Source organism: Nicotiana sylvestris, chromosome 7, assembly GCF_000393655.2.
Source record: "Nicotiana sylvestris chromosome 7, ASM39365v2, whole genome shotgun sequence".
Lineage (NCBI taxonomy): Eukaryota > Viridiplantae > Streptophyta > Magnoliopsida > Solanales > Solanaceae > Nicotiana > Nicotiana sylvestris.
Window position 1 is genome coordinate 65609173 of NC_091063.1, and position 72089 is coordinate 65681261.

A 72089-nucleotide genomic window follows, 5' to 3' on the forward strand; every position below is an offset into this window, starting at 1 on the left:
CATTTCAAAAGAACTATTTCTTAAAAAATGATGCGTTGAATTGAAGTGTTGTGATCCTTCAGATTAGCAAAATAACTTTTCAAATGTGTTCCTTCACATCTCAAAATCAAGAGACCAGTTTTATTTAATTTAAATACCTTATTTATTTAAAAAATTTCAAACGCTTCATAGTTTCTTTCTAAAGTTGTTACCGCAAAAAATTACCATCGTTTAGTTCCTAAATTACATTAGAAAATCAATAGATGGGTTGTCCAATTAAAATTAGTGACAAAAGAAAATGGAAGCACAATAAAAGTTGACTCATGAAGCAATCAGTAAGTACCTTTTTATATATATTTTTTTATTTCAAGTTGTATTCTATAGGAAGAAGGTAATCATCTAATAGCTTAGATGATCTTCTCAATGATTTTTACCAGTGAAGAGTAACATAACCAAGAAGGAACCCAAACACACAAAGATTCAAAAGTCCTACTATACAATACAGGATAAGCAAAGCTTTATCCAAATATAACGGATATAAATATTTGATTCTATTTTGCACTATTATTTTGGCTATTAATTAATTTATTATTTTAAAAATACAGCTTCCAAAATAATTCCAAGTCCGTCAATTATTCTTGCACAATTTTGATTACGATTTGAATTATTTACGTTTTCTTGAATAACTTTTGAGAATTGAACTTGTTATACGAGATTAGGATGAGAATGAAATTTGTTTCGGATACCAGGCTAATATTTGAAATATGTAGAGAAATTTTAAATGGATGTTTGACTTGTAATGTACGTTGCTACTTCTACTGCGTGACTTTGTATCATAATACTACTCTTTCTTTTCTATTTTTCAAACCATAACTGCGAGCACGTGATTTTTGTTTACGCGACAATCACTCCAAAAGAAATAAAAATGGCAAATGGTCTTGCTGTACAAGTTTTGGATTTTACGTGGCATTCTTGTTAGTTATTTGTGATCTTGTTCGTTTTTATTTTTATCAAACAAAAAATACAAAAAATGTGTGTCGTGTATAGTTGGACCATAATCCGGTTATTAAAAGGAAAATCACAAAATATGCATCTTTTGTCCTATTTGTTGCCTTGGCGTTGATTTTACCTACTTTAAATATTTTAATATGTGTGTAATAATTACATTAAGTGTTAATTAATGGTGTTTAATTTTTATTTAATTAGGTTTTGTGTTTAAAAATTAAAAAAAATAAAAATAAAAGAAAGGGTGCAAATGGGTTTAAACTCGGATTGGGCCCATTTTTCTTTTAAAACCTGAGGCCCAAAAGCAGCCAGTCCGAACAGCCCATCTCCAGGCCACCAAAACGACGTAGTTTGACACCAAAACTACGTCGTTTCAATGCCAATCCATCTTGACCATCAAACCAAATTGATCCAACGGCCAATATCACATACACCTACCCGTTTGTTTGGACCCGACCCATTCCACCCGGACCGACCCAACCCCCTTTAAGTTGAAACGACACCGTTCTTCACCAGCTGAAAGATCCTGGCCCTTCATCTCACTCCATCTGACGGCCAGGATTCGATCACTCATTTACTATATAAGCCCATTCATTTACCCCACGCCCCCTAGCCAGACCCCCCCTGCCCTTTAGATCGTCTCCTTCACAGACCCCAAACCCCACGAAACCCTAGCCGCCCCCTCTCCCCTCACCATTAATCCCGGCGGCATGGACGCCGGTGACCCCCACCTTAACACCCTAGGACCGCCTTACCACCCTGAACATAGATCTGTTGTCCTTTTGTCTCGAATCCCCTCCCACCTTCTCGAATCTTCATTTGAAGATTCGAGTCGGACCTCGACTTACACCAAACCCCACCGGATTCATACCAGGCCCTCCTCTGACCTCCCTCGTGACCAAACCATGCTTGGTTTGGTCCGAATCTAACCAGGGAAACATAAATCCCAAATCTGCTTTTAGGAGCCCTAGGGTTCCTCATGACTGATCTGTGTCCGTTTGAGCCAAGTGATTAGGGTCTAATGGACCTTAATCGAAGTGTTTCTCATTTGAGAACACTTCGATTAAAGTCCGTTCAACCCTAAGAAAGATCAATTCAAATCCGAGCTAGGGTTTGCTGATTTTTCAAGATTTCAGGTATTTTTGTTTTCTTTTATTAGTTCATGAATTTTGTTGTAGTTAAATATTTGTTTATTGCCCCAAAATGTTTAGTTGATTTTATTTTTTTGAATTGTTTGTCGACTGTGTCCTGTCCACCTTGTCCGGACCTCTGTATTTGGTCAAGTCCTTCTTCATTCACTGATAATGTGTGTGTGTGTAAACTGTATAATCGACTGAATTTGAAATTGGTCGATTAATTAGTTCCCAAGGTCATCTTTGTTTTGACAATGCAATCTGAACCCCTTGTTCAATACTGTTTGATTCCAATCCTTGGCTGTTGATTGTATATGTTATGATTAGTATAGTCGATTCGATACGTGTCGTCGAATAGTTTCAGCTGTTTGAATGATAACATATTGATTTGTTTCCTGCTGAACCTTGTTTGAATCAAATTGAGAATCGAGTATAGCTACTTATAGTTGTTGTATTTGAATCAGAAGTTTAAGGTTTGGTTTGGTTAGCTGCAGTCTGAATTGGTGGCATGTGCATTTGTGCACAACATGTGCATAAAGGCCCTTTTTGAGATAAAAAATAACTTGACAGTATGTGCTGTCAGAACACACCCCTGCTGCCCATACCCTGATTTAGTTTAGAAATAATAAACCCCACTTAAAAGATAGATCTGGCAGGGGAATATCATGGGAAGGGTTTTACTTTAAATAGTTGAATGGAAACTGGAAAGGGAGGAGGCCACATGGGAGGGGACCTGAATGTGTTTAACAGACTGTAAAGGGTTGAATGCTAGGCTATAAAATAGGAGAACTTCCATTGGAAGAGAAGGAGTTTTCGGAAAACAAAGATAGGGACTGGATTTTTTGAAAACAAAGATAGAGATAGGATTTTAAAAGAAAAACACAGATAGAGAGAGAGCAAGAAATAGAAAACATACAGAAAAATCAGAAACTGTTTCTTCCTATTGTTATTTGGATTTCATTTGTTTTCAACCTGCCTAATTAATACTGATTCTTCCAAGTCTTTAACTGAGGTTACTGGTCGTGTGTTGCATTAGTATTCTTGGATTTTGGTCTGTCTGGAGTTCTGTTTCTACTACACTGTTTGCTGCTATCATTTTGCTACTTTTCCATCCGATATAGTTGCATCTTGCACTGGGATTTGTTCTGCTGTTACCAGTTGTTACTGCTGCTGTTTCTGTTGCCATTGTTACTCTACTGACTTCTCTTCTTCTTCAATTGTAAGCACTTCCAGGTACACACTTCTGAAACCATGTGTTGTTGAAAGCTTGAAGTTTGAAGTAGAAATAAAAAAATGAATGTTGTTTACTTTACAGTATTTGTATTCAAATATAGCAATAGGTTGGATGATAGTTAGCCTGTAATTGTTTAAGTTCATTCCAAGTGCATTTGCTCTGTATGAATTGATATATATCCCAATTGAGATGGACTACTAGATAGTATGTTGTTAGATCAGATGTATTTCCCTGTGTATAACCACTGGGTTTGATTTAGTGATGATAGTATAACATAGAATCATGGCAAACATCTGTATGTACTCTTGTCTAGACCTCTGAACTGTCAAATCTATTATATCCGGTCCCATTTGATTTCAAGATAAATGTATCCCAAACAAATTCTCATGTGGTGTTACGTTAACAGGTTAGCCATATACGCCGACTCTCTTGTTAGATTCCTTGTTTCGATATAGGTTCGATATAGGTTTCGATATAGATTCATTGTTTCGAAATAATGCAACAATTTTGAGGAAAACTAATTTAATAGGCATGAGTTTGGGTAAGATGTTTTTGCGCTTAGATCAAATAAATTCCCAAAAGAGCATTAATAATTAAGGTTAATCCTAGCACTAATAGTTGCGGACGATTATTCGTTTGTTCACATAATCATGGGGAGTTAATTTAGCTATAAGATGATTAATCATGTTTGGATATATTATTTCATCGTCCTCGATTGGTTCATAATTTCTAGTAATGTTCCTTTCAATAAATGCGCGTCTCAATCTAGCCTTTAATATGGTACGCCTCTTTTAAGCTTGTAACGATTTAGGTTTTTTTTTTCTTCATTTATTTTAGAAAACAAAAAATAGAAAATGTAGTCGTGCTAAGATTATCCTTTTAAAAAATAATGAGACGAGCCTCGCCAAATAAAAATGCAAATTGCGGGGCCCTCAATAATTGATCATAATAAATACTTAGAATTTGGGATGGACTGTTTAGTGAATTTCACTGCCTTCCCCAAAGATAATAACGCGTTAGACTCTTTAGACGCGACTTAATTAAATTACATTCTTAAATTCGGGTGCACATTTATGTGACCCAAATTCAAATCTCAACGGAGTCGAAATGTGTTAACAACTACGGGTGCATTGATTGTGACGTGGTTCGAGATGCATTTTCACGACGTTGCAATTCTATAAAAATAAATGATAATAATAAAAGCGGTTTTAAATTCAATAAAAGCACATAAGTCACAACATGTATTTAAATCAGATATTTAGTCATTATAACAATTTAAGCGACCGTGCTAGAACCACGGGATTCGAGGGTGCCTAACACCTTCCCTCGGGTCAACAGAATTCCTTACTTAGAATTTCTGGTTCGCAGACTTCATTTGGAAAAGTCGAAAATTTCCTCGATTTGGGATTCAAGATAAACCGGTGACTTGGGACGCCAAAAACCAAACCTTTCCCAAGTGGCGACTCTGAATTAAATAAATAATCCCATTTCGAATATTGTCACTTAAATTGGAAAAACTCCCTCGCGCATCTTACCCTTCGGGGCGGGCGCGCAAAAAGGAGGTGTGACAATAACTATTTCAACAATTCCTTCTACCTTTATGTATAGATCGACGCATTGAATTGTATATTTTGATCCATATAGTCATTTTTTCCCTTTAATTGAGCTTTAGCAAAATTATGTATCGATTAATAAAGGCAAATCTCTTCTAATATGAAAAGAATTATTTACTGTCATTTTTCTGTTCACCATCTCAAGTCTAATACATTATCAGATGTAATCTTGAATAAGTTGAACTCCTTACTACACCTCCAACAATGCATCTATTAGTTTACTTATTCAAACTGAGAGAACCTTAGGGCAACAAAATGGCATGTTGTATTTACTGCAGAAGGTTATATTGCCATTGGCAAAACAAGCTTAGTCGAACTCAGCTTGTGGTAAGTTTGCTTGTATTCTACGATTTTATTATACTGGTTGATTTTTGCTCTTTGTTGGTTACCGATTTAATGAATATGCATTAAATATGATGATAAGTTCTGAAAACTTATAGAGCTCTTGATTCTTGCCTAAGTTTAGAATGCATAACATGTGCAAGTTAGTCACTTAATTGTAATTGATTAAGATAGAACATTATTATCGAAGATGATAAAACCATCAATTCATCAAAATAGCTAAACTCTATTTTTAGCTGTCAAATTTGATGAGTTCGTACGGTCATGAGAAATGCTATATTTCTGAAACTTTATATAAACTCATCAACTTTTGGCTTTGAAGAGTTGTCATTGTAATCTATCTATATAAAGCTGGTTCTAAAATCTGCGATGCATGCGACACCTCTCTCTAGCTCATCATTAGTCCTCTTAATCACACATTTTCTTCGAAAATTATGTATTTACAACTTTATATTTCAAAGTTATGCTTAGTTTTTTGCATGGGAAAGTTAACTTTATCTTGACATAACACGAGTGGATTTGTTATAAAAAAAATATAAAATATATGTGCAACGCACGTATATATAGGAAAGGTTGACGACTGGCGGCAATAATGGTGACATATAGCTCTCACTATTTTGTATCCATGCAAGGTTGATGACTCCGTAATGGTCGAGCAATGTCAAGGGTGTTTCTTTCAAGATGAATTTTCGCATGCATTTAGCCACGCTATAAGTAGAGATGATCAGTCCTTTGGGATTTCATGCAAAAGAAGCATTTCCAATTCAGTATCGCCACAATGGCTTCTCAAAAATGTATTCCCTTAATTTTATGGCTCTTCATAAGTTTAAGCCTTGGCTCTGCTCATAGAGTCCTCCTGGAACCCACAAAAGACGAGAAACCAGAAAACTCCCAAAACCCCAATGGAGTGACAAAACCATCAAGCGGTGGTGGAGGCTTTGGTTGGGGTTGGGGAAGCGATGGCAATAACAACGGAGGAGGTGGAGGTGGCGGAAGCTATGGTAGCTCTTGTGGAAGTGGAAATTGTAACCAACCAGGAATTCCAGGGCGGATTCCAACCCCTGGAATTGGTGTTCCTGGTGGAGTATGCAATTGCCCAACTCAACCAATCCAATATCCTTGCCCATATGGATGTCAGCCGCCCGTTTTTGGCTGTATTATTGGGAATGCAAAGCAGACTGACAAGGAAAAGCAAGCTGGTGGTGATCATGAAAATGGAAACAGGGAGAAAGCAGTGTTGCCCAATTTTGAGAAACATGACTAATTTGGAGCAGTTAAGCTGACACCTGCATAGGCCATTGCTTTAGTCTTTACTAGTAATGGCACCTTAGTTAATAAAGCATGTCTCTAAGCATCCTTAAAAATAGTATGTACTGGCTCTCCTACTTTGAATGTTATTACAATTGGAAATCATACAGGATTGACAAATACATCCATTGTGAAATACAAGCTTGCAAGTCCAATTGAACCATAGTATCTCCAGTTTGTCTCCTGTTTAACTTCTATTCTATATAGTGACAGTGTAAAAAGAGTTTTACACTATCAGATCGTCGAAGTAGTATGTAATCATCCAAAAAATGAAATTAGTAACCATAAAAACAAGGCAAATTACCTTTTGCGGTTAAGATACACTGATAATGTAAAAATTCTTTAAACTGTCATTGTATATAAGTTGAACTGTTAACTATTTAAGAGAAAAAATAAGCAATACAAGCTTTAATGTGCTCCATCTTACTTAGCCATCTCATACGTCTAACTGGTTATACAAGGGAAACTACATAGAGAAACAGCGGTATATAAAGCGTTTGAGAACAAATATTTTTGTAACTATAATAACTATCCTTTACTACCTGCAGATTTTCTTTGATACACATTCACATGTAAACATTTTCCAAGTATATTGTTATATGCCAAGTTAAACAACCTGCAAATGTAATAACGCCAACTCCATTTTCCGTTGTTCTCCAACTTTACTGTGGCGGTTAATCTTTACCCAAATCTCCTCTAGCAGGCATTGAAGATGATCTTGCTAATACTTCAGGTGGAAAACTTGGGGAAGCTGTGGAAGAAATAGAGGCACAGGGCCGAAGGAGAGGAGTACCAACACGACTTGAAGTTTCGTTAATTGTTACTGAATGGTGATCCTCCGTGACAATTGCAGGTGGCTGTAGCTCAATTTCAGTCCCTGCACCATGCACTGTTCGAGGGCTATCAACCAACTGGTCATCGTATTCCTCAAGTGAAATCACTGTGCTTGTATCAGTGCGCACAGTTGAATCATCTGGGAACATGCGCATCCTCCTTTTCCTTCTTGCTGCCTTTCCCCATCCATGGATCGTTTCTCTTATTCGCTGTGGAATCAATGCAGCCTTATAGTTTGTACCCATCTGCAAAGGAGACAGTATAACATGCTCAAAGCTTTGTTCTTGGATAGTGAAAATATGAACAACTACAAGCTCATTTTATTAGTCGATGAAAATTATTTTGAAATTCAATGAGGATGTGCAACATGCAGAGTTATTAGCTATGTTGCGGGGACTCTCCAAATGATGTCGCAACCGTGTCGGATCCTCCAAAATAAATTGCATTTGGAGGATCCGACACGCACCCCACAATATTTTGGGAGAGTCCGAGCAACATAGGTTAACATAGGTTATTAGCAAGGTGAATTGCATTGACAGACATTAGAACATATGCTTGACCAGAAATTAACAATGCAGACAAGTATTATAAAATAGAATTTACTTTTCAAGCTAGACCTTCCATTGGTAGAAGACTAACATGATGAACTACATGTAGACATCACAAAATTTAGTGAAGATAGAAAATAATTTATTTATTTATAAATAAAAGAAGAATTAATAAAGAGTTTACTTCACAGGTCACAGCATAAGAGCAGTACATCTAAAATCTGGAATGTCTGATGCATACATGACCTAGAGACTTGTTCAGAATACAAGGTCACTAGAAACACAAGAATTAAACTCTCATCATCCTTGTGTTATGCAACTTTTTTACTTTTGACTTCAGCACCATCCATCTTCCTAAACTAGATCACAAGTTATGGACTTGTTTCTTTCTTCAGCCATGAATTACCCACATAAAGATACAGGAAAAAATGAACTTCAGGCGCAGCTTTAATAACTCAGACTGTTGGCAGTCACAATCATTATTTTGGTTTATCTTCAAGTCCTTTTGGAAGCAAAAACAGCTAAGGATCACACTTAAATCATGGATGTAATTAGGAAAGTGAACCAGGTCGCGCAGTAGTTTATAAAGTTTAATGTTTACAATTGTTCACTTTTACCACCTTTTAGGATGATCAAGAAGATTTTATGAGGATGATTACCTTGATCTCTGGAATCTGTTGCCCCTTTGAAGTACCACATTTTGGACAGAAGATAACCTTTCATGATTTAACATATACCTAAAGAGAATAGAAAAAAGTAAAGCCCCTTCCCTTTCCCCTGTACCATCACCTCCCTTTTCCTCACCTACTCCAGTCTCTGCTGTCTACCAATCTGTAGTGTGCATTTGCCATGTGGAAGAAGAAAAAAGAACTAGAATCGAAAATTAAATTTGAGAAAAAAGGAAGATAGGAAGAAAGACGAGGGAAGAAAAAGTCTAATCCAGAGCAGTTTTGTCTTCTAATCAAGTTTAATTATTTTGGAAGGAATTTAACCATGTAGTCCCTAACCCTTTGTAGAAGGCCAGAGAGGTAATGTCATACAAAGTGGAAAGTTAGAAAGAAAATCATAGTACTTAATTCTGACTTCTTAGTTTAGCTACATCCGTCGTTAGATATACCTGTGTAACCAGAGCATAGAGTGGCAAGGTGCTATAACTGCAAAGGAATTGTCCAGCAAACCTGGGTGACAACAGCACAAGCTCAAACAATTGTGCTAAACAGATATACATTGGTAACAATGTAAAACCTTAAATAAGAGATAAAAATACAGTTTGTAATTACACATACCCCATAATTAGTCGTAGATACACAAGTGTGTGATTCTTTATGAAGCATGAGTTATACCCAAATTGCCACTGGAATAAAAATGTAACATTGTCGAAACTCAGACATTCAGAATATTAGTGTCTACTACACAGAAACAACATATGCATGTGGTAGAACATATTATTCAAGCACACAGGATAGAGAATGTTTTTCGAAAATCAGCTTATAGGATCCCAAAACACTGGGGGGCACTGAAAGAGAAATTATCAACGACAGAAAACACAAGGTGTCTATTGGTTCCTGGTGAAATTTGGAAATACTACATTACTAACTTGAAGCAAGGATAATTACAATTTTTCAGAAGAAAATTCAGACAAGATTTTGATAATCTAAGGGTTATATATGCAGAAGAAAAAGAAAATTTTTGACTTAAAAAAAAGAAAAAAAGAGAGGAGAAATTGAGTTTTCTTTGTTGAGCAAATGACAACAAAAATGGAAAAAGAACTGGTGTTCGCCCCAGTGTTCCAGGATGTACGCACACTTCTATTAGTAAAACTATAGGAGATTGTATTAGCGAGATCCACAGGTGAAGGGAAAAAAGCCCTCAATGTTAAGAAATTATTTCAGGGAGAAAACATTGTTTCATCCAACTCTAAGAAAGAATTTGAGTTAAAAAGCAACAAGTATTAGTATTTGCAGAAAATTTGACAACGTCAAATGATAAAAAATCGAGAATATCAATACAGTTAAAAGTAAAATGCTTTGACCAGGTATTAAACGTAAAGTTCAAAGTTATAGAAAACATTAAGCTACAAGAAAGGGAACAGTGAATACCCAGAACCAAAAAAATGAAGCTAGCTCAAATGCATTCTGCAAAAATAAGCATGCAAAAACAAGTTAAGAGTATATAGTCATTAAAGTATGTTAGTAGATAGTCAAAACAATTAACAATTGAAGTATGAAAATAAAAACAAACCTGAAAAAGGACAAAATGAATCAAGGACAAAAGTAATTCTGGTTTCTTGAACCAGAAAAGTTCATCTCGTGGTTTTAACTTTGCCCTTGAGAATGAGCCAGTAAATCCGGCACTCTCCAATGCCAAGGTTGCGATTACATGCTGCAGTTTTGTACCCACGAGTAGGACAAGCTGCACAGAAGCACAAGTGAACGACTATCTCTATCATATTACCACGTCCATAAGTTAATATACAAATAATTCAGAAAATAAGGGAAGAGATAAGTGTCTTACTACCCAAGGAGGAGAATTTAATGTTTGGGCTACAGTACTGCAAATTATTTTCACCCCTAGCTAAAGCAAGCATATGTTCTATCACATATATGTATTTTAACTCAATTACAGTCCTCTTTCTTTTTCTTTGATAACCAACACTGGGCCATCTGGGGGCACCTCGACTAGTTCCACGGGATCTTGTGACCTCCCACAAGCAACAGATACCAGGTAACTCTGTCCACCAAGACTGTCTATGGGAAAAAAATCACTTAGTGTTTGACCCTAAGATCTCATGGTTCTCACCCACTTCATTGACCACTCGGCCACACCCTTGGGTGCACTTATAGTCCTCTTTTATCCCAGTTTATTTTCTTTTTTCTTTCAATATCTCTCATTGTGGAAAATAAAACATTATGTGGCTGAAGGGCTTAATCCAAGTGTATCTCCTAAAAAAAGAAATTGTGCAACTGATATGCTTGTAACCCACTACAAGTCCTAAATTAAGAAAGACTACTCGTTCAGGGTCACATCAAGTCCTCCACTACTCCAGAAGGAATAAGAGAAAAAGGAAATTGGCATTGTTTTACTTTTAAGTACACAAACATATTCATGCATTTATGAAGACTCCCAAAATAGAATTGCAGTGGAAGCACTTACAATGATAGGAATTAACGCTATCCAGAAATACAGATTTGATCCTGCATGTAGAAGTTCAATCGGTCATTCATTTAAAACAACTGTTGGGAAGCAGAAAATGCAAGCTTATCTAATGACAAAAAACCAAGAAACGGAAGACGCAGTACCTTTCACATTGAACAGCATAAAACCCACCACGAATCCCCACAGAGGGCCACTACAAATATATGACACAACAGTTATGACAGAGTTTCAATCAAGAAACCAACGATGGAAAGAAAGAACTAAGAAAGATGGTTGTATTATATGAGATCCACTTTTTCATCAAATCTTAGAACTAATCAAAATCAACTTCTCTCCACATTTGGGACCACTTCTCTTTAACAACTTTTTAACTCTCTGCCTAGTCAGAAGAGGATGAAAAATGCGAAAGGAGTACTTTATATGCTTACCTTACACCAACTATTCTTTGAAATTCTTCTTCCATTGAGCGAATCATATAGCTGTGAAAATCATAGTTTGATGTAAGGTTGTGATTCTGCCATGAATAAGAGGAGAAAGGTCGTAACTAGTAATCTATAACAGAAATCTCTATCATATCAAGAGATACTCTTGTGATGGAAAAGAAAATCAGTGATACAAACATGAAGATAACTCAGAAAAGATCCCTAAAATAGAGTTCGTAATGAACCGGACTTTTATATAGCATTCTAATCTTTTGGATAAACGAGCGGGTAAGTTTCATGTCTAGCTATGAAAGGAAGTGTTCCATTCTTGATAGTGTGCATCAATTGTATTATTATTACCATAATATATATATATATAAAATTTATGTTCACTACTAATATTTTATTTTGGCATGATGACGATAAGAGTTGAGCTTAACAAAAGAAATGAGGATTCATATAGCTGACCCCAACTTTATTTGGGACTAAGACGTAGTTATTGTTGTTGTTGTTGTTTATCATCTATTTGAAATTTCCTGCTCATTACACAGTGCTATGACTGCTTCTTCTAATCATCAGTCTGAGTCCTTTTTTGGACTGGTAATTTCCTCAAACCTAGACTAAGAAATTCCACATCCTAACTACTTTTTGAATTTTAAGTTGCTCTGCAAGACTGCCTTCAAAAGCATTAGAATGTTATACTTCATCTTTGCAAGTGATTAGTTCTTTTTTTCCCCTTGTTATTCAAGGAAAGTGGTTCTTGCTTGAAAATGTTTCAAGTTCTCTCTCCTCTTCCCTCTTGCATGCAGACAAATGCACGCCTGCAACATCAAAGCTCACTGACTTTTTTCACTGCATGGCTTTACAAGTTGTCTTGGATCCATACCGTGATAAAACCCTTGCGTAGAGTAAGGTAATCGGCACGAACAACTGAACGGCCAAACTGCCGAAAGAAACAGGTCTGCAAAATTTGACAGAAATATACGAGGGTTATATGCCAATACAACAACACCTCAGTAATGGGTTATATGCCAATCTTAAAAGAAAAAGAAAAAGAAAAAGAAAGAGAGTAAGCCAACACAAGTAACTTTAGATACATTGCAACAAATATTGGTGGACATTATTGGATGTATATTGTGTTGCTAGATTGGTATTGTCATCATTGCGCCTCTTGTTAACCATTAATTGCAACTGAAATATTACTGATTGACAGCAGATAGGAAAATGAAGAATGAAATGTCTTAAAAAGCATTTATCATTCAGAAATGTGTTTCAAAAGAAAATTTATTTAAGTAAACATCGTAATGCTTGTCAAGAGAAGTACCCATAGAGAGGGAAATCACAGCCAAAAAAACTTTAATCAAGAAAATAGTAATAAATAGACAATTTGAAGATTGGAAATCACAATTTAAAGGGAAAATGATGATACAAGCACAATTTAAAGGGAAAATGATGATACAAGCCCTTAAGTCCATAGTATCATGCAAGCCCTTATATGTTTTTACATTAATCTAAGAACTCAAACTCCTCTTTCGCACTTAACGAGCTCTTTTGGTTAGATTTGTACATGCCCTCTTTCGGACTTAACTTTCAATTTAATACCTTAACTAGAACCTAATATCCAAAAATAAAATAACATGTAAAAAATTTTTAGTAAAAAAGATAATAACAAAATCCTCGAAACGAAATACTATAATTTTGAAAAGTTTAAGGCTTGTATTTGTACCTATTTAAAAAAAATTTCAATTAACTAAAATCCATTGTTAATTTGTTTCACGAGAGAAATGATATAGATATTGATTAATTAAATCCATCGTTAATCAAATTTGTTCAATTGTGTGAAATGCCTCATCTAGAAAACTTAAGTTGTTGGAGAGGAATACACCTACTTATTTACTTTAGGTCGGGAACATGGCCCCTTTTTCTTTATTTACATTTTAAAGTCTGCAACTTTGCCCCCTTTTTCTTGAGCCAAGCCCAAGCACGTGGGATACTTTGGAAATAAGCGGTGGTTAGATTCAAATCCGGAGAACTACTCTGATACCACATAATTGTGTGAACAACCTCATCCAAAAGCTTAACAATTAAAGAGGAAACGCTTTTTATTTATTTATTTATTTTGGAGAATGAAATTATGTGAGGGCTAGTATGAAATATGTAAGAAGAGAACTAACCACCCAAACAAGGAAATGATTCCTGGCAAGTGGACTTGATGTGTGAACTCTGACAAAAGTCGACTGCCTCCGGAATGTCTTGGCTCTAGAAATTTCTGCAATGGAAAAAAATTCAGTTTATTTTACTAGCTTTTTTCAGTTTTATCAAAGATAAAGAGCGTGATGAATTTCTCCCCATTAAGCTATTCAAAGGGGCACAAATTGAGGTTTTAAGACATATTTCTAGAAGAATAAATCACTGATCTCTTCAATGAATACCAAGCAGGTACTGAAGTATAAATACAGATAAACAGAAGCATAGAAGCAAAGTGAAGGAGAAAAATATGAGATAATAACCAATCCTCTATCCGATCTTACTTGATCTGCAAGTCCAAGCAGTGTCCAATTTAGACGCATACCTTGTCCTGTGAAGAACACTCAAGTATAGAGCATGTTACCACATCTACTATTAATTGGAAGGCACTGATCTTGGACACTAGCAGTAGGTAGATTAACCCAAACCTCAGTATGATTTTCCAACTTTAATAACACAGGTTCTCTGCTTTGGCCTAATCAAATCTGTAATGGCCTTTATCCAGCTTGTTTCAATTCTTATAACGATATGAAGATGTATCTTTAAACTTGGATCTAGTCCTACTGAATACAAGGGTTTATAAAAAAGACGGTGAGAGAATCAGTTCACCCTTCTACAGTTACATGAAACCCTTGATACTCTTCTTTAGTTGATCTTAAATTAGAAAAAGGAGAACTTCACCTAGTCGAGGGAAAGCCATCAGCTTTCTTTAACTTTCGGCTTGTCTCCAAATACTCACTTTAGACATCAGCTTATGCATGTACATTCTCAAGAGTGAGTAGAGTCTCTGAAGATTTAGGTTATCAAAATCCAACTTATACTTACAGTACAAAGTGTCGTACGTTAAACTGCTAATTTGCCTTGCTCCATCTCCATCATAACACATGCATGGTTCTTGACACAGCTGACTTTCTTTCTAGTACAAAGGCCTTATAATTCCTTTTAGATAAATTATACAAAGGCTTTTGCTTTCTAGTTCTGAACACATTTTAAAATTGCATCTCTTGTTAAAATAAGAATTTAAAACCAGCAGATTTTCCTTACCAAAAAAAAAAAAAACAGTAGCTTTTATCCACAATGATTACAAGGAAACCACAAGTGGAAGAAGCTAGAGAACAAGATTACTTTCTGATAAATCACATGCAAGTATAGCTTACCGGTTAGCACATCATGTCTGTCCATTTGAGCTTGATCTTCCCACTTCCTCCAACTGTGGATCTGGCCAAATTTTCATTTATCAGTCAGCTAGCAATGAAGAACATGTGAAGAGGAAACACAGAAGAAAACAAGAAGAGAGCAGTGATAATAATGAGGATAAAGACCAAAAAGAGGTATTTCACAGGACATAAATGGCTACTTCTGCAAGAAAATGGCTAGTAGCTGACACAATTAGGAAGTGATAAAGAAATGAAACTTTGGTTATAGCCAATATGTCATGACATTCACCAATTTCAATATAGACAATCGGTTGTACCTAATGTAAAATGAAAGATGAGCTCGGCTGCAGAGTGAATGAAACTGCTAGAGATGATATGCTTAAATGTCGAAATAATCGCAGCAGATCTTGTTGACAAATGACTGAATGAGGACAATGTTCAAACAGATATTGTTACATATTTGTAGACCAGTGCAACTTTTGAATGGACATATTTCCTCATAACCAATATTAGCAAAAGGAACCAGGCTTAAGACATAGAATAAGTACATTATATCTCAGTATTGATAATGCGCATTTTCTTATTTCAAATTCTCTCCTGCATATTATTACATAGATTCCAACATAACTTAATGTGAGTATTATGCTTTAATACAGCAAATCAAAAGCTGCATTAGTAATGCAGGGATTACTTTTCTTATACGACGAACCAAGCGCTACATTAGTTATGCAGGGATTATTTTTCCTAATCCCTCTAACCAAATAATTTATTATTTTATGCAGAGTATATCTTTCCTAACCGTTTAACCAAGCAATCCCTAAGAATATCAGGAACTCAAGCAGAAATCTTCTGTCCACAAGGTACTAAGTGAAGGGGAAATAAGTGAGGATGTATTGTATTACCATCATATATGACTGTAGATTTTTTTTTATATGACTGTAGACTTCGCAAGCCAGATCAATACATCACAAATTACTTGTACGTCCAATCGAACTAGCTACTCGGAAAAGCATGGACAATTAGATTAACATATACAAAAAAACAACTGGACTTTAAAGATTTCATCAACACAACGTGCATTTGTTTAGCAAGTTCAAGTGATATAGAGAATACTACCTTAACAATCGCCAGCAGCATTGTCAAGCAGCTGTAAGATATATGAGTAATGGCCATGACGAAGATGAAGCGGTGCAGCTGCTCTAGGCCTTCATATGATACAAATGGTTCATGATTCTGACAAGATGTTAGACTCAGATTATTGACACTACTACTTCAGAAACAATTTTAGAAAGCTTAGAGTTATTTCCTTCTTGTAAGATAATCAGTTGTAGGTCCATATTATGGCAACAGGAATAGAATCGAACAAGATATGGAAATAATGGTCTAATATGCCACATGGAAAATCAAATTTACCTCTCCACAGGTGTTTCGATTGAAGGTATTTAATACTCTCCTCTGAAGAGTAAAAGCCATCAAAAGTTTACGCTCCTTCAAATCTTTGTTCTCCATTTCTTCATCAACTTCAGACTTTGTACATGGAGCAAATACATTATTGTAAAACTTTGATGGTATGCAAGTACTAGATATGATGCTGGACGTTGCCGTGAGTAGGAGAGAAATGAATCCAAGAAGCATCAACTCTGTATACCAAACATTGAAAACGGTTATGACAGGAAAAGCAATGCTTTGGGGGCTGGAATGAGAGGACTCCAAATTTCAAAGTCTTTTCCAACTTTTTTCAACATAGAGTACCTTCTTTCATTTTCTCCACAGCTGCAAACAATGGCTTTCTATTGGTTTTCTTCAACCACTGACATGAGAAAGTAATAAAAACTAAGTAGTTAGTTTTTATTGACATAATCATCGGTGCTACAAGAAACATAATCAACCAAATACAACAAAATTGTTTCAACAAATATCATGATCTTGAAAAGAAGGAAGTTTTCAAGAGCCGAGGGCCTATTAGAAACAGCCTCTCTATCCTCACAAGGTAGGGTTAAGGTCTGCATACACACTGCCCTCCCCAGACCCACGGTGTGGGATAGTATTGGGTATGTTGTTGTTGTTGTTGAAAAGAAAGAAGTTGCGCATTTGTTCCCTATATTTCTCTTTCCACTTGGAATTTAAAATGGAGCTTGTTAAATATGAGCAACTATCCAAGACCAGAAAATCTAGGATAAGTTCCTCAATCTATAATCAATTTTTAAGCAGCTTGAGTAATCAAAAGCAAATTTGTATATGACCAAGAACTACTGATGAATATTTAGACCCTTCCTACTGGTCACAGAGAGAGAGTATCTTATTCTTATAACATCAACCCCCCCTCAATATGTCTGAGAATAGCACTAACCCAAAAATCAAACAAAAGATAGTCCTAGAGCAATGTTCCAACAAAACTACAAAGTGAAAAAGGGTAGAAATCAAAGGAGAATTGTGCTTACAGTAGATAAGCGGTGAATGGATCGCTCGACAAGGAGTGAAACAGCAACAAATATAGTCAATACAGAAGCAACAGACCATGTTGGTGTCAAGGCCAATGACCGAAGTTCTTTGTTATCTTCTTCCATTCCCAGTGATAAAATTTCAAATTGGCCTTTCCCACAATTCAAATTACTTAAAAATTACAACTTTCTTGCAATCCACATGACATAAAAATCAAAACTTTCTTGCATGGTCCTCTACTTAAATCTTTTTACATTAAGTACTAAGTAGAGGAGAAATTCTGAACTTAAAGATGTGTTCTATTGACTTTGATTTGGAGTTGCAAAAACTGCTATAAAGTCCAGCAAGAAAAAGAGTGTTGTTGATTTGTGCCAGTAACCTAACAGATGTGCCAATGCAACACTATAATAGATTTGATTTGATTTGATGTCCAGAGCTAAGACCCACTTAATAATAATGAGGTAATAAAATGATTCCTGAAACTAATGAGAACACACACATAAACAGCTACTCTTTCACTGAAAGCAGAAAGGTCCAATCTTTATGGCTTTTCTGAACTTAAAATAGCAAATGTTGACTGAGGGATGCCTTTTAGGAAATGTTAAAGAAATAAAAATGGCCAAGTTTACTACAAAAGGGAACCAACAAAGACAAAAATGAAACTGGGGAAGTGGATTCCAAATAAAAAAGAGTTTAAAGTTTTATGTATTGACTGTATTTACGCAATCACATTATAGGTAAAACTTTCTCATAAATATTGTAGTGATAATTTGATAAAACAGTAATTATTCTATTATTACAAAGTAAAATACATTGATAGTGCAAATAATAAGTACCCACTCTCTCTTCACTTTTACTTGTATACTTCGGACTTTGCATACTCCTTAAGAAATAATAAATAAGGTGCCTAATTTATCATGATACCTATATTAATTGATGTATATTTTTAATGAATTTGAGAAAATGATTTGAAATGAATAATTAATACTGTGGGTATAACAGGAAAAAAGAAATTGTCTTCTCTTGATATGCTAAAAGTGATAAGTAAACGTGAAAATTTATTTTTAAAATACTGGACAAGTAAAAGTGAACGGATGTAGTATTATTGTATTGTTATCCCAAAATAATGTTTGATTGATTGTTTCATTAAAATTGGTTGTATTGTATTGTTAAATTCATTGTTTCGGAACAATGAAAAGTCCCATTTTTGAAACAACCGATTTGGTATGGTGGAATTATTTTCTATTTTTCATTTCAATTATGGCTGATAGTTTATACTATAATTTAAGTCAAATAAAAAAGGGAAAGGTTAGAAAAGAAATGAGCTGGAGGACAGGAGGAGTGAGCATAAAAAGGGGGTTCCGTGTAGTTTCTGGGGCTCCAACTTCATTGCTACTTCGCACGTTCCACTGACACATGTACACAAAATTTTTCTACTCCCAAATCCTCAAAAGTGAATCAAGCCGCTAATTAAGGCGGTTAGAATATTTTCCTAACAACCATCCGGTGAAATATCCTAAATTCAAACTCTATGAACAAAGTTATTTTTGCTAGGAAATATTTTACCCCTAAACTGAGATTTTCGGTATGAATTTGAATTAATCGGCCTCAAAAGCAAGTATTGAACACCTAACAAAAAACAAAAAAAAATATTTTTCAACCGTAACTTTTTGAGCATTTCTTCCATTGTTTATTTTCGAACTTAATAGACCTGGGTATAAACTACGCACACCAATAATTTAAGATATGCTTGTAGAAATTATTAGAAGAATCCAAAATTAAACGAGTCACGACTTTGGTTAAAACTTAAAAGTAAGAATGCCCTTAAGAATAAGAAATGTCATTTATCTTTTTTATCTTTTGAAAATAGATTTCACATTAGATAAAATAGTCATTTATTTTAATTTTCTAATATCTAGGAATGATCATTAAATAAATTATTTAATATTTAAAAATAGTCATCTAATATTTTTTTTAATATTTAGTATTTTGATTTTACAAAGTGGAAGCGAAGAAGGTGGCTTACCTGTAGTTAGTGGGGAGCACTGGAGAGGAGGAGAAGAGAGCGAACATTGCGAGATATAAGGTAGCTAGGAAGGAGGCAAAGATGGCAGTGACGGAGGCAAAGACGACAGCTTTTGCTCGTTTGTATGAGGAACTAGGGAACAAAGGCGGGGAGAAGAAGTTACTCCGACTCGCTAAGGTGAGAGAGAGGACGGCTCGGGATTTGGACCAAGTGAGGTGCATAAAAGATGAGGACGACAAAGTTTTGTTGGGGGATGACCAGATTAAGAGGAGATGACAGACCTACTTTCATAAACTTCTAAATGAGGAAGGGGATCAGGATATTGTACTAGGTGAATTGAGGAACGCCGACAAGCCCCCATGAACTAAGTGATTGTCGGGACATTGAGGTCGATGAGGTCATGGAGGCAATGCGTAAGATGAGAAGGGGCAGAGCTACCGGACCAGATGAAATTCCGGTTGAGCTTTGGAGGTGTGTGGGTAGAGCAGGCTTGGAATGGCTTACTAAGTTGCTTAATGTTATATCCAAGACTAATAGGATGCCCGAAGAGTGGAGGTGGAGTACAATGGTCCCGTTGTATGAGAACAAAGGCGATATCCAGATCTGTAACAACTATAGGGGTATTAAATTACTAAGTCATACCATGAAAGTTTGGGAGAGAGTGGTAGAAATGAGAGTGCGAAGGACGGTGTCTATTTCAGACAACCAGTTCGGGTTCATGCCGGGGCGATCTACCACAGAAGCTATCCACCTTATTAGGAGGATGGTGGAACAATACAGGGATAAGAAGAAGGATCTCCACATGGTGTTTATCGATCTAGAGAAAGCGTACGACAGGGTTCCTAGGGAGGTCTTATGGAGATGCTTAGAGGCTAAAGGGGTCCCGGTTGCCTACATTAGGGCGATTAAGGACATGTATGATGGAGCTAAGACTCGGGTTAGGACAGCAGGAGGCGATTCCGATTATTTTCCGGTTATTACGGGGTTGCACCAAGGGTCTGCGTTCAGCCCTTTCCTATTTGCCCTGGTGATGGATGCTATAACGCATCATATTCAAGGGGAGGTGCCATGGTGCATGCTATTTGCTGATGACATAGTCCTAATCGACGAGACACGACGCGGCGTCAGCGAGAGGTTAGAGGTTTGGAGACATACCCTTGAGTCCAAAGGTTTCAGGTTGAGCAGGACGAAGACGGAATACCTTGAGTGCAAATTTGGGGCAGAGCCGACGGAAGCGGGAGTGGAAGTGAGGCTTGATTCTCAAGTCATCCCTAAGAGGGGTAGTTTCAAGTACCTGGGGTCGTTTATTCAGGGGTCCGGGGAGATCGACGAGGATGTCACACACCGTATAGGGGTGGGGTGGATGAAATGGAGGTTAGCGACGGGAGTCCTGTGTGACAAGAAAGTGCCACTGTTACTGAAAGGTAAATTTTATAGGGCAGTGGTTAGGCCTGCTATGTTGTATGGGACCGAGTGTTGGCCGGTGAAGATCTCACACATCCAGAGGATGAAAGTTGCAGAGATGAGGATGTTGAGGTGGATGTGCGGGCATACAAGGAAGGATAAGATTAGAAATGAAGATATTCGAGAGAAGGTGGGTGTGGCCCCCATGGAGGACAAGATGCGGGAAGCAAGACTCAGATGGTTCGGGCACATTCAGAGGAGGAACACTGATGCACCGGTGAGAAGGTGTGAACGACTGGCGGTGGTGGGTACGAAGAGAGGTAGAGGGAGACCTAAGAAGTATTGGGGAGAGGTGATCAGGCAGGATATGATGCGACTTAGGGTTACTGAGGACATGACCCTAAACAGGGAATTGTGGAGATCGAGCATTAAGGTTGTAGGTTAGGGAAATTGTGATGTCTTTTTTACAGCGTACTAGAGTGAGACTAGCCAGTTAGGAGTTAGTCTTAAGATGCTATTGATCAACTACTGATGATGGGCTTTATCTGCTGTGTATTAATACCTTACATCTTTCTCGTATTTCCTATATCTCTTATATTGCTGTTACTTTGTTTTTATGGTATTTATGTTATGTTATGGATTTCATGGTATTTTATGTTGTTTTATTATGAGTCTATTGATAGTACTAATATAGTGTCTCTTGTTGCCTCTTTGAGCCGAGGGTCTCCTGGAAACAGCCTCTCTGCCTCTCGGGTAGAGGTAAGGTCTGCGTACATATTACCCTCCCCAGACCCCACTTGTGGAATTACACTGGGTTGTTATTGTTGTTGTTGTTGTTGTTGTTGATTTTAACTAAAAAAAAAATCTCTTGTTTGATCTAGATAAAGGAGTTCTAATATTTGGAAATTCAAAATCATATATTTTCACTTACAAATATGATATTATATATTTTGCATCCAATATTCATAGTACATAATTGAATATGAACCATCTATACGTGCACTTTTACGTATATATTTTGATAGTCAAAGTTTGTTATTAAACTAAAAAAAAAATAAGTAATTACTTATCAATTTTCAATTCAAACTAGGATATGATAGTTAACAAAATTATCAATTTGTTTGATATTGAACATCTTTTATCAGTAAACTTTTATTTAAAAGAGTGAAACATCAAATCAAGTTTTTTATCATTTCAAAAATAAAATTCTTAATGAGTAAATAATTAAATATGCACTAACTTAACTATAGTAGAATTTCGTAGTTGTGGGATATTCCAATGTAACTTTGGAGTTTTAATTTATTTAAAATGTACTCCCTCCGTTCACTTTTACTTTATACGTTTTGACTTTTTACGTCCTTTAAAAAATAATAAATGAAGTGCATAATTTACCATGATATCCATATTAATTGATTCATATTTTATTGGATTTGAAAATATAATTTGAAATAAGTAATAAATATTGTGGGTATAACAATTTTTTTTGTCTTCTCTTGATATGCGTAAAGTGACAAGTAAAATTGAAAATCTATTTTTAGTATACATGCCAAGTAAAAGTGAACGAAGGGAGTACAATTGACAGAATTTTAATTCCATTAGCCGTTTTTGCATCGTAAGCTCAAACTGATGAAATGGGCATTACATGAGACATTAGTGTTAGTGTATAGGAGTAGAATATTATTATTATTATTACAATTTGTTAAATAACATATATATATGTGTGTGTGTGTGTGTGTGTGTGTGTGTGTGTCTGTACACGTGGGAGTTGGGTAGTTAATTAGAAATGTGATATGCCTATATGTAGTTAGTTAGCCAATGTAACAGTACAACTTTCTCTTCTTCATTTTTCTGAAATGTAGAGCTCAACTCATTTTCTCCCTTCTCTTAATTCTGTCTATTTAGGGATTCCGTAGTTGATTCGCATGATTTGTTCATAGTATCAGAGCTCAATCGTGATTGCGAATTGAATCTGTAGATCCCGGTGAATTCGCAGTAATCTCAACCTTCGAATTGCGGTTTGAGAGTAAGAATTAATAATGGCGAAAAAGACAGATATTGACACAATCACCCTCTGTTTCTTCACCCATCGGACACCACCAAAGCTCTGATCATCTCAATTCAGTTGACTGGTTCAGAAAACTATTCCACCTGGAGTCGTGCGATGGAGATCCATCTGTTAAGAAAGAACAAACTAGGTTTAATCGACGATACTCTGAAAAAGGGGATTTTGATGCAGAACTAGGTCATCAGTAGGATAGATGCAATGCTATTGTCCTAGGGTGGATTATGAGCTCAGTATCAAGGGAATTGATTACTGGCATACTATATGCGAGGGATGCGAGAAAAGTATGGGAAGATCTGAAAGAACGATTTGATAAGGTGAACACATCACGAGTCTATCAACTGCAAAAGGCCATAACAACAATAACTCAAGGAACAGACAGTGTCTCAATTTATTTTTCTAAGCTCAAAAATCTGTGGGATGAATTTGCTAGCATGGTTCCTCCTCAATGTGACTGTGCTTGATCAAAGAATTTCATCAAGTTCATGGAAAAACAGAAGGTACTGAAGTTTCTAATGGGCCTAAATGACAACTATGAACAGGCTCGTAGTCAAATTCTTATGACCAGTCCAACGCCAAGTATCAACAAGGCATATGTAAAACTTATTGAAAGGGAAAGTCAAAGATTAGTGGCTAATACTTCTACTATAGGTGAAGGAATTGACTTAGCTGCTTTGTTAGCTGGTAAAGAAGGAAATTACCAGAACTATCAAAAACCAAAGAGAAACTAGAATGTGCAATGTGATTTTTGTCACATGAAGGGTCATGCAAAAGAGGGATGCTACAAGATAATTGGTTATCCTCAAGACTTCAAAAACAAGAAGAAAGGGAATACAAACACTGCATATAATGTTCAGGTTAAGAATCTTAATCCTAATTTTGCAGGTGTTGATGATAGAAGAGGAGAAATACCAACAACAATAAAGGAAGAAAACTGGGGCAGAGCACCTCAACTCACAGCAGGTCAATATGATCATATTATGAAGTTGCTCAACAAAGACACTCCAAAGGATGTAACGGAAAACATGGCAGGTACAACTTACTCCTTTGTAGCAAAGATAGCAAAAGGAAATTGGATAGTTGATATAGGAGCAACCAACCATATGGTAGTTGATTTAGGAATGTTAACAAATGTTAAGAATGTTAGTCCTACTAGAGATAAAAGAGTTCATTTTTCTAATGGAGAATGTACAATTGTGTCACAAATTGGGAACTGTAAGATCACAGAAATGGGGAAATTCAAGATATATTGTATGTTCCTGAGTTTGCATATAATCTTCTTTCAGTATCAAAGATAACAAGGGACTTACATTATTTTGTCTCTTTCTATCCTGATTTTTGCCTGTTCCAGGACCTCTCAAATGGAAAAGTGAGGGGGATTGGTAAAGAGAAAGATGGACTCTACCTATTAATCCCAATGGCTTCCTTAGACACTGACAAAAATGTGCCAATAGTCAAAGGGTTAAGTACAGACAACAAATGAGGACATATCTCTGTGGCACAAAAGATTAGGACATGCATCTGGAGGATCTTTGAAGGAACTTCTGGGATATAAATTGGAGGATTGCAGATCTGTAATAGATATTTGTGATATATGTCCAATGGCTAGACATGTGAGACAGCCTTTTCCATTAAGCAGTACTAGAACTACTAAAATTTTCAACTGTTGCATTTAGATGTATTGGAATCTTGCAGTGTACCAACATTTGATGGCAATAAGTCCTTTCTCACAATTGTAGGTGATTACTCTCTTGTGACTTGGATCTTTCTCTTGCAATTTAAAAGTGATGTCATGATTGTTTTTAAGTCATTTCGTAAGCTGATACAAACACAGTTCAATGGAATAGTATCGACAATTAGGTCTGACAATGGTGGAGAGTTTGTCAATTCAGCTATGCAGGACTTGTGCACATCTGTGGGGATAGTTCACCAGAAAATATGTGTCTATACACCACAACAAAATGGTGTGGTTGAGAAAAAACACAGACACTTACTTGAAGTTGCAAGAGCTTTCAAATTTCAAGGTCATATCCCTATGGAGTTCTGGGGACATTGTGTTTTGACTATAGCATATGTTATTAACAGGCTACCATCACAGACACTCGATGGTAAGTCACCATATGAATTGTTCTTTGATAGGAAGCCTCCATTTTTTATTTGAAAACACTAGGATGCCTTTGTTTTGCAAGTGCATTACCTAGGACTGATAAGTTTTCCAGTAGAGCTATTAGTGCTGTTTTTATGGGGTATTCTGGTGTCACTAAAGGGTACATCCTATATAATTTGTATAGGCACAAATTCTTTGTCAATAGAGATGTGGTGTTCAAGGAGTCCGTATTTTCTTTTCAGGTTACAGCTGATGATCTTAGGAACCAAGTCAAACCTTGTATTCGCAGTACTGCCAATGATGTTTTTAGTTTTGAAGGTAGAAATACATATGATCCTATTGATACAACTATTTAGCATCTACATGTACCAGATGGTAATGCAGAAGATATTCTCCAACATGTTGAGAATTTACAGACTTCAAATGGCATTGCACAAGATTTGCCTTCTGAAGATCAACATAACACTACCATTGGAAGCATCTCTCCCATAATCCATGACTCAGAGGCCACCACATTAGAGACTATTACATCCCTTCCTGATCATCATATAGCACAAACACATCCTAATACCCTAAGAAAATCACAGAGGGAATCTAAAGAACCAGTCTAGTTGACAGATTATATGACCACAAGGAAGTCAGGAAACACTACTTTATACCCCATCCACAATTATGTCACATATGATAATCTTTCTCCTTCTTATCAGGCATACTTGGGTGTATTCTCTTCGGTTGTTGAGCCTAGAACCTTTCAGGAAGCTTCTAAGGATCCAAGATGGGTAGAGGCTATAGAAACTGAAATTCAAGCCCTGCAAGCCAACAACACTTGGGAACTAGTTCCCCTGCCTCAAGGGAAGACATCAATAGGTTGTAAATGAGTTTACAAAGTCAAGCTTAAGGCCAATGATGATGTGGAGAGATTCAAAGCAAGGTTAGTAATCAAAGGCTACAATCATAGAGGGGGTCTTGATTACAATGAGACCTTCTCCCATGTAGTGAAAATTACCACAGTGAGAACTGTACTTTCATTGGTAGCTATGTATAATTGGCCAGTCCAACAACTAAATGTCTACAATGTATTCTGCAAGGTGACCTACATGATGAAGTTTACATGCACCTACCACATGATTTTACAAGTCAGTGGGAGACTGGATTGGTGTGTCGAGTTGTAAAATCTCTCTATGGTCTGAAACAAGCAAGCAAACAATGGAACCTAAAACTGATAGAGGCATTGTTACATGTTGAGTTCAAGCAAAGCAACTTAGACAATTCATTATTCATCAAGAAGAAAGGAGAAGATATAGTGGTAATACTAATATATGTTGATGATATGTTGGTTACAGGAAACAACTTGCAGCTGATTTAAACCACCAAAGCTTTCTTACAGCAGGCCTTCAAGATCAAAGACTTACGTGAACTGAAGTTTTTTCTTGGCATGGAGTTCAGCAAATCCAACAAAGGTATTCTGATCAATCAAAGAAAGTATGCATTGGAAATAATTTCAGATTTGGGATTAAGTGGAGCAAAACCAGCCTGGACCGCATTAGAAACAAATGTCAAACTGGCAGTTCCAGAATTGGACCAGCTAATGGTATAACAGAGGACCAAATGTTAGAAGATGTAGGCCAATATCAGAAGCTGATTAGAAAGCTATTGTATCTAACTATGTCCAGACCAGACATTGCATTCTCAGTACAAACTCTTAGCCAATTCATGCAGCAACCAAAGAAGTCTCATTGGGATGCAACTATAAGAGTGGTGAAATATATTAAAAGGGAACCAGGACTAGGGATCTTATTGAGCAGTCAAAATTCAAGTGAGATCAATGTTTTTTGTGATGCTGATCGGGCCTCATGTCCTAACACTAGAAAGTCAGTGTCAGGGTACCTAATCAAGCTTTGAGAGTCTCCAGTTTCATGGAAGTCAATAAAAGCAAAACACAGTTTCTAAAAGCTCAGCTGAAGCTGAATATAAAAGCATGGCAAGTGCAGTCTCAGAAGTTGTTTGGCTAACAAGATTGCTAAAGGAATTGGGAACATAAGTGAAACTTCCAGTACATGTACATAGTGATAGCAGGGCTGCAATGCAAATAGCGGCAAGTCCAGTGTTTCACGAAAAAATAAAACATACAGAGATCGACTGTCATTTTATTAGACAAAAGATACAGGAAGGCCTGGTGAAGAATCAATACATTCCTTCAAAGGAGCAACTAATAGATATTCTAACTAAGGGATTAGGAAGGCCACAACATGAGTATCTAGTTGGCAAGCTGGGAGTGCTCAATGTCTTTGCACCCACTAGCTTGAGGGGAAGTTATGAAATGGGCATTATATGTGATGTTAGTGTTAGTGTATAAGAGTAGAATATTGTTATACAATCTGTTAAATAGCATATATATATGCGTGTGTGTGCGCGCGCGCACGGGGAAGTTGGGTAGTTAGTTAGAAATGTGATGTGTCTATATGTAGTTAGTTAGCCAATGTAACAGTACAACTTTCTCTTCTTCATTTTTTTGAAATGCAGAGCTCAACTCATTTTCTCTCTTCTCTCAAATCTGTCTAGTTATATTCCACAGCTGACTCACGCGATTTGTTCACAAACGTCATGCTTGTTTAGTCTCATTCAACAATTAGTAGCTAGGTTGATCAAATATGTTGATTATCATTTAATTTCTACCCATAAATTAAACCTCTGTATTGGAAGCTATAGGAAATTATGCTATACTCCCTCGAAGGAGAGACAGCAAGTTTAACACCATGTGATTTAAATTCTTAATTAACTATAATACCAACCCTAGTTTTCACATATGCATATAGAACTGAAATCCTGAAATTCCCTTTTGACTTTTGGGATGCAACTAGAACTGAAAATATTCAAAAACTTAAACAATGAAATTTTGACTTTTTCTTGTCGATGATCCTCCACTTATCAGGTCGATAATTTTAATAATTAGCTTCAGCTTGTCCAAACCTCCAAAGGAAAGATAAATTAGCCATTAGGGGTTAGGTTAGGTTAGGTTAGTTCTTGCTATTTAATCCCTGGGGTTTAAAGTGACCCAAATGTTTGGCAGCGCACTTGAAAGCCTATAATCAGTTTGAATGTATTGTGGAGGAAAATAGTATTTTAATTGGTACGTTAAAAGTGAAATTTGCATGTGCATCGCCAAGTATCTAGTCAACTAAAGTCTACCACAAAGAATATTCATGTTTGCGCTGCAGTGAATTGAATTGGCTTGTCTAGATTTTGAATTAATGGGAGGCTCATGCATAATTATTCATATGAATGATACCAGTCTCAATTTGTAATTGTAATTTATAATCATATACACTATGTTATATTACACATAACATGTACTAAATACTAATAATTGGTATTCTATACATACTGAAAGAATTTTTGTTGGAATGTCATGAATGCATTTACATAAATCATATATTTAGTATAAGAAAAAAATTGAATTCGGTGTATAGGTATTCCTAGAGGTATATTTCTACAATTGAATGTTTTCTTGAAATAATTAGGAGTTCTACTCAAAGGGGATCAAAATATATAAAACTAGAAATGAGAAGACCATAACTCAATTAAGAGTACAATATTCTATTGATCCATGACTAACAGAAACAACAACAAACCATGGAATAAAGCCTTAAAAACGCAAAAATAGAAACATGGGGAAAAAAAACGATAAGTCTCCAAAAACAGAGACATAAAAAAATTCTTAAATTATATTGAGTGAAAACTAAGGGTGTATTTGGTACGAAGGAAAATATTTTTCAATTTTCCCACGTTTGATTGGCTTAAATATTTTGGAAAATATTTTCCTCCAATTCGAGGAAAATGTTTTCTCTACCAAGAGAAGGGAAAACATTTTCCAAAACTCTTTTTCAATCTTCCCCACCCTATTCTTCATCCCTACCAACCCCCACCAACTCATCCCCCACGCCTCTACCCTCATCCACCCCCGCTCCGTCCCCACCCTAAATAAAAATATTATTAATAATACTTTCTTTTCATGTTATAGATAGATTTTTTTTTTCATTTCAACAAATGAGTATTTTCTGTTCATGATATAAAAATTATTTTTTTCATTTTAACAAAAAAAAGTATTCTCTTTCATGATGTAGAAAAAGTATTTTCTTTTATTTCAATAAAATGAGTATTTTCTTCTCATGACGTAGAAAAAGTATTTTCTTTCATTTCAACAAAAAAGTAATTTCTTTTTATAATGTAGAAAAAATATTTTTTTATTTCAACAAAATGAGTATTTTCTTTTATTTCAATAAAATGATTACTTTATTTTCATGTTGGAGAAAGAGTATTTTCTTTTTCAACCAAAAAAAATAGTATTTTCTTTATAGTTATGAAACATAAATTTTAATGTTGATTTGCGTAAAAAGTAAAGCAGCACATTAGTTCCTTTGGATTTGTGTGAATTTTTAGAAGAATAATTATGAGGAGAGTAGCATAAAAAAATATTTTCTATTCTTTAACCAAAAACTAAAAAATATTTTTCGGAAAGAATTTTCCACTCACTAACCAAACAAGGAAAAATAAGTGATAAAATTAAACCACTCATTTGCCATGAAAATATTTTCTAGAAAACACATTTTCCTTCGTACCTAGCACAACCTAAGACTACAAAATCCATGACTAAAAGCTTATCACACCATCTAAATTTAACTTGATTTTGTGAGTTCAATTAAATATAAGTTTTCTTAATATACTTCTCAATAAAGGCATAGGGACGTAATAATTATATACGCCACACACGAATGGTAGAAGTTCTGACTCCATTCAGTTGACAATTTCAAAGAGATGTTTTCAAGTCTTTAAGAAATTTGTTATGTAGGACAAGTTCCTTCTTTGTTTTCGGTCAATCAAAATAAGGGATTTATCTAAGGGAATTGTCTTCTATGCTCGCTTATAATTTAAATATAAGAAAATGACCCTACAAAAATATTTTATATATTATTTCTCAAATTTCTTATGCGTAAATATAAAAATCTCTTATAAAAAAATATAAAGTTAAAGATAAATTTGTAAAGAGCTACAAAATCAAATAATCAATTTATCTATCTAATTAACGATATTTGGTTGTGTCAAACATGCAGTTGTCCCTCGATTTATTAGTGTCATCCTTAATAAGTTGAAGGACTTAACTATTTGTGATTTGTGGTTAGCGAATACTGACACCCATTATCTACATGTGCCATGTTGCTCTATTTTGGACTTGGAATGATTGAATTAGTCTCATCACCTTAAACGAATAAATTGTCATGAATTCTGGTTTATTTGCTTACTCGCTTAGACAAAAATGAACGAACAACGTTGAGGACAAAGTAATTAATTTTGTAAACATAATATCTTAATAGTTGTTTGCTCATGTTCTCTGCCATGACAAAAGTGTTCGTTTTCGTCTATATTCGCATGATTTTTTTCAAAAAGGTCGGGTATGCAACTCCTTATAAATAACCTATTTTTCTTTTCTACTTTTTATGTGGGACTTTGTTCACACTCACCAAACAAAATTTTTCCCCTTGAGCCAAGCTCCACATGACTTATCACCATTTATGGGCTAATTTGGAAATTAACTATGTGCCACCCACATCATCCGAGTATTAATGACCACCGAAGCGCATAGGAGAGATTATGTATGCGTCTTTAAAGCTACGGGTAAAGTTAGTAAATCAACCCATAGACGGGCAACGACACTAAGCCGGGCTCGAAGCCATCACTCCGCCATCTCCATACTAGTCCTACTAAATTATTGGCTCTGATACTAGTTGTCAGGATAAAACGGCCTAAAAATACTTTTAACATAGTGTGATATTGTCCGTATTGGGCTAAGCCCGCATGGTTTTTCCCAAAAGGCTTCTATACCATTAAGAGTATCCAACTCCTTATACACAGCTTATTTTTCTCTTCTACTTTGGCCATGTGAGACTTTATTCACACACCCAACAAATAAGAGGATTATGAGATATCTTAGTTAGTTGCTTTGTCATATCATGGTCTATGAGGTATCCCCTTTTCCGCTTTTCTTTCTTTCATTTTCTTAATTTCTGAGGTAAGCTTCATGGCAGTCTGATTAAGGTAAGGGGGAAGACCTTATTTCTAGATTCATATCTCGTCGTCTTAGTGCTGCTTCGACGATTCAATCTGACATTTCAATTCCCACTTCATCATTTAATTTTTCGCATCAGCTCTCCGATCTTACAAAAGAAGTACAGTGCGATAACAAGCGATTTGTGATCAATAAAAAGTACCATCAGATAATTATGTACCCATAAGTACTCTTGGATATTCCCCGTAGACGGTCTCATTTGGTTATGAAAGAAAGGCTTTATCCCTAGCGTTAAGGTCTCTATCAAGCACTCTTCTAAAGTTGTCTTCAAGCCCTCACGTTCAACTCGCTGTCTCATCCATATATAACATGAACTTGCTCGAAGTACCATCTCCTACTATGGTAGAGTTTATCAAAAATTCTAAACGTTCGGAGCATCAATTTTTTTCAGAAGAAGCAAAATGACAGTTTAAGGTTTTGCATTGATTGTAGAACGCTGAACAAAGTGACCATCAAAAATAAGTTATACCTATTTGCCGGTGCACAATTGGACTAGACATATATAGGAAACGTAAGGTGTATACTAGTTAAAGTTTGGTTGTTTATTTTCTAATTAGAGCTGAACATGAGTTTTTCTTGTCCCCGACCTTTTGAATTATTGATCTCTAGAGGCTTTACGCATCAAAAGAAGCACTTTGTAATAAAATAAAAGTAATGCAGTAAAATGTAAATAAGAAGAGATAAAAAGAAGGGAGAAGTATTTTCTTTTTTCACTTTGGTGTATTTCTCCATTGCAATTACATGGCCTTTTATAGGCATAAAAAGTAAAGATGATGGACATAAAGTAGAAAATTTAATCTTTAAGTTATTCACAACATGGGCATCCAATGTAGCATCCAATGTAGTATCCAAAGTTGTATCCAATGTACAAACTATTCATAACACTCCCCCTTTGATGTCCATGTAAGATAATGTGCCTCATTAAAAACTTACAAAAAAATATTGGGATATACATAGTTATTTATAATATGCATTGTTTGCTGCCTCATTAAAAACCTTACCAGAAAAACCTAGTGGGACAAAACATTGGTTAAGGAAAAGAGTGCAGCGTGTAGTTACTCCCCCTGATGAAAAATCACTTAATGTCTCGAGGACGACGCATTCCAATCTTATATATCAGTTTTTCAAATATTGAGGTTGGTAACGCCTTAGTGAACAGATCAGCCAAATTATCACTTGAACGAACTTGTTGTACATCTATTTCACCATTCCTCTGAAGATCATGAGTGAAAAAGAATTTCGGTGAAATGTGTATTGTTCTATCTCATTTGATATATCCTCCTTTCAATTGAGCTATGCATGCAGCATTGTCTTCATACAATATTGTTGGAATATTCTCTTTCGAAGAAAGACCACATGTTTGTTGAATGTGTTGAGTTATAGATCTTAACCAAACGCATTCTCGACTTGCTTCGTGAATGACTATTATCTCTTCATGATTTGAAGAAGTAGCAACCATAGTTTGTTTTGTCGAGCGCCATGATATGGTTGTACCTCCACTTTTAAATAAATAGCCTGTCTGAGATCGACCTTTGTGTGGATCAGACAAATATCCTGTATCTGCATAACCAATCAATGATGATTTGGATTCATTTGAATAAAATAAACCCATATCAATGGTCCCTTGGAGGTATCTGAATATATGTTTAATACCATTCCAGTATCTTTGTGTTGGCGAAGTACTAAGTCTTGCCAATAAGCTTACTGAGAAAGCTATATCTGGTCGGGAATTATTGGCAAGATACATTAATGCCCCAATTGCACTAAGATATGGCACTTCGGCACCAAGAAGCTCTTCATCATTTTCATGAGGTCGGAATGAATCTTTCTTTATATCAAGTGATCTCACAACCATTGAGGTACTCAATGGATGTGCTTTATCCATATATAATCGCTTTAAAATCTTTTTGGTGTATGTTGATTGATGGACAAATATTCCATCTTTCATATACTCAATTTGTAGACCAAGACAAAATTTTGTCTTTCCAAGATCTTTCATTTCAAATTCTTTCTTCAAACAGTCTACTGTTTTTGGAAGCTCCCTAGGAGTTCCAATGATATTTAAATCATCAACATACACGGCGATTATTGTCACACCTCCTTTTTCCGCCCCCGCGAGGGTACAAGGAGTTTTTTCTAATTAAAGGACAGTCGAAACGAGATTGGTTTAATTATTTCAGAGTCGCCACTTGGGAGATTTAGGGTGTCCCAAGTCACCAATTTTAATCCCGAATCGAGGAAAAGAATGACTCTATATTACAGTCTGCGTATCAGAAATCCGGATAAGGAATTCTGTTAACCCGGGAGAAGGTGTTAGGCATTCCCGAGTTCCGTGGTTCTAGCACGGTCGCTCAACTGTTATATTTGGCTTATTTATCTGATTTTTAATACAATTATGAACCATGTGCAAATTTTATCTTTTACCGCTTTATTATCATTATTTTTTAGGAATGTGAACATCGCTTAAAACATATCTTTGGACTGTGTCACATGAAATGCACCCACAATCCGAAACATATTTTATTTGATGTTTTAGGATTTAGATTTGGGTCGCATGAAATGCGCATCCGAGTTTAAGAAGGTAAAATTAATTAAATCGCGCCTAAAGAGTCTAGCGCGTCATTATCTTTGGGGAAGGAAGTGAAATTCACTAAACAATCCATCCCAAATTCTAAGTAATTTTTTTTAAATAATTAAATAAATAAATGAGATTGGAGAATCCTGTAAATTTGTATTATTTACATCTATTTATTTTTAGCGAAATCCTTCCTTATTTTAAGAATATCCCTTAATGACTACCTTTTTATTATTACCAAGTTTATCTATAAATATAAAATCAATATCTACATTCTTGAAAATAACATATTAAATAGAAGAGAAAAACAAATATTAACAGAAAGTAATAAAATTATAATCATAAATACAACATGGAATTGTCGAAAAATAAAATAAAAAATAAAATAAAAAATTATCCCATAGTTGGATTAAAATTCAAATTGTTAGTAAGACTTAAGCTTATTGAAACTAATTATTTACAAATACTGAAAATTGAAAGAAAAAAAAACTTGATTACTAAACCATATTTCTAAAAAATTTAAACAATTTAACCTTAACTAACTTTGTTTTAATTCACATCATGTCCTAATACTTGTTCGCAAACTAATTCATGTTTTAACTGAAATTGACTACATGATTCCGATTAACTTATCGTTGACGAAAAACCTTATGAATAAGGAATTTAGTTAATTTTTGCCAAACTGATTCAATAACGCCATTTTTACGTTATTTCTTCTATTTTTTTTTATTAAACAGTTTTAATTAATAATCAGGCTTAAATATATTTCCTAATAATCTGGTTAAGGCGTTATTTAATATGTCGCTATAATATGCCTAGTTATGCCAATGACAGTGATTTACAGAATAATAATACATGAATAACCTAAATACAATACAAAAAATTAAATTAAACTAAATTAAAAATTTAACACTCCATTCTTCATTTCAGCTTACAAAATGCCAAAATTACAGTTGTGTACCTGATATTGTCAATATAAGAAGAAGAAAGTCAGCAACGTAATACGTAACACAACAACAGCAACAATAACCAGCAATAACCAGTCAACGAAAATCCCAGTGACAGCTTTGAAAAATTCAAAATAAAATCCAGGAATGCCGAAAATAATGGACAGAAACCAAGGGAAATTTTCAGATTTTTGAAAGGCTAGTTAATCTTCAACCCTTAATTTCTACACCTGTATACCAGAATATTTATCAGGTGTGTACTACTTTCTCTTCTAATTTTCAACTTTTTTTTATTTTTTTCTTTGTATGTTTTTCTTTTCTTGAGAGTTTCAATATTTTTTTTCGGAATAAATGTTCAGCTCTTTTTTTTTATCTCTTTTTTTTTTCTCTATCCCCTCTCTATCCTTTCAGACCTCTATATATAATCCCCACCCTTTAATCAATTAAAATCAATCCCTTTCTCTACCAAACCCATTATCTTCCCACTCATCCCCATTACATTAAATAAATATATCACACCACCCCATTATATTTTGTCCCCCATGCCTAACATAAAATAATGCAAGATTCCCCTTTAAATTAAATCTTGTCCCCCCTTTATATTAAATAATCATATCACAACCCACCCCATTTCAATTTGTCCCCCATGCTTCAAATAAACAATTACAAAATGTACAATTCCTAAACTACCCCTTCCGACCTTACTGAAATTACCAAACTACCCCTGAACGTATTACAAATTTACCAAACTACCCATCAGCTATAACACATCAATTAATCAAACTTAACCAAAATATAGACAATATGATCAATTTCTAACAATGTTCAAACAACAATATGAACACGGATGAACATCATAACAACAATATCATATGAACATGATTTTAACAACATTTCAACAACAAATCACATGAACACAAATTAAACAACCAAGAACAACTAAAATTTGATTGAACAATATTTTAGCAACAAACAATCCTATTTTCGGATTCAACACCAACAACAAACAAAGTATGAAGATTTCTAAATTCAATCATATTGAACTTAAAATCAACTCTAACAACATTACAACAAACAATTCTTATATTAAACTTAAACAAGATTATGAGACAAATTTTAAAAATAATCATAAGTGATAAACAAGAAATCAAACTATACAAATTTCGGATTCAAGAACAATCAAACAAAGTATGAACATGAATGAGTCTATTTTAAAACAACAAACATGACAAATTAAATGATTAAACCAACATTAATAATTTCTGGAAAATATATAACAACATGAAACAAATTGAAGAAATAATCAATTAAATTTCAATTTGAATCTAACAAACAATCAAACTAACAAATTCTTACCTAAACCATAAAACAAACATGAAATAAACATGAAAAACCACTAATTAAATTTCCATTTGAAATCTGAAAATTAATTCAACAAAACATATGAACATGAACAAAACCAAAAATCAAATATCTACCGATTTTAGATTCGAGAAATATCAAAACGAAACACGGAAAAAATAAAACTCAAAATCTACTAACCGGATCGACACGAAATATGTACGGACTGTTTCGACAAACTTCGACCAAACAACTCATGTCATTTCGGATTTTGACGAAGGATTTCGATTCGACGATAAACCTTCAAACTTTGCTAGACTTTAACCGGACTGCCTTGCGTCGTCAACAAGAATACGATGGTGAGCAACAAACATGACTCATGGAGTTGTCAATGACAATACGCAGTAGTGAAACGCCGCTGCATCCATGGCTGGAGCTCGGGAGCTCGACCACCTAATTTGGAGTCGACGAAACAAAGAAGATGAAACAGTATCAGTAGCGCGAGCCATGAAGCGTCTGAAGCAGACGCAGCTTGACGCCGAAACAGGAGCAGTAGCGCGAGCAGCATCCATGGCTGGAGCTCGAATCTTCGACCACCCAATTCGAAGTCGACGAAACAAAGAAGATGAAACAGTAGCAGTAGCGCGAGCCGTGAAGCGTCTGAAGCAGACGCAGCTTGACGCCGAAACAGGAGCAGTAGCGCGAGCAGCATCCATGGCTGGAGCTCGGATCTTCGACCACCCAATTCGAAGTCGACGAAACAAAGAAGATGAAACAGTAGCAGTAGCGCGAGCAGCATCCATGGCTGGACTGTTGGGACGTGAAGTTGAGGACTGGTTCTGCAGTGGAAACGATGATGGTGAAAGGGAGTCGACGGACTGGTCGTTGATGATGAAGACGCAGTAATAGCGACCATGGTTGTCGAGTTCGAGCTTGAAGGTGGTTGTGTGGTTTTAATGGATGACGGGGGGGGGGGGTCGTTTGGACGCGAGGGTGTTTGTGTGGACGAAGAAGAAGGTAAAGGGAAGCCATGGGAGGTGTTTTTGAGTTTGGGGAAGAAGAAGGAGAAATGGGGGAGGGGCGGATGCTTAGGCATTTTTTAGGGTTTACTATTTTTTTTTGTTTTTCTTTGTTTTATTTTTTGAAATGCAAGATAATAGGGTGTTGGGTTATGGACCGGGTTGACCCAGTTCGAAATGGACTGGGTCGTAGGGAAGATTGGGCCATTTTTTGGGCCTGTGGCTTGAAATTGAAGAAAAGGCCCAATTCCGACTTTATTTATATTTTCGCTCTCTTTTCTTCTTTTATTTTTCTAAAACTAAATTATAAAAATACTTAAACTATTATTAAGAACTAAATTAAGTTATAAAAGCGCAAATTAACTCCCAATAATAATTAACGCACAATTAAGTATTAATTAAGCATAAAATTGTATATTTGGACATTAAATGCTAAAAATGCAAACGATGCCTATTTTTGTAATTTTTATATTTTTGTAAAACAAATTTAATTATTATCAATTGTAGAATTAAATCCTACATGCAAAATGCGACATATTTTTGTATTTTTTTATTAATTTAGCAAATAAACATGCACAGACAAATACAAATAATTATTCAAAATATCACAAAATATCAAAAAATTGCACATCCAAGAAAAATCATTTTATTTTTGAATTTTTTGGGAGTAATTCTCATATTGGGCAAAAATCACGTGCTTACAGCTGCCCCTCTTTGCCCGAAGACACGAAGGGTTTTCGTGCAAAGATAAAGCGAGTGATTTTTGTCCATCCGAGTACTCCGTGTGAAGCATTTTTTGAAAAAGATTTGACCGAACCTTTGCTTCAAAGGTTTCCTACATATCCTGGGCTAAACAGGAATCAGGTCAATGTAGTTCGGGAAGTCTTGGTAGCTGGGACTACCATGGGACTGCAATGTTACTGCTGTTGCATGCTACTTTTACTGTTTGCTGACCTCCTTATTACACCATGCTTAAAAAATAAGAAGCTAGACTAAGCTAGAAATTACAGAATCTTATCTGTTTTTCCCTTGCTCCGGTTGCCTTGCTTTTTGTCGGTTTGTGTTTCCTCTGGTGCCTTTTTACCAAGACTTCTGGCCCTTGATTTTATTTTATTTTTAATACCAGTTTTCGTCATTTTGTTCGGTCCGCTGGGGACATGGCTTTCTTCATTAAGCCTTTTGGCGGTTCCTCTTGGGACACGATTATCTTCATCAGATTCATCAAGACGCGTCTTTTCTTTCTTTTGACTCATGCACTTGAATTTGCTCTGGGACTTCTTGTTGCCACCTTCTGCCTTCCGGTGTTGGGATTTTTATTGTTTCCTGCTGGGGATTCTTGTTATAACCTTCTGCCTTCCGGTGGGGTTACTGACTTCAAAATCTGCAGTATAAGACTGAAAAGTATTCCTCTCGTTATACAGGTGGGTGCCTGGACATGAAATGAAAATGTATACCCGCATTATACTGGTGGGCGACCTGGAAATGGAAAAATGAAATGTATGCCCGCATTATACTGGTGGGCGACCTAGAACTGAAATGTATTCCCGCATTATACTGGTGGGCGACCTAGAACTTAAATGTATTCCCGCATTTTACTGGTGGGCGACCTAGAACATGAAATGAAAACATAAATGCATACCCGCATTATACTGGTGGGCGACCTAGACATGAAATGAAAATGTATACCCGCATTATACTGGTGGGTGACCTAGAACAGAAATGAAAAGACAGAAATGTATTCCCGCATTATACTGGTGGGCGACCTAGAACTGAAAAGTATTCCCGCATTATACTGGTGGGCGACCTAGAACTTAAAAGTATTCTCGCATTATACTGGTGGGCGACCTAGAACTTAAATTTATTCCCGCATTTTACTGGTGGGCGACCTAGAACTGAAAAGTATTCCCGCATTATACTGGTGGGCGACCTAGAACATGAAATGAAAACATAAATGCATACCCGCATTATACTGGTGGGCGACCTAGACATGAAATGAAAACATAAATGCATACCCGCATTATACTGGTGGGCGACCTAGAGCATGAAATGAAAAGATAAGTGTATACCCGCATTATACTGGTGGGTGACCTAGAACAGAAATGAAAAGACAAAATATATTACCCGCATTATACTGGTGGGTGACCTAGAACATGAAATGAAAAGACAGAAATGTATTCCCGCATTATACTGGTGGGCGCCTAATTGGTAAAGAATAATTTGAATTTGTTTCCTCGATTCTCCGAGAAAATTTCCACTTGTGGCAGAAAATTTTCTGCCCCAATTCTGGCGATCTTTCTTATGGCGTATCTTTAGGCCATCATCAACACTTTATTTTCCTGTTCAAATCAAAGAAAATTTAGTTAGTTTTTTTTTTTTTTTTGAAATATGGCGAGTGGTCATGTCACTCCTGATGGGGATGATTGTTCCCTTTCCCTTATTCCTGTTCGGCGTTCTCAAAACTTGTTGGGGATGATGTTATTTGCTGGGGATAACATTCTGCTGGGGATGGTTTTTCCATTTATCCCTTCACCATTTTGTATCTCAAAAATTTCTGGAGGTTATTTTGCCGAAGATGGATTTTCCTTTCTTCCCTTCCCATTTTGTGTTGTCCGACCACCTCGGAGCTTGGTCGATATTCGGTCGGAGTCCTCTGGGGATCGTCTTGGAACTTGGCCCACAATTTCCTCAACATGTTTTTTTTCCGGCTCTTCCCCGTACTTTCCTTGCCATTTTAGGACAGTATTATCCGGCCTGACAATCAACGTCTTTTGTCTTATTGCCTTGTCTCTGGATTGCCCTTTTCACATTTTATGTTGTACCATTTTGGCAACTGGTAGTAAGCTCTGAAAGACCTTTCTTAAAACATAAATTTCTAGAAAAATTCTTTTAAACAAAGAAATGAAAAGATAGAAAAATGAGAAAATCTTTCTGAACAAATGATGGAAAAGAAAAAAAAATGAACTTATCTGGGTGATACAATCGATTCCAATGATCATGTTGTGCATTCCGGATTAATCAACCCAGTCTATTTGTGTCGATCAAACTTTCTGATGTCTTCACTTGCTGGGGATAAATAGGTGCCCAATTCTTCGCAAAATACGGATCTTTTCCGTCAATCTATCTTGTCGCCTTATAGTGCCCTTCGCGGGGTTTTCACTAACAAGGCTCTCTCATTTCTCACAACTCCCGTCGCCTTATGGTGCCTGTGAAGGTTTTCACCGATAAGACTCTCTCATTTTGTATTTCTCAGCTTACGTCGCCTTATGGCGCCTGTGAAGGTTTTCGCCGATAAGACTCTCTCATCTTATTTTCTCAGCTTGGGATTGGAGTGTTGTCGATAAGATTTTTCTCTGCCGGGAATTCTTTTGGCTATCAATTCTTTCAATTCATGATCCTCATTCAGTCAGGGACCGACGTTTTATTCTTGGTTTTCATTTGCCTATCTTAACACCTCTCGGATACTGATCGGGAGGTCTTTTTTTTTTTTGGATATCAATATAGGTTTTAGAAGAAAAGGATATAAAATTCAAAATAACTTTGATGGGTAAAGTATTACAACTCTTGGAATCAAACTCTTTTTTTTTCAAAATTTAGAAACATAATTTCTGCCCCAGTTTTCTTACTTGGGGATTTTTCTTTTGATTTTTTTTTTATCTTATGACCGAGCCGTGAGGCGCCTACGTATCCTCTTTGAGGAATCAGGTCGAACGTAGTTCACTGGCTCCTTTGTTTTCTTGCGACCTTCAAAAAGTTTTTTTTTTCATACATTTTTTCATTAATGATTCCAAGAGAGGGGTATAAAAAGATAAGTATGGCTCAAAGGGGTAAAGCAAAGGTTAAAAGTGTTTGGATAGAAGAAAGAATTGCCTCCGTCATTTCATTATCCGATAAGCACTAAGTACAAACAAACAAATAAACAACAAAAGAAATTACACATAATATCTTTTGACTGCATCAGAATTGATAGCCATGTCGACGCATCTTCCTTCAACATCTGTCAGACGCAAAGCGCCGTTGGATAATACTCTGGTCACAATATACGGCCCTTGCCAATTCGGGGCGAACTTGCCTTTTGCCTCAATCTGATGTGGGAGGATCCGTTTCAATACTTGTTGCCCTACTTCAAATTTCCTGGGGCGCACCTTCTTATTGTATGCTCTTGCCATTCTCTTCTGATATAACTGGCCATGACATACTGCTGCCAATCTTTTTTCATCCATTAAACTCAGCTGCTCTAGTCGGGCTTTGACCCATTCATCATCGTCAATCCCGGCCTCAGCGATAATTCGAAGGGAAGGAATTTCAACTTCTGCTGGTATTACTGCTTCGGTTCCGTATACCAACAAATAAGGAGTCGCACCTATTGAAGTACGAACAGTAGTGCGGTATCCTAACAACGCAAATGGTAGCTTTTCATGCCATTGTCTGGATCCTTCAATCATTTTCCTCAATATCTTCTTTATATTTTTGTTGGCTGCCTCAACTGCTCCATTCGCCTTGGGCCGATACGGGGTGGAATTACGGTGTGTAATCTTAAACTGTTCACATACTTCTCTCATCAAGTTGCTGTTAAGATTAGCACCATTGTCCGTGATTATTATTTTTGGGATCCCAAATCTACAAATGATATGGGAATGGACGAAATCCACCACTGCCTTCTTGGTTACAGACTTGAAAGTTTTGGCTTCAACCCACTTAGTGAAATAATCGATGGCTACCAGAATGAACCTGTGACCGTTCGAAGCTGCCGGCTCGATAGGCCCAATGACATCCATGCCCCATGCCACAAATGGCCATGGTGCGGACATTGTGTGCAATTCCGTTGGTGGAGAATGAATCAGATCTCCGTGTATCTGACACTGATGGCATTTTCGTACGAAACTGATACAATCATGCTCCATAGTGAGCCAATAATATCCCGCTCGCAGAATCTTCTTTGCCAACACATATCCGCTCATATGGGGCCCACAGACTCCAGCATGTACCTCTGTCATCACTATCGTGGCTTGACCTGCATCAATACATCTCAGCAATCCCAGATCTGGGGTTCTTTTGTACAACATTCCTCCACTGAGGAAAAATCCATTTGCCAGTCGTCGAATGGCTCTCTTTTGATCTCCGGTTGCCTGCTCCGGGTATATTCCCATCCTGAGGTATTCCTTGATATCATAAAACCATGGCTCGCCATCCATTTCTTCTTCTATTATGTTGCAGTAGGCATGCTGATTACGAACCTGAATATACAATGGGTCAACATGGATTTTGTCTGGATGGTGCAACATCGATGCTAAAGTGGCCAAAGCATCGGCAACCTCATTGTGAACTCTCGGGATGTGTCTGAACTCCACTGATCGAAATCGCTTGCTCAGATCGTGCAAACATTGTCGATATGGTATAAGCTTCAAATCCCGTGTTTCCCATTCACCCTGGATCTGATGTACTAGGAGGTCCGAGTCTCCCAAGACCAAGACGTCCTGAACATCCATGTCTGCAGCCAATCGTAGGCCCAAAATACATGCCTCATATTCAGCCATGTTGTTGGTACAATAGAAACGTAGCTGAGCTGTAACAGGATAGTGATGTCCTGTTTCTGAAATAAGTACTGCTCCTACTCCAACTCCTTTTGCATTAGCAGCCCCGTCAAAGAAAAGCTTCCACCCTGGTTCCTCATTCAGTTCTAACTCCTCTATATGTATCACTTCTTCATCAGGAAAATACGTCCTCAAAGGCTCGTATTCTTCATCAATAGGATTCTCAGCCAAGTGATCGGCCAATGCTTGAGCTTTCATGGCCGTCCTCGTCACATAGACAATGTCGAACTCTGTGAGTAATATCTGCCATTTTGCCAATCTTCCTGTGGGCATAGGCTTCTGGAAAATATACTTTAATGGATCCAGACGTGAAATAAGGTAAGTAGTATGTGACGACAGATAATGCTTAAACTTCTGTGCTACCCAAGTTAGAGCACAACATGTCTTCTCAAGTTGAGTGTACTTATTCTCATAGACTGTAAACTTCTTGCTGAGATAATAGATGGCTTGCTCTTTTCTTCCTGTGATGTCGTGTTGACCCAACACGCAACCAAACGAATGATCCAGGACCGTTAGATAAAGGATTAATGGCCTCCCCGACTCAGGTGGAACCAATACAGGTGGATTGGATAAATAACCTTTGATCTGGTCAAATGCCTCCTGACATTCTGCCGTCCATTCTATCGCGGCATCTTTCCTCAGCAATCGAAAGATGGGTTCACAAGTTGTTGTGAGCTGAGCGATGAATCTGCTGATATAGTTCAACCTTCCCAACAGACTCATTACTTCTGTTTTGTTCCTCGGTGGCGGCAATTCCTGGATGGATTTGATCTTTGACGGATCCAACTCAATGCCTCGCCGACTGACGATAAATCCTAACAGCTTTCCAGATGGAACACCAAATGCACATTTGGCTGGGTTGAGCTTAATGTCGTACCTTCGAAGTCTTTGGAAAAACTTCCTAAGGTCTGCTACGTGGTCTTCCTGACGCTTGGATTTGATGATCACATCATCTACGTACACTTCGATCTCTTTGTGTATCATATCATGGAACACAGTAGTCATTGCTCTCATGTACGTTGCCCCAGCGTTCTTCAAACCGAATGGCATTACCCGATAACAATAAGTCCCCCATGGCGTAATGAAAGCTGTTTTCTCTGCATCTTCTTCATCCATCAAAATCTGATGATACCCAGCGTAGCAATCCACAAAGGAGCCGATTTCTCGCCCGGCGCAATTGTCGATCAAGATATGGATATTGGGCAATGGAAAGTTATCCTTTGGGCTTGCCCTGTTCAGATTACGGTAGTCGACGCATACCCTGATCTTCCCATCTTTCTTTGGTACTGGCACCACATTAGCCAACCAATCAGGATATCGAGAGACCCGAATAACCTTTGCTTGCAGCTGCTTGGTTACTTCTTCTTTAATCTTCACACTCATATCTGTCTTGAACTTCCTCAGTTTCTGCTTGACGGGAAGGCATGCCGGGTCAATGGGCAATTTGTGAACCACTAGCTTGGTGCTTAAACCCGGCATGTCGTCATATGACCATGCAAAAATATCTTTAAACTCAATGAGTGCTTTGATTAATTCTTCCCTGATGCCAGGCTCAATGTGGATGCTGATTTTGGTTTCTCGGACATTATCCGCATCCCCTAGATTTACAGCCTCGGTGTCATTCAGATTAGGCTTGGGTTTCTCTTCAAATTGGCATAGTTCTCGGTTTATTTCTTCGAAGGCTTTATCCTCATCATATTCAGACTCATCGTCATAATCGATCTCTTGTATCATTAAATCAGAGTCAGATTGATTTATTAGACTAGGTCGAAGATCCGTCGTGCATGCCATGTCATTAGAACCAGTAAAAAGAGAACTGTTCAGAAAGAGAAAAGAATAAAACAAAATTAAAATGAGACAAGAAAAGAATTTTATTAAAATGCGGGGTAACAGGGTTCACACTTTTACAAGACAAAATAAGATTTGGATTACACCCTGAATAATCCGAAAAATAAGAAAGCAAAAATCAAAGCCTACTACCAGGACTCTCCCCGAGTAGGAAGAGGAGTAACCGTCCAATTGTTGGTTTTGGCCTCAGGCCCCATAAACTGTATGTCTGTTCCGCTGGAACCCTCTCCGACTTCTACCATATTGACATCAGTGAACAATCTTTCGAAGCTCTGATTCAGATCCCCGTCAATCCCAATCAATGGCCCGAGAACTTTCGGGACCGGTGACCCCTTGGCGCTTGCTCTAACAAAAGATCTTGAGAGACGTGGCACAGGTTTGGGAAGAAACCAAACTTTCTTCTTCATTTTCCGCGCTCGTTTTACATCTGCCGCAGTCGGTTTGAACCCCAACCCAAAGGTCTCCAAATTCTTGGGCAAGGAAACAGGTTGAACAATTCCCTGAAGTTCAGCTCCCAAGCCTTTTCCTGGCATAAACCCATTACCCAGCATTTCTGAAACCATCATAACCGTTGCGGAAGCTATCCTAGGATGCTGAATGATTTCACCCTCGGGGATCTTGTTTGCCGACACTGCATCAAAAATCTGGTAGACCCAGGGACCTTTGTCATCATTGGTCTCTATGAAGGGTACAATGGCGCCTCCTACGGTGCACGCAGTGTCCTCGCCGTGCAACACGACCTCTTGTCTATCCCACTCGAACTTGACCATCTGATGCAAGGTGGATGGCACTGCTTTGGCTGCATGGATCCACGGTCGTCCCAACAGAAGGTTATAAGATACCGTAGCATCTAATACCTGGAATTCCATGGTAAACTGGACTGGACCGATGGTCAACTCAAGTACAATATCCCCCACGGTGGCTGTTCCATTTCCGTCAAATCCTCGGACGCAAATGCTATTCTTGTGGATTCTTCCGTGGTCGATCTTCAATTGGTTCAGGGTGGATAATGGACAAATATTGGCACTTGAGCCGTTATCCACCAATGCCCGAGTAACTGCCGAATCTTCACATTTGACAGTTAGGTAGAGAGCTTTATTATGCTCCGTGCCCTCCACTGGCAGATCATCATCTGAAAATGTTACCCTGTTCACCTCGAAAATTTTGTTGGCAATTGTTTCCAGGTGATTTACAGAAATCTCATTGGGCACATGAGCTTCATTCAGTATCTTCATTAGGGCCCGACGATGTTCATCCGAATGGATTAATAATGATAGCAGTGAGATCTGGGCCGGTGTTTTCTTCAACTGTTCGACCACGGAGTAATCCTGCACTTTCATCTTCTTTAAGAAATCCTCAGCTTCTTCTTCTGACACAGGTTTCTTTATTGCAGCTGGATTGGGCCTTCTCAACTCCGCCGGAGCAAAACACCGTCCTGATCGAGTCAGTCCCTGCGCCTCACAACTATTCTCCTCCACTTGTTGTCCCTTGTACATCACCACTGCCTTCTCATACTTCCAAGGCACAGCCTTGCTATCAATCACTGGTGTTTGGACTACTGGTTTTATGATGACCGGTTCCCTGCAGACCCCTTTCACAACAACCACGGGTGCAGATGATGCTCCCGTTATTACCAACTTGGCTGGTTCTGGTTTCCTTGTAGCGGCAGATGGATTCTTCCCCAATATCACCACTGGCTTGACATCTTCCCCCTTCAACTGTACCCCTGCTTCCTCATTGATCGATTTTTCTTTCGGAGTGGCACGGATCATCATCACTGTCTGTGAGGGTTTCTTCGGCTCCCCTCCTTCGTGCACAAGCTCGATCATGTGGGCTTCAGGGTGCTTTGGCAATGGGTTCTGGTTAATGTTGGGTGCCTCCGGTGCCTGTACCTCGATCTTGTTGGTATCAATAAGATCTTGTATTGCATGTTTCAGCCTCCAACATTTCTCGGTATCATGTCCGGGAGCTCCCGAACAATATTCACATCTTACCGAGTGATCCATATTTTGGGGTAAGGGATTTGGTAATCTAGGCTCAACAGGATTTAATAAACCCAACTGCCTCAATTTGTGGAACAAGGCAATATAAGTTTCCCCCAACTCAGTAAAAGTTCTTTGCCTCTGCAATCTTTCATTTCTGGCGGCCGGATTTCCCCTGAAACCCATCCCTGGAGGGTTCCTGTAGGCTCTTGGTGGTGGATAGGTGTTTTGTGGTGGTGGGTATGTGTTATGTGGAGGTGGGTATGTATTGTGGGGAACCGGCGCGCGCCATTGTGGGCGAACCGGAGGTTGGGTGTATGTCTGGGCTTGATGGACGGTGAAATGTTGTTCTTGTGGTTGGTAGTAGGGTTGTGGAGGGTAATTTGGAATGTGTGGGTAGTTTAGACGATGGGGTCTGGGTTGGTAATGAGGGGAAGGACCTCTAGATCTGGACCAATTGTCGGCCTCTAATGTCGTGACCTCCTCTCTCCTTTTCTTCCCTAGCGCACCTCCCGTGCCGCTCTGAATGGCCTGAGTTGTTGCCTTAATTGCCGAATAACTCAGGATCTTATTGGACTTAAGTCCCTCTTCTATCATACCTCCCATTTTCACAACTTCATTAAATGATTTGCCAACTGACGTCACCAAGTGACCAAAGTAAGTTGGCTCGAGAGTTTGTAAGAAGTAATCCACCATTTCTCCTTCTCTCATTGGGGGATCAACTCTGGCTGCCTGTTCTCTCCATCGGAACCCAAATTCCCGGAAGCTCTCTCCGGGTTTCTTCTCGAGCTTTAGCAATGTGAGACGGTCTGGGACTATCTCAAGGTTGTATTGGAAATGTCCTGCGAAAGCCTGTGCCAAGTCATCCCAGGTGTACCACCTGCTCGGATCTTGTCTTGTATACCACTCTAATGCCGACCCGCTCAAACTCTGGCCAAAGTAAGCTATTAATAGCTCATCTTTGCCCCCTGCTCCCCTCATTTTGCTACAAAAACCCCGTAGATGTGCCATAGGATCACCATGCCCTTCGTATAAATCGAACTTGGGCATCTTGAACCCTGCTGGTAATTGAACGTCAGGGAAAGGGCATAGATCCTTGTAAGCCACGCTGACCTGGTTACCTAACCCGTGTATGTTCCTGAAGGATTGCTCCAGGCTTTTAAATTTCCGCATCACCTCGTCCTGCTCTGGGCTCTTAGCCGGCTTTTCAATCTCCGCCGGGACCTCAAAGTGGGGATTATAGGTATGTGGCTCGGGTGCTTTGAATGTGAGTTCAGGGGGGTAGTATTGTGTATCGTGAGCCTGAAACAGTGGCTCACTAGATGATCTGTGCAATGGGGCTGGGGGAGGTGCCACAAAGACGAGAACATTTGGTGGAGGAGGGTTTTGAGTGGGTGGTGGAGCTTGGGAATCATAAGCCTCTCTTCCCTGATAATAGTGATGGCTTGGGAAACTTGTTGAAGGACCGGGAGAGGAGTATTCCGGCGTGTGTGTTGGTTGGAGGGTAGGAGTAACGGGTAGTTCTTGTCCCTTCTGGGCTCTAGCTAAGGCTATCTGCATTTCATTCATTTCTAGCCTCATTTTTTCCATTTTCTCCAGGGCTTCCTTCAACATCTGATTGGCCGTTTTTTCTGACTCAACGCTGTTGTCTGACCCAGTCATGCTTTCTGGTATAGGACCTTTTGATCTTGTTTGATAATGGTACGGTGCCAGTACGCTCTAACAACTAACTGATATTGATTGGAAAAACAACAAACTTGTCAGTGTTAGAGTCTTAACAGATATTGTAATTGCACGTTAGGGGGATGCAATGCTCCTAGGCAGTTAATCATTTCTAACATGCTTTTGCTCTGACCGCATGCATCATCCTGGCTTATTTTTGCTCTGACAAATATATATTCTTCTTTTTTTTTTTTTTTCTTTTTTTTTATAATTACGGTCGAATCCTATAGAGATTGCCTACGTATCGTGACCCCGCACGAATCAGACCAAGCGTAGTTCGTGCCATAAGACCAAATTTACTTTTTTTTTACTCAAAATAATGCTATTACAAGCCATCAGAAAAAAACAAAAAATACAGACTTTATATATATATATATATATATATATATATATATATATATATATATATTTGAGAATGTTTGAAGAAAAAAGAAAAAAACATATGGGTAGACAACAGACTCGAAAAACAAACAAGTGCAAGATTGAACTAGGGATACATTAAAGCTTTGAATTTTGGTGCCCGCGAGGCATCATTCGGCCTTTCCGCGGGCTTGGGGGCCAGGCTTCTTTGCAAGCTTTTTAGTTCCTCCATGATCTGATGGACATAACCCATGATTGAGGCAAAAAGGATATCACGAGGCATCTCTTCACATGTTAGGCACTTCGTGGTGATATAGCGCCCTATATCATTGATCCTACCCCTGATTCTATCCCTCTCTATGCACAGCTGTTCTATCCGTTGATTCTTTAGTCCCAATATTCGAGTATTGTCAATGAGCTGCTCTTGGAACCTCTCCATTTGTTCTTCCATCTGGGCTATCGACTCATAGCAGCGTTCTCTATCTGTTCTAGCATCCTGGGCTTGTTTGAGGACCCGATTATTGAGAATGGAGTTTATCTCTCTCAATGTCGCAACACTCATTTCGTAGTCCCTTTTTACTTGCCATAGGTGCTCTCTCCGTGATGTTGTAACTGTGGCCCACCTGACCCGCATTCTTGTTATACAAGCCTGGGATCTCTCCAAGTCTTCTCGGCTTTGGCTGACTTGATTTCTCAATTCCGCTATCAACCTTTCATCAGAGCGACGTTTCTGTCGGTCGCTATCACTCTTACTGACTTGGCGAATTCGGGCTTTCAGTGCCTGGTTTTCTTTGGCTAATTTGTTCTTCTCACCCTGCTCTGAGGCTACTTGAACGTTGTTTTCAAACATAAGCCTTTCAATTTGTCGCTTCAGCTTCCCGATTTCAACCCGGTAGCCTTCCTCTCTCACTAACCAGCCCCACTGTTCCTGCGAATCATCCGTAAATTGTTGGACGTGAGCTCTTTTGGCAGGCCTCTGACGAATCTGGAACCTTTTCCCGAACCAAACATCGTATTTTGGGTCTACCTCACCCTTAGCCAGCTCTCGAACCATAGTCTTGGGTTCAAGGAATCTACATTCGTGCCACAGCTTTCTAATTTTTCCTTCGGGGAACACGACTCCTGGACTCAACTCAATGGCGTGCTTGCTTAGATCCTCATCAGTGGGAATTACCTGAAATCTTCCTAGTTGGCGCAGTACCCGATGAGGAGCATATGGCTGGATGCTACGAAGTCCCATCAAAAGAACATGACATTCCTCGGCCGCCATGTATATTACCTCAGTATCATTCAACCACCCAAATGCCCATTCAACTTGGTCGGCTGTTGTTGACCTCAATTGTGCAAGCCATGCTTCGACGCCTTCGGGAAATATGACGCCTGTCATTCGTTTCTCAAAGCCGCTAATGCAGTTTCTCTCAGTCAACCCGTGGTTCATGTATCCCACTCGGTGATGGAGGTGTTCTTGCATCCACAGCTGGAGTAACAGATTGCATCCCTGAAAGAACTTGCCTCCTTCTCGGCATATAGTTAAAGCTCGGTAGATTTCGGACAAAATCAAAGGAACCACAGTACTGTCGGTTCTTTTGATTGCAACATCGGCCATCCCTACAAGGCCTATCTCTATTTTTTTATCTTTGCGGGGACAGACCACAACTCCCAGAAATGCTGTGATAAATGCCAAAGTACGTCTTGCTTCCCACTTGATTCTGTTCCCAGTGTGAATTAATCCGAGGTTTGGTTCTTCCAAACCCTGAGGAATTCCGTACCGTTGATACAAGAATTGGAGAGTACAACATCCCTTCGACAAATCATCATTCTGCACCTTCCGACTAATGCTTAGCAAATCCAAGAACGCGTGCGGAGATACTGGTCTTGGTGAAAGTAAATACTGCCCTCTTAGTTTCCCATTCAACCCCGCATATCCGGCGACTTCCTCTAGTGTAGGTGAAAGTTCAAAGTCAGCAAAACGGAACACGTTGCGGGTTGGGTCCCAGAACGGTATTAGAGCCTCGATGATATCTGTCCTTGGCTTGATATTCAACAGATCGACAAAACCTCCCAAAACTCTTTCCACTATCTTTATACTATCCTTTCCCATATCATTCCACCACATGTGGAGTTGCAAAGGGACCTCGCTACACACTGAGAATGGTTCATTTTGACTTGTGCTCATCCTGCACATTTATTATAGTGATTAAAGAAGGAAAAACTTTTATTTGACTTAAAAACTATCTATATTCTAAAGAAATATTTTTTGGATTTTAATTTTTTTTTTTTTGAAAAAACTTTTAAGGAGAAAGGAAATATTTTTGAACTAATATTCTGAATTTATGAAAGAAATACTACAGAAAAAAAATATTTTTGAATTTTATTTTGAATATCTTTTAAACAAATAATTGGGATTTTGAGATTAAAAGGAAATATATATATATATATATATATATATATATATTTTTTTAAAAAAAAAAATTGAGGTCTAAAAGAAAAACTTTCTAAAGAAGTGAGTAATGTTAAATATTTTTTGGATTTTTTTTTTTGAATACGGTGAGCCGAAACCAAAGAGGTTTGCCTCTGATCTCACATCCGGTGAGAATCAGACCCGCGTAGTTTAGGCTATAAACTAACTAATTTTTGAAAGCAAACAAATTTTTTCCTTTTTCTTTTATAGCAAAAAAAACTATTTTCCTTTTTCATTTTTTTTTGAAAATAAAGCAAATTAAAATAAAAGACTTATTCCTACACACTTTCTGCTTTCTAGGCAAACAAACAATTCTAAAAGTAAAAATATATATGTTTTTTAAAAAAAAAAAAAATTCGGCAGTATTTCGACAGTAGTTGGACACTGATTTTTCTAAATTAATCATCTAACTTTCCACTTGCTATTTTTATTTTAATTTATTCTTTACACTCTCGAGACTCAGAAGCCGGTCAACATGCAAGACCGAGCAAATAAATGCACATAAAACAAATAAGATGCATCAGGATGGTCATTTTCATTTTTGGTGCACATGTCCTAGACAGACCCAACCCCTGTGTTGAGCCTCCAAAGTCAGATGCACGTGATGCAAACAAACGTTCCTACTAGGGATCCGGCATGTGGCTGAGTTATTCTAGGTTCAGAACTTGGGTGTTTGTTCTAGACCTGGCTTACCCGAGCGGACAGCTCGAGCCGAGGGGGAGGCAGCGTACCGGGAATACAGAAGTTTCACCGGCTTTGCAACTTATCCAACCTCGTTCTAAATAGGGAATTTAGACACTATACAGAAAAGAAGTCACACGAAGTGCACCCTTCTTCATGATTTAGAAGACTCGGAGAGGAGATGGGTTTCGGCACAGTTTATACACAGTTCACGTAATATCAAAACGGTAAAAGCAGCATTTAGCACATTAGGCTCAAACATGTAAAAATCAGATAAAACCAAATATGACAATTTATATGAGCTCGAATTTCTAACCCTGAACCACTGGTTCTGGGTTGTTATCCCCAGCAGGGTTCGGTCCCCAGCAGAGTCGCCAGAGTTGTCACACCTCCTTTTTTCGCCCCCGCGAGGGTACAAGGAGTTTTTTCTAATTAAAGGACAGTCGAAACGGGATTGGTTTAATTATTTCAGAGTCGCCACTTGGGAGATTTAGGGTGTCCCAAGTCACCAATTTTAATCCCGAATCGAGGAAAAGAATGACTCTATATTACAGTCTGCGTACCAGAAATCCGGATAAGGAATTCTGTTAACCCGGGAGAAGGTGTTAGGCATTCCCGAGTTCCGTGGTTCTAGCACGGTCGCTCAACTGTTATATTCGGCTTATTTATCTGATTTTTAATACAATTATGAACCATGTGCAAATTTTATCTTTTACCGCTTTATTATCATTATTTTTTAGGAATGTGAACATCGCTTAAAACATATCTTTGGACTGTGTCACATGAAATGCACCCACAATCCGAAACATATTTTATTTGATGTTTTAGGATTTAGATTTGGGTCGCATGAAATGCGCATCCGAGTTTAAGAAGGTAAAATTAATTAAATCGCGCCTAAAGAGTCTAGCGCGTCATTATCTTTGGGGAAGGAAGTGAAATTCACTAAACAATCCATCCCAAATTCTAAGTAATTTTTTTTAAATAATTAAATAAATAAATGAGATTGGAGAATCCTGTAAATTTGTATTATTTACATCTATTTATTTTTAGCGAAATCCTTCCTTATTTTAAGAATATCCCTTAATGACTACCTTTTTATTATTACCAAGTTTATCTATAAATATAAAATCAATATCTACATTCTTGAAAATAACATATTAAATAGAAGAGAAAAACAAATATTAACAGAAAGTAATAAAATTATAATCATAAATACAACATGGAATTGTCGAAAAATAAAATAAAAAATAAAATAAAAAATTATCCCATAGTTGGATTAAAATTCAAATTGTTAGTAAGACTTAAGCTTATTGAAACTAATTATTTACAAATACTGAAAATTGAAAGAAAAAAAAACTTGATTACTAAACCATATTTCTAAAAAATTTAAACAATTTAACCTTAACTAACTTTGTTTTAATTCACATCATGTCCTAATACTTGTTCGCAAACTAATTCATGTTTTAACTGAAATTGACTACATGATTCCGATTAACTTATCGTTGACGAAAAACCTTATGAATAAGGAATTTAGTTAATTTTTGCCAAACTGATTCAATAACGCCATTTTTACGTTATTTCTTTTTTTTTTTTATTAAACAGTTTTAATTAATAAACATGCTTAAATATATTTCCTAATAATCTGGTTAAGGCGTTATTTAATATGTCGCTATAATATGCCTAGTTATGCCAATGACAGTGATTTACAGAATAATAATACATGAATAACCTAAATACAATACAAAAAATTAAATTAAACTAAATTAAAAATTTAACACTCCATTCTTCATTTCAGCTTACAAAATGCCAAAATTACAGTTGTGTACCTGATATTGTCAATATAAGAAGAAGAAAGTCAGCAACGTAATACGTAACACAGCAACAGCAACAATAACCAGCAATAACCAGTCAACGAAAATCCCAGTGACAGCTTTGAAAAATTCAAAATAAAATCCAGGAATGCCGAAAATAATGGACAGAAACCAAGGGAAATTTTCAGATTTTTGAAAGGCTAGTTAATCTTCAACCCTTAATTTCTACACCTGTATACCAGAATATTTATCAGGTGTGTACTACTTTCTCTTCTAATTTTCAACTTTTTTTTCTTTGTATGTTTTTCTTTTCTTGAGAGTTTCAATATTTTTTGTTCGGAATAAATGTTCAGCTCTTTTTTTTTTTAATCTCTCTTTTTTTTTCTCTCTATCCCCTCTCTATCCTTTCAGACCTCTATATATAATCCCCACCCTTTAATCAATTAAAATCAATCCCTTTCTCTACCAAACCCATTATCTTCCCACTCATCCCCATTACATTAAATAAATATATCACACCACCCCATTATATTTTGTCCCCCATGCCTAACATAAAATAATGCAAGATTCCCCTTTAAATTAAATCTTGTCCCCCCTTTATATTAAATAATCATATCACAACCCACCCCATTTCAATTTGTCCCCCATGCTTCAAATAAACAATTACAAAATGTACAATTCCTAAACTACCCCTTCCGACCTTACTGAAATTACCAAACTACCCCTGAACGTATTACAAATTTACCAAACTACCCATCAGCTATAACACATCAATTAATCAAACTTAACCAAAATATAGACAATATGATCAATTTCTAACAATGTTCAAACAACAATATGAACACGGATGAACATCATAACAACAATATCATATGAACATGATTTTAACAACATTTCAACAACAAATCACATGAACACAAATTAAACAACCAAGAACAACTAAAATTTGATTGAACAATATTTTAGCAACAAACAATCCTATTTTCGGATTCAACACCAACAACAAACAAAGTATGAAGATTTCTAAATTCAATCATATTGAACTTAAAATCAACTCTAACAACATTACAACAAACAATTCTTATATTAAACTTAAAACAAGATTATGAGACAAATTCAAGAAATAATCATAAATGATAAACAAGAAATCAAACTATACAAATTTCGGATTCAAGAACAATCAAACAAAGTATGAACATGAATGAGTCTATTTTAAAACAACAAACATGACAAATTAAATGATTAAACCAACATTAATAATTTCTGGAAAATATATAACAACATGAAACAAATTGAAGAAATAATCAATTAAATTTCAATTTGAATCTAACAAACAATCAAACTAACAAATTCTTACCTAAACCATAAAACAAACATGAAATAAATATGAAAAACCACTAATTAAATTTCCATTTGAAATCTGAAAATTAATTCAACAAAATATATGAACATGAACAAAACCAAAAATCAAATATCTACCGATTTTAGATTCGAGAAATATCAAAACGAAACACGGAAAAAATAAAACTCAAAATCTACTAACCGGATCGACACGAAATATGTACGGACTGTTTCGACAAACTTCGACCAAACAACTCATGTCATTTCGGATTTTGACGAAGGATTTCGATTCGACGATAAACCTTCGAACTTTGCCAGACTTTAACCGGACTGCCTTGCGTCGTCAACAAGAATACGATGGTGAGCAACAAACATGACTCATGGAGTTGTCAATGACAATACGCAGCAGTGAAATGCCGCTGCGTCCATGGCTGGAGCTCGGGAGCTCGACCACCTAATTTGGAGTCGACAAAACAAAGAAGATGAAATAGTAACAGTAGCGCGAGCCATGAAGCGTCTGAAGCAGACGCAGCTTGACACCGAAACAGGAGCAGTAGCGCGAGCAGCATCCATGGCTGGAGCTCGAATCTTCGACCACCCAATTCGAAGTCGACGAAACAAAGAAGATGAAACAGTAGCAGTAGCGCGAGCCGTGAAGCGTCTGAAGCAGACGCAGCTTGACGCCGAAACAGGAGCAGTAGCGCGAGCAGCATCCATGGCTGGAGCTCGGATCTTCGACCTCCCAATTCGAAGTCGACGAAACAAAGAAGATGAAACAGTAGCAGTAGCGCGAGCAGCATCCATGGCTGGACTGTTGGGACGTGAAGTTGAGGACTGGTTCTGCAGTGGAAACGATGATGGTGAAAGGGAGTCGACGGACTGGTCGTTGATGATGAAGACGCAGTAATAGCGACCATGGTTGTCGAGTTCGAGCTTGAAGGTGGTTGTGTAGTTTTAATGGATGACGGGGGGGGGGGGTCGTTTGGATGCGAGGGTGTTTGTGTGGACGAAGAAGAAGGTAAAGGGAAGCCATGGGAGGTGTTTTTGAGTTTGGGGAAGAAGAAGGAGAAATGGGGGAGGGGCGGATGCTTAGGCATTTTTTAGGGTTTACTATTTTTTTTTTGTTTTTCTTTGTTTTATTTTTTGAAATGCAAGATAATAGGGTGTTAGGTTATGGACCGGGTTGACCCAGTTCGAAATGGACTGGGTCGTAGGGAAGATTGGGCCATTTTTTGGGCCTGTGGCTTGAAATTGAAGAAAATGCCCAATTCCGACTTTATTATATTTTCGCTCTCTTTTCTTCTTTTATTTTTCTAAAACTAAATTATAAAAATACTTAAACTATTATTAAGAACTAAATTAAGTTATAAAAGCGCAAATTAACTCCCAATAATAATTAACGCACAATTAAGTATTAATTAAGCATAAAATTGTATATTTGGACATTAAATGCTAAAAATGCAAACGATGCCTATTTTTGTAATTTTTAATTTTTGTAAAACAAATTTAATTACTAACAATTGTAGAATTAAATCCTACATGCAAAATGCGACATATTTTTGTATTTTTTATTAATTTAGCAAATAAACATGCACAGACAAATACAAATAATTATTCAAAATATCACAAAATATCACAAAATTGCACATCAAAGAAAAAAGTCTACTGTTTTTGGAAGCTCCTCAGGAGTTCCAATGATATTTAAATCATCAACATACACAGCGATTATAACAAATTCAGATCCAGACCTTTTTATAAAGACACAAGGACAAATTGGATCATTCTTGTACCCTTCTTTCAACAGGTATTCACTCAGGCGATTGTACCACATACGACCTGATTGTTTCAATCCGTATAAAGATTTCTGAAGCTTTATTGAACAAGTTTCTCGAAAACTTTTATATGCTTCTGGCACTTTAAATCCCTCAGGTACTTTCATAAAAATTTCGTTGTCTAATGATCCATACAAATAGGCTGTAACAACATCCATTAGATGCATATCAAGTTTTTCTTGCACTGCCATATTTATGAGATACCTGAAGGTGATAGCATCCACTACAGGAGAATATGTCTCCATATAATCAATTCCAGGCCTTTGGGAAAACCCTTGTGCCACAAGTCGCGTTTTATATCTAACGACTTCATTTTTATCATTTCGTTTCCGCACAAAAACCCATTTATACCCTACTGGCTTTATGCCTTCAGGTGTTCGAACTATGGGTCCGAAGACTTCACGTTTTCCAAGTGAAGTTAACTCTGCCTGGATAGCGTCTTTCCATTTTGGCCAATCATTTCTCTGTCTACATTCATTGACAGATTTTGGTTCAAGATCCTCATCTTGTTGCATTATTTCAACAGCAACATTATAAGCAAAAATGTTATCGATAACAATATTATTTCGGTTCCATCTTTTCCCGGTTGAGACATAACTTATTGATATCTCTTCATTTTCATTATTTTCAGGTACCTGGACCTCTCCTAAGGTCTTATCATTTGTTACGTCTTGGGGCTCTTCTTGAGCCACTACCTCTGTGTTATGTTCACTTTGATCACTTGCTCCTTTTCTTCTTCGAGGATTTTTATCTTTAGAACCGATTGGTCTACCACGTTTCAAGCATGGCTTAGACTCATTTGCTTTAATTAATTGTCCTGCCGAGATATCAACTCGAATTGGAGCATTAGCAGCTGGAATATGTGACTTAGTCACCCTTGGTAGGTCAGTGAATGCATCTGACAATTGATTTGCAATATTTTATAAATGAATAATCTTTTGAACCTCTTGTTCATATTGATTTGTTCGAGGATCTAAATGAGACAGTGATAATGCATTCCAATCTATCTTCTTTTTCAGCTGCTTATTTTCTCCCCCTAATGTTGGATATACTGATTCATCAAAATGACAATCAGAAAATCTTGCCGTAAATAAATCTCCAGTCATCGGCTCTAGATATTTTATAATAGAAGGAGATTCATATCCAACATATATCCCCAACCTTCTTTGAGGACCCATCTTTGTGCGTTGTGGTGGAGCAATTGGAACATATATCGCACAACCAAAGATCCTAAGATGGGAAATATTTGGCTCCTGACCAAAAGCCAATTGCAATGGGGAGACTTTATGATAACTTGTGGGCCTTATCCGCACAAGTGCTGCTGCGTGCAAAATAGCATGACCCCATACTGAAATGGGAAGTTTTGTTCTCATAAGCATTGGTCTAGCAATTAATTGGAGGCGTTTGATCAATGATTCTGCTAGACCATTTTGTGTATGAACATGAGCAACCGGATGCTCAATTGTTATCCCAGTTGAAATACAATAATCATTAAAGGCTTGGGATGTAAACTCACCAGCATTATCAAGACGAATTGTCTTAATTGCATAATCTGGAAATTGTGCTCTTAGCTTTATTATTTGAGCCAACAATCTTGCAAATGTCAAATGCGAGTTGATAGTAAACACACATGTGACCATCTTGTAGATGCATCTACCAAAACCATATAATATTAGAATGGTCCACATGGAGGGTGAATGGGATCACATATATCACCCTGTATACGTTCCAGAAATGCAGGGGATTCCATCCTAACTTTAATAGTTGATGGTCTAATAATTAATTTTCCTTGAGAACATGCAGCACAAGAGAATTCCTTAAATTGAAGAATCTTCTGATTCTTCATTGCATGTCCATGTGAATTCTCAATTATTTTACGCATCATATTAGAACCAGGATGGCCCAACCGGTCATGCCAAATAATAAAATTATCTTGATTAGTAAACTTCTCGTTTACTATGGCATGTGTTTCAATCATGCTAATACTTGTGTAGTATAAGCCGGAGGAAAGAGCAGGTAACATTTCAAGCACATATTTCTTATCGGACATTATTGTAGTAATATAAAGATATTCAATCTTTTCATCATTTGTAGTCTCAATATGATAGCCATTTTGGCGAATATCTTTGAAACTTAATAAGTTTCTTTGAGATTTACTACAATATAGTGCTTCATCAATAGCCAAATTTGTTCCTCCTGGTAGTAATAAATTGGCTCTTCCAGAACCTTCAATTAATCTTGTACTACCGGATATTGTATTAACATTCGCTTCTTTCATTACCAAATAAGAGAAATATCTCTTATCTTTTAAAATAGTGTGTGTTGTAGCACTATCCAGAAGACATATATCATCTTTATTAATCTTGAGTCCAACTGAAGACTGGGGAATTTTCATATTCTTCATAAAAAAGACAAATAATACATCATAAGAAATATGAAAGACAAGCAGGAAAAAAACATTAAGAAATACATTAGAAATGTAGAAACTAGCAACACATGATGCATTAGGAAAATACACTCAAGAAAAATAAACTAGTTGCAAACATAAACATAACAACTTTTATAGCTTCATTCCCCAGTAAGATGATTAGTTCTTCAGTCAATATCCTCAAAGAAGTCCCCAACTTCTAAATGAGTAATATTTGTTAGGCCTTCAAAATCATCATCTTTATATGCAAGATGTGCCTTAGAATCATATTTATTTGAGGGACCTGCTTCATCATCATTATTTTGAAAGGTCAAGTGTGCCTCCACATTATTTTCTTTTTTCTTGAGGGAGGCTTGATAAAGTTTGACAAAATGTTCTGGCGTACGACAAATGCGTGCCCAATGACCTCTCATACCACATCGGTGACACATACTAGCTTTACCTTTTGAATGATTAATTTGAGAACCCTTATTGTTCTCCAATTTATTTCCACCATAATGACGATAATTGTTTCGCCCCCTGCCACGTCCACGTTTACGACCATGTCCACGACCACGGTAATTATTTTATTTTCTTTCAAACTTATCATATGTTGCTATAACATTCACTTCAGGAAATGGAGCTGACCCGGTAGGACGAGCTTCATGATTTTTCATTAATAGAGTAGTATTCTGCTCAGCCACAAGTAGGCATGTGATTAACTCAGAATATTTCTTAAAACCCTTTTCACGGTATTGTTGTTGTAGCACCATATTTGAAGCGCGAAAAGTAGAAAATGTTTTTTCCAATAAGTTCTCATCTGTGATAGTGTCTCCACATAATTTTAATAGAGAACTTACTTTAAAGATAACAGAATTATACTCACTTACGGTTTTAAAGTCTTGCAACCTTAAATGTATCCACTCATACCGAGCTTTCGGTAATACCGTAAGTTTTATGTGGTCATATCGATCCCTCAAATTAATCCATAATTCAAGTGGATCTTTTACGGTTGAATATTCAGTTTTTAACCCTTCATGTAGATGATGACGAAGGAAAATCATGGCCTTCGCTTTATCCTGATTTGATGCTTCATTTCCTTGTATAATAGTATTTCCAAGACCTTTAGCGTCAAGGTGAATTTCAGCATCAAGAACCCATGATAAATAGTTCCTTCCGGTGATGTCAAGTGCCACAAATTCAAGTTTTGATAAATTTGACATAGTGAAAACTATCATAAAAGATGAATAAGTTAGAGAAATAATTATAATAATAAACAATTAATGAAAACAAAACGATTAAGGTAAAAGAAATGAAAATAGAGCTATATCATGTTAACAATCTACTATTTCATTTTATTCTTGCCATAAAGTAGAAATTACATACTTGTTTCATTTCACTTTATATTATTGATATATATGTGTTAATAGAATTGAACGTGACTAACATTATTTATATGTTCCAATAAATATAAAGTAATTAAAAAATTATTGCTTGTCAATTCATTTCTCACAGTTCTTCAAAATGCCTTAAAGATATGTTTTGATCCAGGGAGTCCATGACATTAGTGCATAGCTAGTTTGATGACTTTGAGGTCCTCTAAGAGTTGAGCACGGAAGGAAATAGTTATTTAATCACTGCAATGTACTTAAACTATTTAAGATGCCCAAGCGCACAAGTAATCTGCAAACAGTGAGCATATGATATGTACTGCCATAAATAAGATGATTATAATGATACATACCTTAATAAAATATGGCTCAACTTAGCGGGAGTTAAGAATAAAATTAGAGCTTCATGATGATAACGTGTAATAAAATAAAAGTAATGCAGTAAAATGTAAATAAGAAGAGATAGAAAGAATGGAGAAGTGTTTTCTTCTTTCACTTTGGTGTATTTCTCCATTGCAATTACATGGCCTTTTATAGGCATAAAAAGTAAAGATGATGTACATAAAATAAGAAATTTAATCTTTAAGTTATTCACAACATGAGCATCCAATATAGCATCCAATGTAATATCCAATGTACAAACTATTCATAACACACTTTAACTTTTTTTCGTAATGTACGTAGACATTGTTGAGTGCGATGAATTTCTTATCATTTGGTTTTTCTTTTTCTTTCTGTCTATTTTTTTTTATGGATGTCACGCATAACTGAAAGTAACTACGTTTACAAAGCGTGTGTTGTGTACTAAAGAATGAGCTTACTTAGGTTATGCTATTATTTGTCACAGAAGTTTTCAGCGTGACGAGCACTTGCCTTAGTTCTGTTGCCCCACAAAAAGCAAAAGCGATGATAGGATGCTACTTTAGTAAAGGAAGATGAAGAATATTTTATTCTTTACTTTTCTAGAATTATATCTTCATTCTAATTGGTTAATTGACATTTACATAACAAAGGAACTAATTCCAAAACCAGAAAAATTAATGAGTACGAGGGGAATCTATCTTCGCAACTTCTTCCAAATTCTCTTTTGTTATTAAGTTTATAAGTAAAAGGTTTAATTAATTAGTTATATCTAATTGATAATGTAATAGAAAATCTAAGTAGCTCAGTTGGTTCTTCTTTCTCGACTCTGAATTTAAAAAAAACTGACAATGTAATGAGAATTTTTACACTCTAAATGCAATTTAATATGTTAGAAAATGCTAAGTACTAATCTTATTTTTAAATTATTAATTTCACATAATTATTACTGTGTATTAATTATATTTGTATTTATCTTTTAAATGATTTGCTAGAACAAATTTTCCTATCACGTCTTTAAGTATATATTGTACCGACAAAGCAAATATACAAAGTTAGGGTTGACCCGGCCGATCACCGCTTAATCAACGAGTAGTAGTCCAAGTTGCGTTAATTATTTGCCTACCCTCATCCTTACTGCTTTTTACTGCACCACCTTTTGACTCTCACTTTCGTTTCACTTTCCTCCAGCCTAATTAATTAACAACGAAATTAAGGATTGGTAGTGGATTCACCGTGCATGGACTTTAATGTATTTTTCTATTCAACTCAAAATCTGCTCAAAACATTAGCAATACATTTCTTTATAATCTCTTCAAACGATCATAAATACTATACAATATGTAAGATAGATTTAGATTTATAGATCGGTATTATTATTGGAGTTATTTCTTTTTTATTTTCTCTTCTTGTATTTATTGATGACAGTGGCGCATACAAAATTTTTGGTAAGCAAGTCAATAATAGAAAACAATAAAAGTTCTTGGGTACACTATGTATTTATATTAAAAAATTCACTAAATATTTTATAAATATCTAAATGTGAACCCAGTTATTATTGCATATAATTTGAAATTACGATAGAAACCCATAAACTTCAAAATCCTGAATCCGCATATATATATATATATATCCGTCCCTTGTTGATGATCTGTAGTCACTAGTTAATGAGTCTCCTTATCAAGTGGGAGTAAGTAATTATCAAATGGACCTTTTTAATAAATTGCTAGCTTAAGATAGCTCAGATCCACAGAGCAGGATAGCTTGATACACTCATCATGATCTCTTTCTAGCATTTTCCTACCGTATTATTATGGTAATATAATATTATAAAAAGCTATGAGATATCTGATAATTTAGTTCATGTTCTTGTTTTGTGTATCCACGTTTGTTGCATGCACCATCCACCTAGTGGAACTCATGCACACTCCCCCAAGCAACCCCCAAGCGCAACCACCCAATCCATCCATTTTCTTACACTAGCTAGTACGAGGGTACACGTAGTGAAGGAATTAGCTAATTGCCTAACTGTGCACTAACGACCTAATCTGTCTTAGCTATATTAGTTAGTGAAGTATAATTAGTTATTAGTTAATTATGTTGGTAGTGGAGGTTAGTTAGACAGCTGGCACCGGCTAGCATTGTATATATATATAGGTGTAGTTAGCTCATTTGTACTGTTGTTCCATTGATAATGAACAGAAAATTTTCCCCAAACTTTGCATGTGTTCTTCTTCTCTCATCTGTGTTGGCTCTGCTTCAATGTCGATCAGAATCTTAGTGAGTTTCTTCATGGTATCAGAACGAGGCTTCATCAGTAAGATCTAAGGATTGTTCTTCGCGGGTTGAAGACAATCGAGAGATTCATTGACAATTCTGTAAGAAAATAATTTCTGATCTGAGTTGTTGCAAGCCCTAGATTCAATTGATAAATTTTGTTTTTGATTAGCGATTCTTCTCTTCGTCTACAAATTGACTGAGTTTATTATTGTTTAACCATGGCGATTGAGGATGGATCTGATTCAGGAACCTCTGTTCCAGCTCTGGTGGTGATTGATCACAATCATCCCCTATATCTTCATCCTTATGATGCCCTGGATCCTTATCAGTTGGTATTCATCTCATAGGAATGGAAAATTACACTTTGTGGGATCGAGCAATGAGAGTTGCACTCCTAGGAAGAAATAAGCTAGGTTTTATTGATGGCACAATCGCTAGGGCTACTTTTGGACCAGCTTTAGGACATCAGTAGGATAGGTATAATGCAATAGTAGTTTCACGGCTCGCTGGAAACGTGAGCAAAGAATTGCTAAGTGGAATTCTGTTTCGTTCTAATGCACTCCTGGCTTGGAAAGAATTACAGGAGAGGTTCAATAAAGTGTATCGATCATGTTTATATTCTCTTCACAAGGAGATCTCTACTTTGACACAGGGAACATCATCTGTATCAGTGTATTATTCGAGGTTGAAGGATTTATGGGATGAATATGATTCAATGATGCCACCTCCTTCATGTGACTGTGAGAAATCAAAGGATTTTGTAGTGCATTTACAGTATCAACGCCTATTACAGTTTTTAATGGGACTGAATGGAGGTTATAGTTAGTCAAGGAGTCAAATTTAAATGAAATCTAAAGTGATTAATGTGAATCAAGCGTATGCCTTGATTGTTCAGGATGAAAGCCAAAAACTTGTGGCAGAAAGTAACTATGTCACAACTGAAACAATGGAAGCAACTACACTATTCACAGCCAGAAATAATGTGCCTAAGCAGAAGAGAAGCTAGGGTATAAAATGTGACTATTGTCATGGAAAGTGTCACACAAGAGATGGATGTTTCAAGCTGATGCATTGTGGCTACTGCAACAAGAAGGGTCATCTTAAGGAGAACTGCTACAAGCTGATTAGATATCCTGCAGGTTTTAAGTCCAAGGCCAGAGCTAACGTAGTGGATGGACATTCTATGCAGTCTGAGACTAGTGCAACCAATCAAGGAAACATCAATTCTACTAACATTGCTGCTCCAATGATCACACAGGAACAATACAATATGCTTAGCAAGGCTTTTACATCTAAAACAAGTGCAAACTTGGCAGGTAAGTATTTTCTTGTTAAAGATAATACAATATATTAGATAGTGGACACAGGAGCTACAAATCACATGAAAGGAAATGAACGTTTGCTGTGGGATGATGGTAAAGTAGGAAGTGCTGAAAATGTACAAATGCCCACAGGAGAGTCTGCTAAAGTAACCAAGATAAGTATTTTCTTGTTAAAGATAATACAATATATTAGATAGTGGACACAGGAGCTACAAATCACATGAAAGGAAATGAACGTTTGCTGTGGGATGATGGTAAAGTAGGAAGTGCTGAAAATGTACAAATGCCCACAGGAGAGTCTGCTAAAGTAACCAAGATAGGAAACAGTTATTTGGGAGGAGGTGATACCCTTAAGGATGTGCTTTGTGTACCAAGTTTTAAGTTCACTCTATTGTTAGCGTCTAAATTGACCAAGGAATTGAATTGCTGTGCAATATTTTTTCCTGAACACTTCATATTTTAGGATCTTTGTACTGGGAAAGTGAAGGCGACTGGTAGTAGGGAAGTTGTACATACTGAGAACACACCATAAGGAAGCTAGAATAAATGGAGCAAAGGCTATGATAGTAGAACGGATGAAAGAACCTGAGATTTGGCATAGGAGATTAGGCCATGTACCCATGACAGTTATTAGAAAGATTTCTAGTATTTGAAATAAAGATGTTTTTCAATTACAACATCGTGATATGTGCCCATTGTCTAGACAAACAAGATTACCATTCTCTGTTAGCACTAGTAGAGCAGATGAACTTTTTGATTTGATGCACATGGATGTATGGGGCCCTTATAAGGTCCCAACCTATAATGGAATGAATTACTTTTTGACATTGGTAGATGATCACACAAGGTGGATATGGATTTTCTTAATGAGAGTAAAATCAGATATATCTGAGTTACTCAAAACATTTATTGCAATGATCTTTAACCAATTTGGAAAGATGATTAAACTCTTCAGGTCAGATAATGGATCTACGTTTTTTAACATGTCTTGCAAGGAATTGTTTACATGTCATGGGATTTTGCATCAGAGTTCATGTCCTTAAACTCCTCAGCAGAATGGAGTGGTGGAAAGGAAACATAGGCACATCCTAGAAATAGCAAGAGCAATAAGGTTCTAGTCTAATTTGCTAATTCGATTCTGGGGCGCATGTGTTGAAGTAGCAACATATATAATAAACAGGGTACCATCTACTATTTTGAAAGGTAGATCACCTTTTGAAGCATTGTACAGCAGGCCACCTTCTTTGGCTCACATGAGGGTGATAGGCTGCCTTTGTTATGCAACTGTTTTGCCTAAGCAGGACAAGTTTGGTCCAAGAGCAGTGAAATTAGTGTTACTAGGATATGGAGTTCATCAGAAAGGATACAAACTATTTGATCTATCTAACAAAGTGTGTTTTATTAGTAGAGATGTTATATTTCATGAGAGCATATTTCTTTTTCAGGATACTCATGAAAAGCAAAATTTTCAAAGTCCTGACATTGCAAACTTGAAAAGGTTTTGTGTGGTGGATGAGTTAGATATTGCAAGTAGAACCATTCTGCATAATCAAAATGTTGCAGATTCTACTTCACAGCAAATTCCAAGTGCATCAACAGATATTGATCGAGAGAACCATGATTCTCATGGCTCCTATGAAGTTGTGACAGACTTAATTGAACACACAGGAGCAGTAGAAGAACATCAAACAACAACATTGACTGAAACAAGATCAGGGAGAACAACTAAGCCACCTATTTGGCTTAAAGACTATATGAGGACTGATAAACAGTCAGGAGCACATGCTTGTTTATACCCAATCTCAGATGTCATTAGTTATGACTCCTTGTCCTCCCAAGTATCGAAGTTTTATCACCAAATTCTCTGCAGAAGTTGAGCCTAAGAATTATGCAGAAGCAATCAAGGATGACAGATCGATAGAAGCAATGCAGACAGAGATCAAGGCATTGCAAGACAATAATACATGGACAATGATGCCTTTGCCACCAGGAAAGAGGGTTATTGGTTATCGATGGGTATACAAGATTAAATATAAATCTACAAGTGAAGTGGAAAGGTTTAAAACAAGGTTAGATGCCAAAGAGTATAGCCAAAGAGAGGGACTGGATTATCAAAAAACATTCTCACCTGTTGTCAAGATGGTAATAGTGAGGACTATTGTCTCATTAGCAACAACGAATAATTGGGAGATTCATCAAATGGATGTCTATAATGCTTTTTTGCAAGGTGATTTAACTTAAGAAATGTATATGGAGATGCCTTAAGGATCTGTTTGTGAAGGACATCATCAAGTTTGTCGACTACTCAATTCAATGTATGGGCTCAAGCAAGCTTCTCAACAGTAGAACATCAAGTTAACATCTGCATTGATAGCTTCTGGGTTATGTCAGAGTTACTTAGACTATTCCTTATTTACCAAAAAAGTTCAAGGGAAAATAGTGGTGGTCTTAGTTTATGTTGATGACCTACTAATCATAGGAGATGATGCTATCTTAATACAAGAGACTAAGGAGTACTTACAACAAGTCTTTAAAATCAAGGACTTGGGAGAGCTGAAGTTTTTTCTAGGGATTGAATTTGCTAGAAGCAAAGAGGGAATTCTGATGCATTAAAGAAAATATTAATTAGAACTCATATCAGACATGAGACTCTCAGGTTCAAAGCCAGTCAGGGCACCTTTGGAGGTGAACAAGAAGCTTACAACATTGGAGTTTGACACTCATTTTGGAATTGAAGATGATAAAGTTCTTGATGATCCTAGTGCTTATCAAAGGTTGGTTGGGAGACTTCTCTATCTCACCATGACTGTAGACATGTGATTTTTGACCCTTCCCAAAATTTTATACATTTAAGTGTTAAATTTTTAGTTTAGGTCTAATATCTCTACTTTAACTAATTTTGACTCTTTTACTTTATTTTGTCATAAAAATAAAAATTACAAAATATTTTCTTTTATTTAGCTAATTTATAGTTTATCTAGTTACTTTTAGTTTATATACCTTCCATAAAAATTTTAAAAAATAAAAAATAGTTTCACTTTTAATTTTTAATTTTACTTTAATTAATTAGGAATGATTTTATAATTTTATAGTTATTATTTTAGAAATTAATTTTTTTAGTCTAGTAGAATTAAAGGGCCACTTTTAAAAGGTAAATTTGGCCAAAATTTGCCCCAATTCAGACTTAGCCCATAATTCTGAAGCCCATAATTCCTAACTCCATATTCCCCTTAACCTAAAATTAACGCCTAAGACCCTTAAGAGGGAGGAGCCATTTTTGACCAAAGAGGACCCCCCCATCAGCTTAGACATTAAACATAACCTAGAAACCCTAGGAACCCATATCATCTTCTTCAACTTTAGACACCTAAAAACCCTAGACCTAAGAGAAGAAGCAGTTGCGCCGTCGCCGCCAGCCAACAACCCACCATCGCCTCCAGCAATCCCGGCCAAACACCCTGAACCCTAGAACTTCTTCACCTCGCCGCAAACTCAACGGACAAAACTACACCAACCAACGACCAAACGGACGCAAACCAGCCATCCCCGTCGTCGTCTCACAAAAGCCGACGTCCAAGCCGGAAAACCACCCAGAAATAATTGCACCAACACCCTCACACCTCTTTCCCTTCTCCTTACACACAACACGCAAACGACCATCGGCGACACTATCCTCTCCCCCTCGTTCCCATCTCTTTCTCCCCCGTCTCAACAACAAGTAGCCCTCGCCAGTGACTTTACCAAAGCCAGCAACCAGATTCTCCATTTTTCACTAGACACGCACACATGCATCAAAACACATTGTACACACATACAGTCAACAACAAAAAGGGAAGAAGAGAAAAACCAAGTTTGAGAGGGAAAAATCTATTTTTTTTTTGTTTAGATCCTGGGTCTTAAAATGAATTTTTCTTTAAGTGTTGGAATTGGTTTCGAATCCGATGGAGGTGTAGGCATTTCAGAGTTATTCGTGGTTCCGTTTGAGTTTCTGTTAGATTTATGTTCCGGCTATATTGAGGTCCGATTCTTTTAACTCTTTGTTCTTTTTGTTTTCTTCTAGGCTTGAAATGTTATGTATGGCGTATGATTCTTTCATGACTTCTGTTTGGTTGGTTTTGTTCATATTAGTTAGTTAAGATTTACATGAATTATGTTTGGTTGATTTTGTTCATATCAGTTGGTTAAGATTTACATGAATTATATGTTGTTGAACAATATAGCCAAAGGAAAATTAAAGTTTAGACTTAGCTTAATTGTAGAAGAGAAATTGTTGCTTTTGGTGTTAGTAAAGTTAAAGAATATTTGAATATTGAATAGATGTTATATAATTTCATCTCTTCCAAATAATGAATTGTTAGGAGCATGCTTAGGCCGTTATTAAACATGAACTTTCGTTGTTTTCTTTAGGCGAGCTATAATAAAATTATCATAGCTACGGGTACGGTTCCCGTGACGTAGTTGTGATACATAATTTTCAAATCCGGTTGCACATTTTATATGACCCGGCCACAACTTCGAACTTTAATAAAAATAAACATGTTGTAGATCGCGGGTACGATTCCCGTGATGCGGTTTACAATGTGTACCAAACAAACAAGTGTACGACAATCGTAACTTGTTCCAGAATAATTTCATAAATAATTAAAAGCGGTCAAAGGTTAAAAATTCACAATAGGTATAAAATATGTAATTAATCAGATAATTAGGCCAATTAATAATAGTTGAGCGATCGTGCTAAAACCACGAAATCCGGGAATGCCTAACACCTTCTCTCAGGTTAACTGAATTTCTTACCCGAATTTATGTCTTCGCAGACCATAAATAAGAGTCAAACTTCCTCGATTCGGGATTTTAAATCGGTGACTTGGGATACCCTAAATTATCCCAAGTGGCGACTCTGAATTTGAATAAATAATCCCGTTTTGATTATTGTCACTTTAATTGGAGAAACTCCCCTATACCCCTTTCTGGGTAGAAAAAGGAGGTGTGACAACTCTGGCGACTCTGTTGAGGATAAGAACCCAGAATCTCTGGTTCAAAGTTCAAAATTCGAGCTTAGAATAACTGTTATAGTTGGCTTTTATTTATTATCTGATTTTTACGTGTTTGAGCTTAATGTGCTAAATGTTGCTTTTTACCGCTTTGATATTATTTGAACTATGTATAAACTGCTGCGAAACCCCTCTCTTCTAATCTTCTGGGAAGTGTATGCTGGCGTGACTTCTTTTCTATTAGTGTCATATCCTAATTTTAGAACGAGGAAGTTGCAAAGCCGGATGATCTTTTGATTATCGGTACGCTGCCCCCCCCCCGACTCGAGTTATCCGCTCGGGAAAGCCAGGTCTTGAACAATACACCCAGGTTTTAAACCTAGAATAAAATAGCCTCATGCCGTATCCCTAGGAGGAACGCTTGATTCCATCATGTGCATTTGACTTTGGGGACTCAACACAAGGGTTGGGTCCGTCAAGGATAGGTGTACCCAAAAATAAAAGACCATCCTGATACATCCTATGTGTTACATGTTATAATTTTCAAGTGTAAAAGGGGTCATTTGGCAGACCAATGAGGTTTGAGGATAAATGAGAAAAAAGAGGGTGAAGTGTAAAAGATAAAACAAGTAGGGTCCAGTTATGTTTTTCTTTCATATTTTTTTTTAAAAAAAGACAAAAAAAACATGAAAAATCCAAAAAAGATTTTGCACTTTCCCATCATTTTCCAAAAAAATAAAAATAAAATAAAAAAAGAGGAAAAAGAAAAATCAAAAAGAGTTTACATGTTTCAAAACAAAAAAAAGACAAAAAATATATTTTCTCTAAATTAGTTATTTTTTTTATTTTTCGCCCGTATCCAATCTTCCTAAACTACGCATACTTGATTCTTGTCTTTCGGGGCGGGATACGTACGCAACCTACATAGGGTCCGGTATTCTTAGTGAGTCTTAGGTTCTTGGCTTCGAGGGTCGTAGCCAAATCTTGCATCTCTAGCCACTTTTCGCCACATCGGCCGTTCCGCAAAATAGGGTTATTTTTGCAAAGTGGCTTGTTGAACTGTGTTTGGAGAGTCTTGAATCCACAATTATTTGTCTCCTTACTTTAAGGTCCATCCTTATCGAATTTGCATGTCTACTGCTTTTGGCCATATAGGCCGTTTTGCAAAATAGGGCTATTTTCGCAAAAGTGGTTCAATTAACCCATGTCTTAGAGTCCTATGTCCACAATAAGGCGTCCTCTCTGTTTAAGACCCATTCTGTTGAATTTGCAATGCTTAGCTATTTTCTGGCCACATAGTCCATTTCTACAAAATTAGTCATTTCTGCAAAGTAATTTTTCCATGTTTTAGAGGTCACCTTTGTTGAGTTTGCACTTCTAGCCGCCTTTTGGACATGTAAGGTATTTTGCACAATCATGTCTTGCATGTGTCCAATAGGGAGTGTTATTATCTCACATAGTGTTCTAAATCCTTAACTCTATTTGATTTTAGTTTTCTTATACAGGTGTGGATCTATTTACCGGAGTTTGAGCATGACAGACACCCCAGGACCATCTGGTCAGGACCGTTGCATTCAGGAGTTGCTTAAGGAGATTTTTTTATGTTTTGAGTCTGTTCTTTTTTATGTTATCTTGTATTTTCTAGTCATGTCCAGTAGTAATGATTCTTTTAGTTGGTGTCGGAGTTTGTCGTAGTATAGTTGAGTTGAGTCTCTCGTTATCATATTTTCTATTTTATATTTGATAATAAAAAAAGTTGTAATGAATAATCCAAAAAGGTTTTTATTTTTTTAGTTTATTTGATCTATTACTTTTCTAGAACTACGCTTGGTCTGATTCTTGTGGAACATGATACGTAGACAACCTACATAGGATTCGATCAAATCATTTTTAAAAATTAAAATAATAGAAAAGAAGAAAAAAACGAAAAAAGAGAGGTGAAATTATGGGATGTGGGAAATGAGAGGAAAGAAAAGAGTGATAATTAGAAGAAAAAGAGGAAGGAAAATGAGCAATCCAAGAAGTGCTAGAAAAGAAAGAAAAGAGAAGATTGAAAATGAATAAATTGGGATGATGCCAAGTGACCTTGTGACCCTCGAAGTCATTCTTGAACCGTTAATTATTGCTAGGGGCATTGCATGCAATGTGATATTTTTAGCTGTTAAATGCCCTAACGCTAATGTGATGACCTCATTTTGTTCCCTTTTGTTATCTTCATTTGAGGAGAATGGTGGTTGGTTTGTGGTTCTTAAGGTAACTCATCCATACAACACAAGGTCAAAGAGCAAGGTAGCCATGTCTAGCAAAGACTTGAACATAGGTGTTATTGATCTGTCTAAGGAGATTTTTGAGTCAGAATCTGAGTTGAAAAAAGAGGTCTTAAGGTTGAAAGGACAGATTTTGAGCACGTGATTTTTGCTTCACGGAAACTACTCCAAAAGAAATCGAAAAAAAAGAAATAAAACAAGTTACCTTCGAGTACAATTTTGGGAATTTGTGTGACATTTTCATAATTGTCTATCCGTAAATGCTCGCTTTGCTATAGTTAAAAAATACAAAAATACATGTTGCATACATTTAGGAATTAGTGGTGCATTTACGAATTAATTAACCATAATTTGGTTAAAAGAAAATCACAAAAAAATATGCACGTGTATTTCTTGTCATTGTGTGATTTTATTTTT

At 36.7% G+C, this 72089-nt stretch overlaps 1 protein-coding gene and 1 pseudogene across 1 annotated transcript; one reads left to right on the forward strand and one right to left on the reverse strand.

The window, feature by feature from the left end:
* Positions 1–6944: 6944 nt before the first annotated feature.
* LOC104237203 (MLO-like protein 11) lies at positions 6945–18026 on the reverse strand. The gene is made up of 15 exons (XM_009791314.2): positions 17420–18026; positions 16731–16788; positions 16392–16618; positions 16095–16211; positions 14979–15039; positions 13749–13843; positions 12461–12535; positions 11581–11666; positions 11296–11345; positions 11150–11190; positions 10238–10408; positions 10096–10131; positions 9283–9350; positions 9114–9174; positions 6945–7693 (listed from the first exon to the last, which is right to left on the reverse strand). Exons 1-15 carry the CDS (start codon positions 17543–17545, stop codon positions 7289–7291), a joined length of 1677 nt encoding a protein of 558 aa, XP_009789616.1. The 5' UTR covers positions 17546–18026; the 3' UTR covers positions 6945–7288.
* A 5371-nt stretch (positions 18027–23397) lies between these two features.
* Positions 23398–26921, forward strand: LOC138873248 (uncharacterized; annotated as a pseudogene).
* Positions 26922–72089: the final 45168 nt, after the last annotated feature.

Coding starts and splice junctions, on each gene's coding strand:
- LOC104237203 (XM_009791314.2), bottom strand. CDS start 17,545: ATGGAAGAAGATAACAAAGAACTTCGGTCATTGGCCTTGACACCAACA. Junction 16,789..17,419: donor CCATTCACCGCTTATCTACT/GTAAGCACAATT, acceptor TTCTCATGTCAG/TGGTTGAAGAAAACCAATAG. Junction 16,212..16,391: donor ATCGAAACACCTGTGGAGAG/GTAAATTTGATT, acceptor ACATCTTGTCAG/AATCATGAACCATTTGTATC.